Here is a 72,089-nt window from a genome sequence, read left to right on the forward strand (position 1 = left end):
ACTGGCTGAGATGACTGAGATAACTGGCTGAGATGACTAAGATGACTGGCTGAGATGACTGAGATGACTGACTGAGATGAATGAGATGACCGACTGAGATGACTGAGATGGCTGAGATGACCGACTGAGATGACCGACTGAGATGACTGGCTGAGATGACTGAGATGACTGAGATGACTGGCTGAGATGACTGAGATGACTGAGATGACTGGCTGAGATGACTGAGATGACTGAGATGACTGGCTGAGATGACTGAGATGACTGAGATGACTGGCTGAGATGACTGAGATGACTGGCTAAGATGACTGGCTGAGATGACTGAGATAACTGGCTGAGATGACTGAGATGACTGGCTGAGATGACTGAGATGACTGACTGAGATGAATGAGATGACCGACTGAGATGACTGAGATGGCTGAGATGACCGACTGAGATGACCGACTGAGATGACTGGCTGAGATGACTGAGATGACTGAGATGACTGGCTGAGATGACTGAGATGACTGAGATGACTGGCTGAGATGACTGAGATGACTGAGATGACTGGCTGAGATGACTGAGATGACTGGCTGAGATGACTGAGATGACTGAGATGACTGGCTGAGATGACTAAGATGACTGGCTGAGATGACTGGCTGAGATGACTGAGATGACCGACTGAGATGACCGACTGAGATGACCGACTGAGATGACCGGCTGAGATGACAGAGATAACTGAGATGACTGGCTGAGATGACTGAGATGACCGACTGAGATGACTGACTGAGATGACTGAGATGACTGACTGAGATGACTGGCTGAGATGACTGGCTGAGATGACTGACTGAGATGACTGAGATGACTGGCTGAGATGACTGGCTGAGATGACTGAGATGACCGACTGAGATGACTGACTGAGATGACTGACTGAGATGCATGGCTGAGATGACTGGCTGAGATGACTGGCTGAGATGACTGACAGAGATGACTGAGATGATTGAGATGACTGAGATGACCGACTGAGATGACCGACTGAAATGACTGACTGAGATGACTGAGATGACTGACTGAGATGACTGAGATGACTGACTGAGATGACTGAGATGACCGACTGAGATGACTGAGATGACCGACTGAGATGACTGACTGAGATGACTGAGATGACCGACTGAGATGACCGACTGAGATGACTGACTGAGATGACTGAGATGACCGGCTGAGATGACTGACTGAGATGACTGACTGAGATGACTGAGATGATTGAGATGACTGAGATGACCGACTGAGATGACCGACTGAGATGACTGACATGACTGAGATGACTGACTGAGATGACTGAGATGACCGACTGAGATGACTGAGATGACCGACTGAGATGACTGACTGAGATGACTGAGATGACCGACTGAGATGACCGACTGAGATGACTGACTGAGATGACTGAGATGACCGGCTGAGATGACTGACTGAGATGACTGACTGAGATGACTGAGATGACCGACTGAGACGACTGGCCAATGCAACCACCCGTGCCCCCTACTGTGGATGACGAGACAGAGAGTGGCCAGTACCACGCCCGGCCGCCTTTGTCTCCCCAGTGGCGATGTTTACTACACACCGCACCGGGTACTCATTTGAGGCTGAGTCGACCTAGGGGAGGCCCAGGACCGGTTCAGATAAATCGTCACTGGGTGTTGGTGGCCATGAGCGGGAATCGAACTCGGGTCGCCAGGTTCGTAGTGCAGCGTGGCGCTCCCACTGTGGATACCACCACCATCACGGCCGCCTTTGTCTCGCCCTGGTTCTGTTGTTACGAAACCACAACCATCGTTAAAAACCACCGATTATAAGCCCAATTTTAGGGCTGAGTCGACCCAGAAGAGACCACACGACTGGTTCGAATAGTCAAATATTCACCATTGGAACCTCATTTGCCAGAAGAAAAAATATGATAATTGTCTTTTTTATGCAAATTATGACCGCGGGTATTGTGGTCTATGCAAACATGACTCCTTGTAAAAAAGGTGTCAATTTTGTTGCCAGATAAAAGGGTAAAAAAAACAATTATCATATTTTTTCTTCTGGCAAATGAGGTTCCAATGGTGTAAATGCTTACCCCGAGCTCTCATACTCTGATGGTGCATTGGTTTTGAGTTGTGCGCCTTTTGGCGTCATCTGGTCCAACCCATGTGAGACTAGGCTCTAAGGAAAGCTGTCTCGGGTGTGGACCAATCAACTTCAAGGACAGTGCATACATTATCAGAGTTGTGTTTTTTTTGCATTATGACTGCAGGTATTGTGGTCTATGCAAACATGACTCCTTGTAAAAAAAGGTGTTAATTTTGTTGCCAGATAAAAGGGTAAAAAAACAATTATCAGTCAAATATTCGTCACTGATGTTGGCCGTGCAGTCTGCATTCCGCTAACCACTCCCGCCCTAACAGGCTGTTGTGGCAAGAGTTGTTAGCGAGCACCTATTAGGGTCAGCACGGCACACGAGGGCAGGGTGCCGTGGCCACTAAACACACCCGGGCCGCCTTTGTCTCCCCAGTGCTGACGTTTTACTGCACACCGCACCAGGTACTGATTTTTAAGGTCGAGTCGACCTAGGGGAGGTCCAGGACCGGTTCAGATATTCGTCGCCGGTGTTGGCCGTGATCTGTCATTCGGGTCGCCGGGTTCTTCAGCGCAGTGCGTCAACCAGTGCGCCACCGCTCCCCCTAAACACACCGTGACGACACTCGGAAACACACAACTGTGTGTGACCTGAAACAAATATATGATAGGCGACGTTTCGGGCAATGGCCCTTGTTCAGCTCCGGCTGAAATGCATCCAGCGATAGGAATGATTATAACGTTATATAATTTGTGCGACTAAATACACATTCTACTCAATTGCAGTATTCTCGATTGTTATTCACCTCTGTAAACCGGCCGCCTTTAGTTCGAATTCCCGGTCACGGCTCACATCAGTGGCGAGTGTTACCTGAACCGTGGGGAGGAGGTCTTCATCCAGCAGTCGACTGACCAAGAGAAAATATGTAAATGTATCATTATTGGCTAAATAGTTTTTACTTAAATCAAGGTCGTTGAATAAACTTAAGTTTATAAACAAAAGTGCAGTGGCGCTCATCTATCCAGTTCAACTGCCCCGAGCCAGTGTTGGGCATTCCACATTGCTGTGACGGGAGCCAGTCCAGCCATCTAACAACCAATGTGGATGTCACGTGATGTGGCCTCGCGTTCGCTGGCACACGTGCCACGAGTCACCATCGTTTCACGCACGTGGAGACACGGAGACACACGTGGAGACACGGAGACACACGTGGAGACACGGAGACACACGTGGAGACACGCGTGGAGACACGGAGATACACGTGGAGACACGGAGACACACGTGGAGACACGGAGACACACGTGGAGACACGCGTGGAGATACACGTGGAGACACGGAGATACACGTGGAGACACGGAGACACACGTGGAGACACGGAGACACACGTGGAGACACGCGTGGAGACACACGTGGAGACACGGAGATACACGTGGAGACACGGAGACACACGTGGAGACACGGAGACACACGTGGAGACACACGTGGAGACACGGAGACACACGTGGAGACACACGTGGAGATACACGTGGAGACACACGTGGAGACACACGTGGAGATACACGTGGAGACACACGTGGAGACACACGTGGAGACACACGTGGAGACACGGAGACACACGTGGAGACACGGAGACACACGGAGACACACGTGGAGACACACGTGGAGACACGCGTGGAGATACACGTGGAGACACGGAGACTCACGTGGAGACACGGAGACACACGTGGAGACACACGTGGAGACACACGTGGAGACACACGTGGAAACACACGGAGACTCGCGTGGAGACACGGAGAGGGAGGCGAGCACAGCACCAAGAGAAACTCGGCTGATTCAAGGGAGAGGCGCTCAAACATCCGCACATTCTGGTCACGAACCTTCTTGCTGTACTGCCATGCATTCGCCACCTGACGGTCCAGCGAATTATCATTAATTCTGGCAGCACGTGACATTATCTCCGGCGACCCGCCAACCCCCGCCTCTAACATGCTGCTGGATCGTCATCATCATCATCACCACCCAAGATCGATCCACTGCTCTATCTCTCACAGGTTTGCGACGTAACTATTCCACTTCGCTGCTGCAGACACACGGAACCAGCTGGTTTCATGGCTCCATCTCCGCAGTGTACGGGATCTGTTTTTTTCTCTTCTTTGGCTGTAACTCCGTGGTTGATCTCGCCCCGTGAGTGTCAAGACTGTGGCCTGACTTTGACAGAACGAGAAGCGAGCGATTCGTTTATATTTATGGTTATTTTCGTTTTTATTCAAGTCGGCAGTCACCCTCCGCCTATTGACATCGTTCACGATTCGTCATCATCCATCGCCAAATTTTAAATGCGTTGGCTCTGTGAATCGAACTCATGAATCGTCCCCGTATATTAAAATTGGAAATGCATTTTAGGCTTGCGCATTAGAAATGAGAAGCCGTTCCATTTTTCTTTCACGCGTTGCCGAGCTGATTGCTGACAGTAAAGGGGTTAACGCTCTGGCAAGTGAATTCTGAACCGGTTTCTTTGGGAGGGGTGGCGTCTCCTCCCCTCCACTCACCCGCACCGACCGGCGTGGGGAAGTATGGTCAAACAACCTCCGTGGCTGGTCTTCGTCCAGCAGCTGATCGACCAAGCGCCGTGAACACAGTATTCAATGGGGAATTTAGAATATTTATTTATACTGCAGGAGGAATCTGATGAGCCATAAAGCTTTATTTTTAAATCCTTTATATTAAGTTCACTTGCTTGCTTGCTTGCGTGCTTGCTTACGACCGTGCAAATCTTTCGGTCGTTTTTTAACCCACTTCCCATGATCCAATCGAGCTGACATTTTGCACACAGACTCGTTGTGCGTGACAATTAATTTTCGTGAAAATTTTTTTCCTAAATTTTACACTGTTTAGGGAAAAAATATTTAAATATTTAATTACCAATTGCTTAATGCTGGCAGACAATCATCTGACCCATAGGTGGCAGCCATCTCAAGCCAGAGGACGAGAGGACTCTAGCCGCCACGCACATAAAGGATTTATAGTGAAAAACTTTGTTTTTACGGGTTAATGTTTTATAGATGTCCAGTCGGGGCACAGGATAAAAACGTTACAACAAACAATACAAGAAATACGATCAAAGTGCAAGAAAGGCAAACATCATTAACTCGGCTGTTTATTATTCTAAATGTATCTTCTTGTTTTATAAAGGTTAGGCAAACGTAATGAGCCGGGCAAATTGTTGTCCTCGTGTAAAACCCCTCCACCACCCGACATAGCCAAACATTTTTTTTTATTTATATTCTTAGGTTTTTTCGTTAAAGTCACGTAGGCTCCTCCCCCCTCAACCAGTATATATACGGGGTCGGATCTCTTGGAATTTCTCATTTACTTGATACAGCGAGCGTGCTGTGACGGTTCCTCCTGAAGACGGAAGCTTGTGTTGCCTCCGAAACGTCGTGATTTTTATTTTATTTTACTTTTATTAATTTAATTTTTAATTTTTACCTACGTGACTTTACCGAAAAACCCCAAGAATATGAATCCTTGCAGTCACGAAAGCTTCAAATCTAGAAAAATGTTTATTGCCACGCGTGCACGCCATCTCTGAAAACTGGTGGCGGTGAAGGATCTGTGGGGGCCGAAGCCCCCCTCCCCGCGAGCGGGCGAGGCGCGGCATCCGCCCCCTCCACCCTGGCCCCCTCCTCGGCTGCGTCTCGCTGGGCCCCCCGTAACCCCGCCGACCGGGTGACCGCCCCCCCCCCCCACACCAGCCTCCTCTCTGAGGGACATCGCTCTTTGGCTGGCCCAAGATTTTTCGCGTCCGTGTTGGGAGATGGAGAGACGAGGCTGCTGGAGATCCCTCCCTGCCTGTGGGTCCCAGCTGCGCTCGAGTGGCTGGAAGGCTGAACGCGTGGCTCGCTGACTTGAGAAGAGCACGAGTCCTGAGTCGTCCCCTCCCCTTTTATCATTTTCGACATCAAAGAGATCACAGCTCAGCTGGGTCTTCTCGACCAATCAGAGCGCTTCCCCGCCTACCTCCGTCCGTTCGGAGGACCCTCAGCCCGCCGCTCGTGGCCACTGGCCCCCGACCTGCCGTGCTTTCCCTGCTTTCTCACTGCGGTTGCCGAGTGGCCTTGCCGTGACCATGTCAGCTAATTCACGGCACCGCAGTCCCATTCGACCTGGGGGGAATCTGCCAATTCCCTGGCCCCGGGAGACCGTGGAGCACCCCCACGAGAGGGCTCTCGGGTGAAAACCCAGAGGCCAGGTGACTCCCCCGCGAGGTCCTACGTGGGGGTACGTGTGTGTGTGTGCTCGTGTGAGGGGTTGCGAGGGGGGAGCAGCGCCCCGGCAGAGCTGCTTCGTTGTTGTAGCTGTGGCATCACAGATCAACGTCCTCCTCCATGCGTTGTCACCACCGGGTCCCTCCGTGGCCGGCGATCACGGGGGATCGACCGACTCCGAGCAGTCGCCGGCCTCGGGTTGCGCGCGCGTCCGAGTGGGCTGGGTGGCGCCGGGTTCGAGTTCGTTTGCGTTGTTGCACGGATGACGGTTCCCGTTCAGCCGGTTGTCGGGGCTGTGACACGCGGCAGATCCGGAGTGCGTGAGCCTAGCAGCAGCAGCGCGAGATATCAGCAGCAGCAGTGGCGGCGATGTGGTTCAGGAAGATCTATGCCAATGTCTGCTACCGCAGAGTGTTTTGTGAGCGAGTCGGCCTGGGGAGTGTGAGCTGAGCATCCCTGTGGTGGAGTGTTTTGTGAGTGAGTCGGCCGGGGGAGTGTGAGCTCAGCATCCCTTTGGCGGAGTGTTTTGTGAGTGAGTCGGCCGGGGGAGTGTGAGCTCAGCATCCCTTCAGAGGAGTGTTTTGTGAGTGAGTCAGCCGGGGAGTGTTTTGTGAGTGAGTCGGCCGGGGGAGTGTGAGCTGAGAATCCCTTCAGAGGAGTGTTTCGTGAGTGAGTCAGCCGGGGAGTGTTTCGTGAGTTAGTCGGCCGTGGGAGTGTGAGCTGACCATCCCTTCAGAGGAGTGTTTCGTGAGCGAGTCAGCAGGGGGAGTGTGAGCTGAGCATCCCTTTAGAGGAGTGTTTTGTGAGTGAGTCGGCCGGGGGAGTGTTTTGTGAGTGAGTCGGCCGGGGGAGTGTGAGCTCAGCATCCCTTCAGAGGAGTGTTTCGTGAGTGAGTCGGCCGGGGGAGTGTTTCGTGAGTGAGTCGGCCGGGGGAGTGTGAGCTCAGCATCCCTTAAGAGGAGTGTTTTGTGAGTGAGACGGCCGGGGGAGTGTTTCGTGAGTGAGTCGGCCGGGGGAGTGTGAGCTGAGCATCCCTTAAGAGGAGTGTTTTGTGAGTGAGTCGGCCGGGGGAGTGTTTTGTGAGTGAGTCGGCCGGGGGAGTGTTTCGTGAGTGAGTCGGCAGGGGGAGTGTGAGCTCAGCATCCCAAGCACTGCCGCTGTGTGAGTGCCCGGCCTGGACAAGTCTGATCTTGCCCGCGATTGTTTAAATCGCGAGCCCTCACAGCCGGCAGCGTCACGCTACCGCGATACGATGTCGAATTCCACGATGTGGCGATTATCGCGATATCGGTTCATTCGCTCATGAACGTTGTCATCAGTAGGGGGGCTGCCCCCCCCCGCCCCTCTCACCTTTGACCTTGAGACCCCGAACATCGGTGTTAAATGTATAGTTCTAAAGAAAAGCGCACCGATATTGTTTAAATGCGAAAATCAGTTGATCGATACGTTCATGCATTCATTCATTGATGCGAGGGTTTGATCAACGTTTCGTGACCGCACCCCCCTCTGGGAAGTGTCGATACCCCCCCACCACTTTTCATGGATTTCACATTTGATCAGTGTATCGGTTTTTGTGTGCTTGTTCTGTGGGTTAGACTCGCCCCCCCTCCCACCACGCCATGCGAATGTGGAATTTCCATCACTGTCTCTGCACGGCTGTAAAAAAAAAACAGGTGAACACAAATGCACCTTCCATTAGCGCGGTTGGTTACGTACGGCGCTGAAGAAGTTCAATGTACAATGCAGATGGCATCGCACGCTGCTGCTGCTGCTGCAGGCATCGCACGCTGCTGCTGCTGCTGCAGGCATCGCACGCTGCTGCTGCTGCAGGCATCGCACGCAGGCATCGCACGCTGCTGCTGCTGCAGGCATCGCACGCTGCTCATTCGCGCAGCGGATAGCAAACACACAACATGGAACGAATTCGTCAATGGCAACACAAGTTTGTCTTCCATAAGTTGTGTTGTTGGGTTCGATCGCGTGGATATGAACGTGTCGTCTACCGCTTTGGCGGGAGTGAAGGCAGCAGTGGCAGTACCTGTCCCCGTCATAGACACGTAGAATTGCCGTCACTGGCTCCAGGCCTGCCGATGTGTGGCTGCTTGCAGCGTGAACGTTCAATGTAAATGGAGCAGCGCTGAGTTGCAGCGAGCGTTGTGTCCGCCAGAGGGCGCTGCGCCCCAGCTCCCCTCCCTCCATGCACCTCACCAAATTTCGATGTAAAGCTTTCGTGACTGCAAGGATTCATCTTCTTGGTTCTTTCGGTAAAGTCATCACGTAGAAGGGAAGTAATAAAATAATACAAATAAAACATAATAAAATCATTCTCACGACGTTTCGGCCACAACGCAAGTAGCCGTCCTCAGGTGAAACCACCAAGTTCATTCCACTGCTGGATGAGAGCTTCCCCACGCTCCGTCGACCATACTTCACCACGCTGGTCAGGCCGGCTGCTGGAGATGGTTGTGGCGAGCCCACGTCGATTTTAAGGGCGTCGTGGTGACTGGGAGATGTTAACTACCTCGCCTGGTACGCAGGAGGTCGTGGGTTCGATCCCGACTCCGACGCCTGCTGTGTATTTGGAGTTTGCATGGTGGCTAGTAGATGTTAACTACCTCGCTTGGTATACAGGAGGTCGTGGAACTATCCCGACTCTGACGCCTGCTGCTGTGTATTTGACGTTTGCATGGTGGCTATTATATGTTAACTACCTCGCCTGGTATGCAGGGGGTCGTGGGTTCGATCCCAACGCTGACGCCTGCTGTATATTTGCAGTCTGCGTGTCTCTCTCTGTGTCATCATCACGGTGGCTAGGAGATGTTAACTACCTCGCCTGGTATGCAGGAGGTCGTGGGTTCGATCCCGACTCGGACGCCTGCTGCTGTGTATTTGGCGTTTGCATGTCTCTCTCTCTTTAAAACACGTTCCTTCGGAGTGGGCAGGTAGGAACAGGTAGGAACTTGGTTGGACAGCGCATTCGTGCACCACAGACAAATAATCCCTGGTGGGCAGCAGTGTGGAACCTGTTGTTCCTACCTGTGTATAAGATCACGTGACTTTAGGTAGCCAGCCCCCTTAACTATCGGCCCCTCCCCCTTGCTGAGGACCCTCCCCTTACCCCCCCTCGATTTTTGATCCCCCCCCCTTCGTCACACGGCGTCACAAAAAGTCAGACCCCCCTCAAATGACGTCACAAAGCTCTGCCACCCCCCCAAAAAATAAAACATGCTTCAAATCGCTTTAAACTATTGTCATTGTAGTGCGTATTTAATGTGCCGCTGCACTCTGATGTTGTAGGAGTAAACATGTATCAAAAAGTATATTTAATTAAGTAGAACGTGTTGTCTATATTTATTTAAAGTTGCGCATTTTGATGTGATGTCACGTTTCTCAAACCCCCCCCACCCTTCGTCACACATTGTCCCAAATGTGTGACAGCCCCCCCCCCCCCCAGGTGCGTGACGTCATTTATGGACGGCCTTACCCGGTACAAAAAAAAACCCAGAACAGCCGAGTAGAGCTTAGTTGTAAATTTTCGCTCACGGCCGACCATCAGTGAACCCAGCCATGGACCTCTCCTAGGTCGACTGGGCCTGAAACGAGTACCTTGTGCGATGTGTAAACATCGGCCCGGGCGTGGTGTTGGCCGCCCACCCAGCCCGCCCAGCCCACCCACCCCACCCACCCCACCCAGCCCGGGTCGTGCCCCTTCCCTTACTGGACATCTGAGAGAAAAAGAACCGAGCTTGCATAGCTCACCGGATTCCTCCGCTATAAAGATTCCGATTCTTCTTAATAGGTGCTCGCAAACAGCACCTCCCCCAACAGTCTGAGTTGGCTACGCGGGAGAGGGTGGCGGGGGGGACTCAACGTGTTCTGTTTTGGGGAGCGGTGGTGCAGCGGTTAGCGCTATGCTGCGTTCCGCAACCCGGCGACCCGGGTTCGATTCCCGTTCACGGCCAACACCGGTGACGATTATCTGAACCGGTCCTGGGCCTCCCTTGGGTCGACTCAGCCTCAAATGAGTACCTGGTGCGGTGCGTAAAAAGTCATCGCCACTGGGGAGACAAAGGCGGTCGGGCGTGGTGCTGACCACCCGCCCTTTTGTGTACCGTTCCAGTCTTCACAGCACTTGCCCTCAACAATCCGTCAAGGCTACACAGGGGACTTTTGTATGTATGTGTGTGAGCGTGTGGCGACTGGGGAGACAAAGGCGGCCGGGCGTGGTGCTGGCCACCCACCCCCCTCGTGTAGCCGCAGTTTCGGTCTTCATAGGTGCTACTCGCTAGCAGCACTTGCCCCAAGACTGTTGCAGGCTACACGGGTGGGTCTTTGTCTTTGCTTGTATTGGAACAATGCTGCTGCTGCTATTTGGACCAAATTGCTGCTCCGCTCCAAAACGCACCCGCAGCGGCAGCGGGGGCGGCAAGGGGCAGCTGGGTCGGAGATGCCGCAGCTGTTTCCAATTCAAGAAGAAGGCAACACAAAGAGATACCTCTCCCCGGGTTGCGTTCTGCAGAGAAGCAACGCTGCCGTGATCCATCCGCAGCTGGGCGAAAGGCCTCCTCGTTCACGTGATCAAGTTCATTTATTTATATTCTTTACTTGATACAGCAAGCGTGCTGTGACGGTTCCACCTGAAGACGGAAGCTTGTGTTGCCTCCGAAACGTCGTGATTTTTATTTTACTTTTATTAATTTAGATTTTTTACCTACGTGACTTTACCGAAAAAACCTAAGAATATGAATACTTGCAGTCACGAAAGCTTCAAATCTAGAATTAATGTATTTATTCAAGTTCATGTATTAGGTATAGCCCTGTGAGCCATTCGGCTCTTGAATCGGGTGCAACCGCAAAAAACATGATGCAGCAATAATTTGCCCGAACACGCAGTCGGCGTTTCGCGAAGAATATTAGTGTAATGCGGGCGTAAATGGGCGGGGCGGATATGACGATCCGAGAGGGAGGAGTCAGGGTGACGTGGGGGAGAAGTTATAGCGGGGAGACAGGAAGCTATCTGGGTCAGTCGGGGGAGTGAAGGGTGGTGAACACGTTGGGTGGTCGCCGTGCCTCAGCCTGGTGGCTGAGGGGCTCATGACGGCGCCAGCCAGCGGGGTGGAAGAGAGAGTGGAGGATTGAGGTAGGAAATGGCGAGATAGCCATAGAGGCCACGAAGGGCTGACATTGGGAGGTGGCGAGATCGCCACGCACGGAGGAACAGGGAGCAGAGATGGAGCTGCTGGGGGAGCAGCCAGAGGGCTGTACCAAGAGCCTGCAGCGGAGCTGCAGGAGCGTGGAAGGCTACGGGAGCGAAGGCAGATGTGGGGCTGCCAGGGAGAGAGTCTCAGGAGGAGTGCCGTGTGGGAAGGAGAACGCGAACCCCAAATAAAGGACACGGAGTCAGCAAGAAGTGTCTGAGTCCTTTTATTACACTGGAGTCAGAAGTGAAACGGCATCTCAAAACAACTGAGAGAAAGAAGAAAAAAAAATATTCCTGCTACATCATCCGACGACGACGACCTTCCTCAGACAGTGGACCTGCCTGCGATGGAAGAGGAGATTCGTTCTGGAACGAGTACGGGTCCGGGTGAGCAAGGTGTCGCCGCGTCGGTGGACCTGTCTGTGCCGGAGGATGCCAACTTACGATGGAGACAGATGGTGATGCAGATGGGGACCTTGAAAATCGTGCTGGCGCGACTGTGTGAGTTCACCACGCCGAGGACGACGTCGGGGAGGCCCGGTGGTGATCCGCAGGCCTCTGCCTTTCCTGCGCTGCCAGCGCCATTGCCACGTGGCACGAAGACGCCATCTTGGGCGTGGCAGGGGAGAAACGGCGGGAAGCCGCCATCTTGTCTTCACCGCGGCGGGAGGACGCCGCCATCTTCAACATCGCGGCGGAGAGGCAGCCTTGCGCTGCCATCTGGAGGTGCCGCGGGGTGAGCAGCCTGCTGTGAGCTGCTGTTTTTCGAGGGGGTGCTGCGAGGAGAAGACGCCGATGCTGCAGCTGCTGGGGTGGGAGCTTCCCGTCCTGGTTCGGGTGCGTGACAACGGAGCCGTCAAGTCGCCGAACGAGTTCTGCGAGGCGTCTCAAGTTGCCACCCTGCCGTCCTCTTCTTGCTGCAGCCCCGGGCGAGTCATAACGATACGTACCCGGCCTTAACACACACCTCACTCATCTTTCGAGGGCCGGGGGGGGGGCTATTTTGGTTTTCTCTTATGACTCGATTGTGCGGAGCGCGGTTCGGACTGTCTGTATGTGTGTGTAATAACGATGAACGCGCTATCTGCTTGTTGCTTGGTGTCAATATAAGTGTGTGCGTGTGTTGAGAATGGACGGAGAGTCTGCTGTATTTGCTGAGTGTCAAATTGTGTGTGTGCGCTGCTGCGTGGAGTTGTTATCTTGATGGTGAAGTTAATTATTAACTTGGGAGCGTCGGGTATCTTGCGCTGTATTATTTGTGGGTTACCTTGTGTGATGGGCTTAATTGAAAAAAAATATATATTTTTTTTTTGGTGTATTGTGCTGCGAGGTGCTGTGTGCGATGCGATTGTTGCAAGAGAGAGAATAATTGTGTTGTTGCTGCAAAGTTACGACAGGATTAATGGTGTGTTGGTTGCCTGCAGATCTGCTTGCTATTGTGCTTAAATGTACGCGTGTGATCGCGATATGCTGATTGCATGTGCTGTTATACCGTTCTGTATGGTTATGGGGTGCGATGCAGTGGTTGACTATTGGAATTGAGATTGTTATTATATTGTGCGTACTTGTTGGAAATTGGTAACAAATTGGAGGGGGACCCAAAAATTTGGTTGTATGGGTGTTGTGCACACGAGATTGCGTGTATATTATAGGGGTAATTGAGCTTTTTGAAAATGAGAGTGCGCGATGACGCCGTTGTGGGTGGCTTAGATGTTAATGCTAATGGGATCGTAAATGGGCGCCAAGTGGCGTCGTGTATTGGTTGATTGCATGCAGCCACGAGTTGCTTTGCGAGTTGGGTTGTGTAACTAATGTGGTTGGTAAAATATTGGTTAAAAATTCCCCGATATGACTGCTGCGCGCAGCAAGCTGGGGCTGTGCGTCTATCGTTGTTGGGGTTGTTACAATAAGACGGGGGATGCATTTTGTGACCCCCAGCATAGGGAAGCTGGGGTGCACGAATGGAGAAAACTGGCCACGTGTTCGCACGTTGGGCCGCCATTTTCTGGCCACGTGTTCGCACGTTGGGCCGCCATTTTGCGCGCACGCGGGGTATGGTGACGATGCGCTTTGCGGAAAGGGCCGCCATTTTGAGTGCGCGCGAGAGATTGCGCGAACGCGCTGGGCGAAGGGGGACGCCATTTTGAGCGCGCGGGAAAAACCGGGGTGGGGCAAATATTCCATCTGTTATGCCTGCCATTGTTGATTGGGTGATGCACGAGTTGTGGTCACATCGGCCTATGGCTGATGGCTGACCTGACAGCCCGGAGGCGAAACCTCCGTGGTATGTCTTAAACTAATGGGCCATGTGCTCATATGGCTCGGGGAGTCATGGTTCAGTTGTGCGGTGGCAGACTGAACCTGGTGTGCCGGGGGCTCACGGGATCTGGGTTAGGGTGTTATTGTCTCTATAAGAGAACATTGCCCCGTGGGGGGAGTACAGGGGGTCTGGCATTGCTGGGGGATGAACCTTCCCTGGGCTATAAAGCATCGGACTATACGAGGCTGGTGTGTGTCCATCTCTGATGGGATAGTAAGGGAGGAGCATGGCCGAGTTGCTGCTCATCCCCGAAATTGCACTAGCTGAGAGTATGGTCAGTGGATGTTGCTGTGGGTTGACGACCACGGTGGGGGTTAGGGCGAGTTAAACGTTACCGCTGGGGAGCGTGGCTCTCTCCACGCGAGGGTGTGTGATTAGGTGTTTTGTTGGGTTGCTGAGAGTGACCATGGGTACATGCTGTGTACGTGCGATGTCTGTGCTGGTCCTCAAGGGAGGACTGCTGGTGGGCAAGAGCAGGAAATTTTGTTGTTGTTGTTGTTACGTGTAAATAATATTGTTGTTAAAATGTAAATACTGGGGCATCCATTGCGTTTATTTTGGGTATTTATGGGGAGTTTTTTTTTAAGCGGGCCGGATTTACATCATCTCCACTACCCTGGGGCCGGGTGGCTGTCGTGTACGACATGCGGATGTGCGTTGTTGTGCTGTGCCTCAGGGGATTGGATTCTCCTTCTCGTCACAGATTCTTCAGCTCCCGTCGCACTGGGTGTTACCTGGTGTGCTAGCTGGATGAGGACTTGAAGGAGCAATTGAGCGCCGTTCGTCATTCTGCTCTACCACTTGCTCTTTGACGTTGGACTTGAGCCGAGCGGATGGAACTGCAACATGGACACGCACTAAAACATCACATTCTGGGTTGTGCGCGTTGGCCGTTCTTGCGTATCAGTTGCCGTTGTTGTTCATTGTGCCATTCTTATTCTTGTTGTTGTTGTGCGGAGGACAGGCCGGTGTTCTGTTCCAGTTCCTGATACCTCCCCTTTCGTTGCTTGTGTTGTTGTTGTTATAATCTCCGTTGTGTCTGGGGGACTCCTGATTGTGATGCCTTCGCCCGCATTATTTTGTTCTGTTTCAGCCGAGGACGGCTGGGATTTTCTCTACGGGGGAGGGTAGTGTAATGCGGGCGTAAATGGGCGGGGCGGATATGACGATCCGAGAGGGAGGAGTCAGGGTGACGTGGGGGAGAAGTTATAGCGGGGAGACAGGAAGCTATCTGGGTCAGTCGGGGGAGTGAAGGGTGGTGAACACGTTGGGTGGTCGCCGTGCCTCAGCCTGGTGGCTGAGGGGCTCATGACGGCGCCAGCCAGCGGGGTGGAAGAGAGAGTGGAGGATTGAGGTAGGAAGTGGCGAGATAGCCACAGAGGCCACGAAGGGCTGAGGTAGGAAATGGCGAGATAGCCATAGAGGCCACGAAGGGCTGACATTGGGAGGTGGCGAGATCGCCACGCACGGAGGAACAGGGAGCAGAGATGGAGCTGCTGGGGGAGCAGCCAGAGGGCTGTACCAAGAGCCTGCAGCGGAGCTGCAGGAGCGTGGAAGGCTACGGGAGCGAAGGCAGATGTGGGGCTGCCAGGGAGAGAGTCTCAGGAGGAGTGCCGTGTGGGAAGGAGAACGCGAACCCCAAATAAAGGACACGGAGTCAGCAAGAAGTGTCTGAGTCCTTTTATTACATTAGTATCCCTGGGAGGTTTTGTCTGGATTGGAGCGCTTAAATGTGCGTCGCGAAACGCGCCACTACCCGAACACGGCCGACCAGGGGAGACAAAGGCGGCCGGGCGTGGTGCTGGCCACCCACCCCCTCGCGTAGCCGCAGTTCCGGTCTTCATAGGTGCTACTCGCTGGCAGCACTTGCCCCAAGTCTGTTTCAGGCTACACGGGTGGGTCTTTGTCTTTGTATTGGAACAATGCTGCTGCTGCTATTTGGACCAATTGCTGCTCCACTCCAAAACGAACTCGCTGTGGCAGCAACAAAAACCGTGGCAATTCGTTGCTAGCACGGCACACCCGGCGCGGTGGAGAGTAAACACACAACAACATTTAGAATCTCGATTTGAAGCTTTCGTGACTGCAGGAATCCATATTCTTTGGTTATTTCGGTAAAGTCACGTGGGTAGAAATAAAATAACACGGATACAACTCCTTTGCCCAATGACGACCGCTTGTGTTGCGATCGAAACGTCGTGATTTGTTTGATTTTATTTCTAACTACGTGACTTTACCGAAAGAACCAAAGAGTGAATATTTATAATCTCGAGTCCTGTGACGATGCACCGGTAATGATTTAAGATCGCCTGATGATGATGCTGCTGGTGGCTAGTTGTTGTTGTTACCGGCGAAACGTCACGGTACTAGAATTGTAAATGCTGTAGCGGGGTTTACTCTCCGACATACAACCGGTTAGCGCTGACCTAGAAACGAATGGGCACGTTTTGTTGACGTGGCAAAAACCTCACCAAATCGGCTGCTGGGTTGCGGCGGGTTTAACGACACATTTACATTCGCGTGGTCTAACCCAACACAACCTATGTTTTGTGGATAACAAATCCACCGTGCTTTGTCGCCACGAAATATTAAAAAAAGTCTTCTTCCCTAAACTGTAATCCGCCGTCACTGACTGAACACAAAACGGAGCTCCGTTGACGGTGCTGAGAGGCCATCAAACAAAGATCCGTTCGAAAAATAAAAATTCGGGAAAGCTTTCGGACTGCCGAAATCCGTTCCCCCACGACAGCCTATAGCAGGGGTGGGGAACGTCCGGCCCGTGAAATAATTTGGTCTCTGGCCCTGCCAAGGCAACCGCACTCAAAATTCAATAAATCTAGAAGCAAACCTAGAAAAGCAGTTGCGAGTAGCAGCAACATCATCAACACCAGCTAACATCACACGCCTCGCCAAAGAGAAGCAGTTCCAGCCATCGCATTAGGGGTGTGAGTTAATGAAATGTTTGACCGAATATAACTGGCTAATTTTTAAGTTGATAATTCTGTATGGCCCGCGAATGATGTTATCAATATCCAAATGGCCCTTGGCAGAAGTGAGCGAGAGAGAGCGAGAGAGTGAGCGAGAGGTGGGGGTTTACATGAAGCAAAGGTATTATTAAATTTTTTTTTTACAAAATGATGAACGAAGCAAAGTGCCGAATACACCGAGCATCTTCTTGTTTCCACTGATCGTAAATAAAAAGAGAGACACGCAGCAAAGTGCGGACTCGCCTCCGCCCCCTTACAATTCCCTTGCCCCACGAGAATGCAGTTCGGCAAAGTGCCGGCTCGCATCATCCGTCCTTCCTGTATGGGATAGCGTGTTGCCCCCTCGCTCGGCCGGTGGTGGGACTTTTCCCTGGGTCCTCCATTCTCTCCATCGAGATGAAAACATCGCCCCGGCTGCTCATTTGAGGCCGAGTCGACCCGATTCGCCGCTGGTGCTGACCGCGAGCGGGAATCGAACTCGGAGTCGGTGGGGCTCGTCACGAAGCGCACCAACACGCTGCACTACCGCTCCCACACACTCACCGCTCCCACACACTCACCACACTAAACCCGCTGCACTCACCGCTCCCACACACTCACCACACTCACCGCTCCCACACACTCACCGCTCCCACACACTCACCACACTAAACCCGCTGCACTACCGCTCCCACACACTCACCACACTCACACACACGCCACTTATCATACACATCCGGTGGAAACTGCTGGCGGAAATAGCCGCAATCAGCTGCTTCGTGACCTTTACGAGACGCGGGTCGTCGGGGTGGAGCCGGCGGCAAGAGCGGCAGGTCACGTGGTTACCCGCTGCTCAGCTGATCCACGGCGGCATTGAGGCTCGTCGACCTGCCGACAGCCCTGCAGAGCACAGCGGCCGCCATTCCACATTGCTATGGTGGGGGCGAGATGATCCAAAGGAGGGCAACATCTTGTTTGACTTCCCCACGAACGTGGAGCTATTTTATCGACCCGAGAGGGGAGGTGGGGGGGGGGATGATGGGCTGAGTCTTGATGTGAAGCTTTCGTGACTGCAGGAATCTTTGGTTCTTTCGGATTTAGAACTCGGGACCATTCGATCGCGAACCGCTCGCTCCGAGCCAGTGGCGGAAATTCCACCTTCCTACGCTGGGAGCGAGATTATCCATAGGGGGACAAACACCGTTGACTTACCCACGAAGTGGTGGCTATTTTATCGACCCGAGAGGGCGGGGGAGGGAGGATGATGGGCCGAGTCAATGCACCAGCCAGGATATTGAACTCGCGACCCTCTCTCTCCGCGAACATCAACGTGGCAGCGCCGCTGTTGGAATCATCGACCCGCGCGGTCCCCCCCCAGCTCACGACGACTCGACGAGTTTCCACGTCGCCTTTATTGCCAACGGATGCCGCGAGCCGGCGGCAGACCGACAGACCGACAGACCGACAGACCGACAGACCGACAGACCGGCAGACCGACAGACCGACAGACCGACAGACCGACAGACCGGCAGACCGGCAGACCGACAGACCGACAGACCGACAGACCGGCAGACCGGCAGACCGGCAGACCGACAGACCGGCAGACCGACAGACCGACAGACCGGCAGACCGACAGACCGACAGACCGACAGACCGGCAGACCGACAGACCGACAGACCGGCAGACCGACAGACCGACAGACCGACAGACCGGCAGACGGCAGACCGACCAGACCGACAGACGACAGACCGACAGACCGACAGACGGCAGACCGACAGACCGACAGACCGACAGACCGACAGACCGGCAGACCGACAGACCGACAGACCGACAGACCGGCAGACCGGCAGACCGACAGACCGACAGACCGGCAGACCGGCAGACCGACAGACCGGCAGACCGGCAGACCGACAGGACGGCAGACGACAGACCGACAGACCGGCAGACCGGCAGACGGCAGACCGACATGACGACAGACCGGCAGACGACAGAACGGACAGACCGACAGACCGGCAGACCGACAGACCGACAGACCGGCAGACCGGCAGACCGGCAGACCGACAGACCGACAGACCGGCAGACCGACAGACCGACAGACCGACAGACCGGCAGACCGGCAGACCGACAGACCGACAGACCGACAGACCGACAGACCGACAGACCGGCAGACCGACAGACCGACAGACCGACAGACCGACAGACCGGCAGACCGACAGACCGACAGACCGACAGACCGGCAGACCGGCAGACCGGCAGACCGACAGACCGGCAGACCGACAGACCGACAGACCGGCAGACCGACAGACCGACAGACCGACAGACCGGCAGACCGACAGACCGACAGACCGGCAGACCGACAGACCGACAGACCGACAGACCGGCAGACCGGCAGACCGACAGACCGACAGACCGACAGACCGACAGACCGACAGACCGGCAGACCGACAGACCGACAGACCGACAGACCGACAGACCGGCAGACCGACAGACCGACAGACCGACAGACCGGCAGACCGGCAGACCGACAGACCGGCAGACCGGCAGACCGGCAGACCGACAGACCGACAGACCGGCAGACCGACAGACCGGCAGACCGACAGACCGACAGACCGACAGACCGGCAGACCGGCAGACCGACCGACAGACCGACAGACCGGCAGACCGCAGACCGACAGACCGACAGACCGGCAGACCGACAGACCGACAGACCGCAGACCAGACCGACAGACGACAGACCGACAGACCGACAGACAGACCGGCAGACCGACAGACCGACAGACCGACAGACCGACAGACCGGCAGACCGACAGACCGACAGACCGACAGACCGGCAGACCGGCAGACCGACAGACCGACAGACCGACAGACCGACAGACCGACAGACCGGCAGACCGACAGACCGACAGACCGACAGACCGACAGACCGGCAGACCGACAGACCGACAGACCGGCAGACCGACAGACCGACAGACCGACAGACCACACCGCGGACCCCCGCGACGCGACCGCTTGCCCACACAGCGGCGGCGGCGGGTTCACATCAATATATTATCGTCATTATTGTTATTATTATACCGTACCGTAATAGACATCTCATCTCGGCCATCATCGCCACACTCGTACACCCAACGGGATTCTTTAAATACACAGCGACGACGACGACGCGTAGGTAGGTGGTGGTGGGGGGGGGGGTGTAACGTCGTTCGTTTAAAACGCTCCGGGCCGCCCCCGTTATTCACCGCTCCATGCAAATCTCCGGGCAAGGGGGGGGGGGGGGCACCGCCGCGTCGAGACCCACATCGGGGGGCGAGGGTCTCGTTCCATCGCGCGGGGAGTTTAAAAGCATAAATAGACCAGGGTCGGAGTTCACTCCCTTGCTGGATTGTGGATCGGAGGGAGGAAGGGAAGCAGAGAAGCTGTCAGCGAGAGTCTCACCCCCCCCCACCCCCCGCTCAGATCCATTCGTGAGTTCCATCGCGCCGTCTGTGGGACGGCGGTTTGCTTAGCGACTTGTTAGCGGCGTGCGTCACAGCGGCGTGCGTCGCGACGAGGCTTCACCCGTTTTCCAGCTCGGTTCGGTTCCTAGGAGTCAACAAAACATTGGTGGTGGTGGCGCGGGCGGGGGAAGCGGTGGAACATCCGCTGTGTGGCACGCTGCCTCCTCTGAGAAGCCGTGCGGCGAGGGGGATATGGGGGTGTGCGGGGGGTGAGAATCCCGTCGCGTGCCACCAACCCCGGGCCCCCCACGACTTGGGGCGGCTCCTCTCGCTCCTCCACCGCGGCGGCGTCGGTGTCGACGTCGCCACGGACGACGCCTCCCGCAGCCGCCCGGGCGAGAATGACGAGAAATACAATGAATAAATAAAGCCTCACCGCAACAACAACAACCACAACAACAAAATGAATCCCTCCGAGCAGCGACGACGAGCGGCAGAAGGAGCCCGCCAACACACGAGGCACCGCGGGCACCACGGACCCGCGGCAGGGGTGGGGTGGGCGGTGTGCGAGGGGGTCGATTTCTCTTTTTCCACTACAACACGAGCGCCGGGGGGTAGGGGGGGCCCTCACACGATTGGCTGGCTTTCCACCGGACTATTCGGCGTGCCGACGCGGAACCAAACCGTGCCACCGCGTGGCTACGCAAGGCAACAACATCGGAATCTGGCTCGGGGAGGGGGGGGGGGGCCAAGCAGGGCCAGGGGACGGTGCGTTGCGTGCGACGTCGGCCGGCGTCACCGCTCCGGGTGCGTCTTGGCGTCGGTGGCACGGTTCGGCTGCAGCGGTGGAAAAACGGACCGGAGGGGGCTTTGCCGAGCCACGCCGCGCCGAACGCCGGGCCTGTGGCGTGCGCACACCACAGGCAATACTCTCAACAAAAACCGTGCGTCCGCCTCCACGTGTCCCAGCAAGCAGCGATCACCACAGTGCAATGACCTCGGCGACCCGGGTTCAAATCCTGAATGGACGACATCGGCGACGCGACGAAGCTGCCCTTAGGTCGACTCAGCCTTAAAAATTACCACGGTGCGGTGTGTAAAACGTCAGTACTGCGCAGGCGAAGGCAGCCCTGGGGGGTGGGGGTGGGTGATGGGGGCAAGGTTCTAAGCGGAACCGTCGATGTGCCGTTCCGGCCTCTGCAGGCGCTCGCGAAAAACGGCGCTTTCCTTCACAAACGGAGGGGGATGCTTTGCCTTCAACGTGAGCCCCGCGGCACGAGCGTCACGAGCGCCGAGCCGACGGCTGCCGTCGTGGCGGAGTAGAGAGTCGAGATCTAGCCGGGCCACGCTGCAGGAAGCTGCGAGTGGCCCGGCTAACAAGAAAAAGTGGGTCGGCGTCGCCTGCTGCAGCTCTTCACCGAAATGCGGAGGAGATCTCCCCCCGCGGAGGAGATCTCCCCCCGCGGGGATCGGCCGGATCAATTGGACCACCAGGTAGCGGTCGGGGCTCGGTAGCGGATCGGCCTCTCTCCCGGCTGGACTTGCAAGGGGGGGGGGGGGGGGCAGTGACACGGGGTGGACAGAGACAAACGCCTCCATCCCCCCCTCACCCCACCCCCACCCCCCACCCCACGTTGCCTTGAGACTGTTGGGGCAAAAGTGCTGTTAGCGAGCAGCGACTAAGAAGGTGGGGTGGGGGGACCAGACGCACACGCACAAGACAAGATCTCCTGTGTAGCCTTAACAGGCTGTGGGCGGCACGGAACACGAGGGGGTGCGTGGGTGGCCAACACCACGGCCGGCCGCCTTTGTCTCCCCGGTTTCACAGGCCGCACCAGGAACTCATCGGAGGCCGATTCGACCGAGAGGAGGACCCAAGGGCCGGTTCAGACAACAGTCACCGGTGTTTGCCGTGAGCGGGAATCCAACTGGGGAGTTGCAGGTCTTCGTAGCGCAGCGTGCTATCCGCTGCGCTACCGCTCCCCACCACCACCACACACACACACGCACGCACGCACGTAAGCAACCCCTTAATTCAAGTAATTGCCGAGGGCTGCACGCGACTGATTGTGCAGCAGCTACAACCCGGCGACACCGAATCTCCGACGGCGGCGGTGCGCGTGGGCGATCGCTCCTCTACGCTGGTTAATGCACATTTCTCCGAGGCACCGACGGGATTTGTATCGGAGGCAAATCGAGGATTCCGTGCGTGGGCGAGATCGGGATGGTGGTGTGCATCTAATCGACGCTGGGCGTGCTTGCAATCGGACAAAACCCGGGGTGGGTTCTATGATCGGATGACACCCGGGGTGGGTTCTATGATCGGATGACACGGGGGTTCCGTTTCAAATCACAGCTAATATGGCAAAGAGAGTAATGTTAAAAGCCGTTGTCACCGCAAACCGCAAGTCGAGAACTACATAAATATTTGTTACAGCCGCTCCATCCATCCGCCTGCTGGATGAAGGCATCACTGCGGCGTGTCAAGTCACGTGGGTCGTCTGACCATACTTCACCGCGCCGGCGAACGGAACGGACACTTGGGGAGGGGGAGGGGCGGGGGGTGACGGTTCGGACGTCGCTCGCCACTGACCGCCGACCGAGGCCTAAAACCGACGGCGCCGCGGACGCGAGGGACCCACACGGCGACGCGTCACCGGCACACGGCGACGCGTCACCGGCACACGGCGACGCACGGGGCGAGCGGTGACGCGCGCGAGCGAGGCGGAGGGAGGCGACGACGAGCCGAGCGCGAGACGTGGAGCGGAGTGGGCGACGCGCGACCGTCGCCATCGGCGTCGTCCTCGTCGCGGAGACTCCGTTGCCGCGGCGATCGCGTTGCCGCGGCGACCCTGCTGCCGCGGCGACAACGCCGCCGCGACGCCGTTGCCGCGGGGACTCCTCAGTGGTCCAGGATGCGGAGATTGCCCGACACGATCTTGTTCTCGAGGAGGGCCCCCGTGGGGATGTCGATGCGGTCGCCGTGGTTTGCGATGATGATCACCGTGCCCTGCACGCCAACGCACGCAATGGAAGTCATCGGCAGGCCACGGCTGGATTCAAATTAAACGACGTTCATTTCGCCTCCACGGCGGCGTTTGGTTCCGTTCACAGGAGGCCGAGAAGGACGCGGGCGTCCAGAACGAACGCCTCTCTTCCGAGAGCCAAACGTCATCGCTTCGTCCATGAATGGAACGTCACAGGAGGGAAGAGGGGGAGGAGCGGAGGTCGCAAACGGGTTTTGATTCCTTACCCGTACCCGGCCGCACCAGGGTCGCAAACGGCTACCCGTACCCGTACCCGGCCGGGTACGGGTAGCCGGGTATCGGGTACCCGGTTGCGACCTCTGGGGAGGAGGAGGGAGGGGGGAGGAAGAGGGAGGGGGGAGGAAGTGGGAGGAGGAAACGCAAAATGGAGAGCATCATCGCAGCTGGCTTTGGCCAACGGAGTGCGTGGGGCACGAGCCGAGGGAAGGCCCCGTCGGCTCGCCGCTCACCTTGAGCACGACGCCCTTGCCGAAGGTGACGTCCCCGGACACGGTGAGGTGGTCCAGCTCCAGCATGTCGGGGATGCTGGCAAAGCGGCGCAGGTAGTCTTGCACCTGCGCACCCCACAGGCAGAAGTTCCCCCCGTCAGCACGTGTCCCTAATGTCCCACGTGTCCCTTGTGTCCCACGTGCCCCGCATGTCCCACGTGTCACACGTGTCACGCGTGTCCCGCGTGATCCACGTGTCACACGTGCCCCGCATGTCCCACGTGTCACACGTGTCCCTTGTGTCCCGCATGTCCCACGTGTCCCACGTGTCCCGCATGTCACACGTGTCCCTGCGTGCCCCCGGTACGCGCCTTGGTGAAGGAGCTGCCGAGCTTGACGAGCGGCACCGTCTTGAACTCGCGCGCGTCGCTCATGGTGAGCGAGCCGGCGCTCAGGCTGTACAGGTTGGACATGACGAGCAGCAGGTCGGAGGTCGTCTTGACGGGCAGGAAGCGCGAGCGGGGCACGTTGATGCCCAGCGCGTTGTCGAAGTTCTTGAGCGCGGCGCCCACGGCCGTCTCCAGCTGGATCACGTTCAGGCCCCCGTCCAGGGTCTGCGCCATGTGGGAATGGGAATCGTCAAGATAGTTTTTGACACCGCGGGAGGATTACGATGAGCTACAAAGCTTTTTTTTCACCAGGTGCTCATTAGCGCGGGGAGGGGGGGGGGGGACGGGGTCAGAATGTTAAGCCAACAACAAACACGGCCCCCCATATCCCCCTCGCACGGCTGCTCAGAGGAGCCAGTGCCACGCAACGCATGTTCCACCAAACTACAGGAAAGGTAAACAAATCCCTTTAAAAAAATATATATACACAAAGAAAACTAAAACTATTTTTTCTCTTACCACTGGAGCTATTCGCTTATTCTTCTTGGTTCTTTTGGTGAAGTCACGCAGAAGGGAACTAATAAAATAATAAAACAATAACATTCTCACGACGTTTCGATTGCAACACAAGCAATCATCGTCAGGTGTGAAAACCAAATTTTCTTGCTGTTGCGTTTTTTATTTATTTTCTATTTTATTTATTAAATCGAAATTTATTCGCTTATTTTTCAGATGTGCGCAGTGCGCGCACTTGAGCGGGTGCAATTGGGGACAAGCAGGTGTGCGCGCTGGGGGCACGGGGTTGGCGCCGGAGAGGCGGGAGATGGGGGCGATGATTGGGGATTAGCGAGTGTGCGAGAGGCGCCGTGGAGACGACATCTTAAGTGGGGGCACGTGAGGACTCGGCATGAGGAGGGGTATACCAGCAGGAGCGCGAGTAGCAGGAGGGGTTGTTCGCGAATCAAGAGAGGAGACGTCTCCGCTGGCGACAACCGTCAGACCCCCTTCATGCCAGACGAACTCCCCCTCGCAATCATCGCGCGCTGCGTCACCACAGCTGCCACTGGGGGGTCCATCCCCCCCCCCCAGGCCAGACCACGTAGTAATCGGCAACCCCTCCCGGACAGACTAATTCCCCGCTCTGCGGACCACGTGCCGAGTCACCTTGCCCCGCACGAGGACGGCTGCCACTGGGGGTGCCCGCCGCGCCGACGCGCTGCGGTGGGACGCCCTCCCCAAGGGTGGCACAGTCGGGTTTCTTTACAATCGGGTTTAATTGTTTTTTTTATATTAAACCCGAACATCTGAGATTGGGAGAAATCCGGTTTAATTTGTTCTAATTGCAGAACCGCACTTCTCAGCGATGGGCTTCATCCATTCCAAGCGAAGGAACTCACTGGCGGCGCCCACGATTGTGGAGGAGAAGCTCCTCGTGTTCATCAAGACCAACCTGCCCGCCGCATTCTACGACTACCCCGTGCCCGACGGCCCCCCGAGTACGATAGCAGCACCGACGAGGAAGCAGCCTAAGCCTTGGATCAGAGTTTCGTATTCATTAATCCAGGTTTTAATTTCCCGAAATCGGGTTTAATTGTATTAAAGAAAAAACCCGAAGCCTGCCGCTGGAAAAATCGGGTTTTTTCCACCCATGGCCCTCCCAGGCAGCAGTGTGCCAGGCGAGAGGTGGAGGTGAGTGGTGGAGGTGAGTGGTGGAGGTGAGTGGTGGAGGCGAGTGGTGGAGGCGAGTGGTGGAGGCGAGTGGTGGAGGCGAGTGGTGGAGGCGAGTGGTGGAGGTGAGTGATGGAGGTGAGGGGTGATGAGTGGTGGAGGTGAGTGGTGGAGGCGAGTGGTGGAGGTGAGTGGTGGAGGCGAGTGGTGGAGGCGAGTGGTGGAGGTGAGTGGTGGAGGTGAGTGGTGGAGGCGAGTGGTGGAGGTGAGTGATGGAGGTGAGGGGTGATGAGTGGTGGAGGTGAGTGGTGGAGGCGAGTGGTGGAGGTGAGTGGTGGAGGCGAGTGGTGGAGGCGAGTGGTGGAGGTGAGTGGTGGAGGCGAGTGGTGGAGGCGAGTGGTGGAGGCGAGTGGTGGAGGTGAGTGGTGGAGGTGAGTGGTGGTGGTGAGTGGTGGAGGTGGAGGGGTGGTGAGTGGTGGAGGCGAGGGGTGGAGGTGAGTGGTGGAGGCGAGTGGTGGAGGTGAGTGGTGGAGGTGAGTGGTGGAGGTGAGTGGTGGAGGTGAGTGGTGGAGGCGAGGGGTGGAGGCGAGTGGTGGAGGCGAGTGGTGGAGGTGAGTGGTGGTGGTGAGTGGTGGAGGTGAGGGGTGATGAGTGGTGGAGGTGAGTGGTGGAGGTGAGTGGTGGTGGTGAGTGGTGGAGGTGAGGGGTGATGAGTGGTGGAGGTGAGTGGTGGTGGTGAGGGGTGGAGGTGAGTGGTGGAGGTGAGTGGTGGAGGTGAGTGGTGGTGGTGAGTGGTGGAGGTGAGGGGTGGTGAGTGGTGGAGGCGAGTGGTGGAGGCGAGTGGTGGAGGTGAGTGATGGAGGTGAGGGGTGATGAGTGGTGGAGGTGAGTGGTGGAGGCGAGGGGTGGAGGTGAGGGGTGGTGAGTGGTGGAGGCGAGGGGTGGAGGCGAGGGGTGGAGGCGAGTGGTGGAGGTGAGTGGTGGTGGTGAGGGGTGGAGGTGAGTGGTGGAGGTGAGTGGTAGCGAGGGATGGAGGCTAGCGGTGCAGGTTCGTAGCGGTGGTGGTGATGGTTGAGGCTCGAGGTCGCACCTTGGGGTTCACGATGACCTCCATGTCCAGGTCCGTGTTCCTCTTGATGGCTCCGAGCGAGATCCACAGGTTGTTGGTGTTGAAGATCTTGAACTTGGTCACCGACTTGAACTCGTCCACGCGGTCCTTGGGCACCTGCGCGATCTCCAGCAGGCGCAGCTTCCCGTCGTACTGCATCAGCGTGCCACCCTGCAAGGCCACACGGGGAGGGGGGTCACGGCGGGGTCACGGCGGTGGTCAGCGGCGAATGGACGCGACGCGTCTGTGAAGCCGGGGGGCCCGTCGGCGCTCCGACCTCCGAGCCGCCCGGTTGCCTCCGAGTCTGCCGGTGTCTTTTATGCGAGTCGGCGGCTCTCCGTTTCGAGTCGACGGAACGCGGAAAAAAAAATCGGTAAGCCAACGTCTCTGCGGTGCCGGCTCAAGCGGCTGTAGGGGCAAGTGCTGTTAGCGAGCAGCACCTATGAAGGCCGGCACGGCACACGAGGGGGGTGGGTGGCCAGCACCACGCCCCGCCGCCTTTGTCTCCCCGGTGGCGATGTTTACATTCTGCACCAGGTACTCATTTGAGGCCGAGTCGACCTAGGGGAGGCCCATGACCGGTTCAGATAATCGTCACCGGTGTTGGCCGTGAGCGGGAATTGAACTCGGGTCATGAGGTTCGACGGACAGCGTAACGCTAACCGCTACTAACACTACCGCTTCCCCACACACGTACACACGCGCGCGCGCGCGTGCACACGCGTGCACACATGCACACACACACACGCGCAGACATACACACGCACAGAGACACGCACGCGCACACACACAAGCGCACACACACACACGCACGCGACCAACCTTGACGTCGGCGCGTGTCTTGTCGGTGACCTCCATGACGAACTCGCAGCGCTTGCCGTTGGGCGGGTTCACCAGGTGGTTGAGGATGTGCAGGTCGACGGTGGCGCCCAGGTTGTCGATGTTGGAGACAAACAGGAACTCCTTGCCCTGCGCCAGCAGCTTGTCCAGCAGGCCCGAGTTGCGGAAGCTGTCGTAGATGTCGCCGTGGCCCGGCGGGTACCACGCCTCGTTGGCGCCGCCCGCGCTCGACACGCTCTCCGCCACGGGCAGCAGCGTCTCCTTGTTGATGCGCGGGTACCTGGGCGGTTGGGGAGGGGGGGGAGAGACGCGGGAGGTGTCACGGGAGGGGGGAGACTGGGTCGGGAGGCGTGGCGATGCGCGGCGACGCCACGTGGTACGGAGAAGGGGGGGGGAGACGCGGGGAGGAGAAGGGACAGAGGACACGGACGAGGGACATTGACGTGAGATAGAGAGGATCGGGGCGAGAGGCGGGAGATGCAGGAGACGGAGAGGGGGACGTGGGTGGAAGACGCAGGGTACGGAGACGGGATGCGGGGCGCGAGAGAGAAGATTACGGGACAAAGGGGAAACGCGTGGGACACAGGACACAAGACACAGGACACAGAGCGGGGGAGAGCAGATACAGGACACCGATGAGGCATAGAGGAACACACGAGAGAGAGAGAGAGGGAGTGCGAGACATCAGCTAAAAGGCCCGCGGAATGGATTTAGAACTGCGATTCGGACAGAAATAAGTTTGATTCCACCAGGACGGGGAAACCGGGGCACGAGACGTTGTGATTGCTCCCCTCCCCCGCAGCAACTCAGGTCACGCGGCACGGCGCTGGCGTGACCCAGGGGGCGTGGCTGTGGCACGGGGTGGGGGGGGTGGCGGTTATTCTTATCCCCGTGTCCTCTTTGCCGATGCCACGTTTAGACCGCTCGGCAGGGAGCGGCCTCCGTCCGCGTCTCTCGCCGCCCTTTATTTTGGGGTCGGCGATCTTCGTCGAGCCGCCCCGCCGTCCGTCCCCTTTTTTAAAAATAAGCGGCTCATGCGTGCGTCTGCACGTGCGTGCGTGCGTGCGCACACGCGCGTTTGTGTACGCACGGAAATACACACACGCGTACGTTTGCGCACGCGTGTGTGTTTGTACGTGTGTGTTTGTGCGCGTGTGTGTGTTTGTGCGTGTGTGTTTGTGCGTGTGTGTGTGTGTTTGAACGCGCGCGTGCGTTCGTGCACGTGTGTGCGTGTTTGTGCACGCGTGTGTTTGTGTTTGTACACGCGCGTGCGTTTGTCCGGTGAACGCGTGTGCGTGTTTGTGCGCGTGCGTGCGTGTTTGTGCGCGTGTGTGTGTTTGTACGTGTGTGTGTGTTTTCACGGGTGTGCGTGTTTGTGCGCGCGTGTGTGTGTTTGTGCGCACGTGTGTGTGTGTGTGTTTGTGCGCGCGCGTGCGCTTGTCCGGTGAACGCCTCCCGGACCGCTCCACCAGCAGTTTCGACAACTCCTGTTCCATCTGAAAGTGGTTCGCGTGAACCGATGAATTTGTGTTACCTCTGGCCCGGCGATTCGGCTTATTGGCCCCGAAATCAATTAACCGCGAGTCCCATCTCAAAATGATACAGTGGATAGGCCGGTGTTCTGGGGGGAGGGGGGGGGTGACGGGGGAGGGGGAGCGTGTGGTGCAGGGCGAGATTCATCGGGGAGTCGACGAAAAGCGACGGGCTTCTCACTCCGTCGTGTAAAAGCTGGAGTCGCGAGGGTCAGGCGGGAACTCATTAGGTGAGCGTTACGGGATTTCATTTTCTTTTTGTTGTTGTTCAAATCTTCCGTGAAGCTTCTGGGCCCCCAACAACCCCGCCCCCACCCCGAACCGCAACCACGCAAACCCATGGCAAGCAGCAGATGCGGACACTCGGTGGTGGCGATGGTGATGACGACTACGACGAAGCACAAATGGGATATTATAATCTTTGTGCAGCGACTGTGGTCGCCGTCGCCGCCGCCGCCGCCACCAGCACCACCACCACCACCACCGCCACCACCACCGTCACCGCCGCCACGCAGAACGAACGGAACCATGGAACATAGAAACGCGAAGGTGGCTCCTGACGCGACTGCCCGGCTTCGTCAACCACCTCCACGCTAAAAACAAAAGAAAATCACGGCCGTTGTCCTCTCTACATAAACATCCGGCGGCCGCGTGAACAAGAAGCAGCAGCGGCAGCAGCTTTTGTTGTCGTTGTTGCGACTGCGCACCAGAAACCGGGCCTCTGGCTTACGTGCCGTTGCCACACGGCCAGAGGGACGCAAGGTCACCTTGGGGAGAGCGCGCGTGGGGGGCGGGGTGGAGGAGGGGCGAGCGGGGGGGGCAGGCGTGGAGGAGGGGCGAGCGGGGAGGCGGGGGTCGAGCGGGCGAGGGAGCGCGTCCGACGTGACCCCCCGCCACTCCCGGAGCGAGCCGTGCGGTTTATTCCGGGATGACGAGTGCGAAGCGCCCGGAATAAACCGCAGGAAAAGTCACGGCGCCAGGAATAGGGCGGCGGCAGCGAGACGAGTTCGCAAACAGCTGGGCGCGTTTGCAAATCGCCGTTTCCACACGCACGGCGGGAGGGGAGGGCGCAAACCAGCTGACCTCCGCCTACTCGGAGAAAAGCCAGCCCAGTAAGCGAGCCCGAGCCGCGACTGTCAAACGGCCAGCCGAGTCAATCGAGTGCGAGGACGCTACGGCTGCAGTCCTTTTTGGAAAGGGTCATCGGCCTTCCCTCCCGTCAGATCGATGCCCGCTCGCCGGCCATGTGCCTGGAGTCACCTTGTGCCGCACAGGGACAGCTGCCCCCGGGAGTTGCCCAAGGCGAGACCACGAAGCGGCGTTCGCCGCCCTCTCCCCTGGCAGACCGATGCCCGCTCGCAGACCGGCATCCGAGCCACCTTGCATGCCACACAGTGACAGCTACCCAAGGGGGCGCCCCCTCCTCTCGAAATGATTTGAGACGCGACGCGACGTGGGGACGTTTTGAGAGGCAGGGGGCGTTCACGCGGGCGTCACCCTGCGCCCAAAGATGACTACCCATCAAGATGGTTGTCGCTATTGAGGGGTTTAACGCAGGTGCAATACCAATTAAAGATCAAGTTACTAACGCAGCGGGCGCTGTCGTCTTACCGTGGATTATTACACCCGAGTTCGTCTCCCGACTGGAGCGATTACACAGTAACCATAGTAATAGATTAACAGGGTGCCCCCCCCACCCCACCCCACCAAAGTCAAAGATCCCCCATGTAGCCTTAACAGACTGTTGGGGCAAGTGCTGTTAGCGAGCACCTACGAAGGCCGGCCTGACACACGAGGGAGCTGGGTGGGCAACACCACGCCCGTCCGCCTTTGTCTCCCCAGTGGCGATGTTTACTACACACCAGCACCAGGGTACTCATTTGAGCCTGAGTCGACCTAGGGGAGGCCTGGGACCGGTTCAGATAAACGTCACAGGTGTTGGCCTTGAGCGGGAATGCGAACTCGGGTACCCGGGCTCGTAGCCACTACCGCTCGCCACCCCCCCCCCCCCACAACCAGCCCGCCAGCGATTGCTCGCCGTACTTTGTGCCACACTCTGGGGCACCGTCGCTCTTACGCGGGTCCAAAGGTGCCAACGCCGGGGTGCGGGCGCGGGGAGGAGGGGTCACGGGAGTCGGCAGTTTTGTAACAAGCTCCATTAACGAGTCATGAAAGATAACGTTTTCTTTTTTCACATCCCAATCAGACGCGCGCGGCCGGCCTACTGCTGAGGAGTGCGTCTTGTCCGTCAGTTCTCATGTCAAGGCCGAGGTCGGCTTGGGGGAGGGCCCGTGCTAGCAGTGAGCGGGAATCGAACTCCAGTCGCCGCTGCGCAACCGCCACGCGCGCACACACACAGTCCTCTCGTACACATGCGTACGAGCTCACACGGACACGGCAATCGTACAACAACCGCCATTCGCCACTAAGTGGCGGTGACGTCACCACGACGCTTGTGCCAGGCCATGTGCACCTTGAGGCCACGTGAAGTGTTGAACGCCCGCTGGCAGGAGGTCACGGGGCAGACCCAGGTGCCACGGGTCGACTGACCTAGATGACTGGCTGATGCACCACCTGAGCCACCCGGCGCTCCGCTCATTGTTGTGAGCGTCGCTCCTCCGCCCTCCGTTGTTGTTGGAGGGCGAATGCCTCCAACTGCCCAGTAGCGTCCTTCACAAGCCTCCTCCACAGAGGCCGTTTTTGACACCGCTGGTACCAGTCATTGGCAAATCCACTCAGCTCCACGTCCTCCTGTACCACATCACTCCATCTCTTCTCTAGCCCGTGCCGCACCCGTTTAGCCCCCTCGATGCACGTACAGACGCACTCGCACACACGTACACAGACAGATACGCACACGACTTCCTGCTGGTGGGCGAGCGACGCACCTGCTCTGGTTGAAGGTGTAGATCTTGACCTGGAAGTGGCCGTACTTCTGCAGGATCTTCTGCGTGTCCTCGTCCGTGTTGAAGGAGTTCATCAGCACCAGCGGAACCTCGCTCTTGTGCGTCTTGTTGAGGTGCTGCAGCGCGGAACGACGGCGCAAGCGCAGAAAGTCGCGGGTCAACCCAGCGCCCTGACGTGCCGCTCGCACCCCGCCGGGGTCAATGGGCGCAGCCCTCGCAATTTCCGGCTCGTGCCACTGCCGGCGGATGGGTCTCCTCCGACTACAGGAAGCTTTCTAGGGAGCCCCTCAAGGTGGCGTTTGGCCTACTCTTCCACGCTGGCTAGGCGTCTTGGAAGAGGTGGGAGCACGCACGGTTTGTGTCGCTTCGCCACGCTTCACCGTCACGCCTCTCTTCACTGTTGCACTCACCACCACTCACCATCATACTCACCATCATACTCACCACCACACTCACCACCACTCACCACCACTCACCACCATCATACTCACCCTCGCCTCCCCACCACACTCACCCTCGCCTCACCACCACACTCACCCTCGCCTCACCACCACACTCATTCTCGCGTCACCCTCGCCTCGCCTCGATCTGCTGCACGGTGAGGTTCAGGAAGTTGTTGTCACTGCGCACGCCTCACCACACTCACCCTTGCCTCACCACCACCCTCACCCTCGCCTCACCCTCGCCTCACCCTCGCCTCACCCTCGCCTCACCCTCGCCTCACCCTCGCCTCACCCTCGCCTCACCCTCGCCTCACCCTCGCCTCACCCTCGCCTCACCCTCGCCTCACCTCGATCTGCTGCACGGTGAGGTCCAGAAAGTTGTTGTCGCTGCGCACGCCGATCAGACTCTTGGGGCCCTTGCAGCCCATGCTGGTGCCCAGGCCGCCGTTGAGCTTCACCACCACCAACTTGTTGAGCAGCGACGCCAGGTCCGAGGGCAGCTGCCGGCTGCGGATACTCTCGTACGGCTCGATCTAAGGGCGGTAGCGATAACAATCACGACGGTGATGATGATGGTGGCGTGGCTGGATGTAACGCGGTATGACTGGGTGTCGCGTGGCCGAGTGTGGCTGGGTGTAGCGTGGCTGGAAGTAAGGCGGTGTGACTGGGTGTCGTGTGACTGGGTGTAGCGTGGTTGGATGTAAGGCGTTATGACTGGGTGTCGTGTGGCTGAGTGTGGCTGGGTGTAACGCGGTATGACTGGGTGTAACGTGGTGTGTCTGAGTGTGGCTGGAAGTAAGGCGGTGTGCGACTGGGTGTCGCGTGCCCTGACGCACCGAGCCCTCGGGTGGACGCTGGATCTTCTCCCAGTTGAGCGACGGCCCCTTCTCTCCAAGGAAGCGGTGGAACAGCTTCTGGAACCCATTGAAGTCCCTCTGAACAGCCTGCAGCAACACACAGAGGTCACACACACACACACACAGAGGTCACACAGAGGTCACACACACACAGAGGTCACACAGAGGTCACACACACAGAGGTCACACACACACACACACACAGAGGTCACACACACACAGAGGTCACACACACACAGAGGTCACACAGAGGTCACACACACAGAGGTCACACACACACACACACAGAGGTCACACACACACAGAGGTCACACAGAGGTCACACACACAGAGGTCACACACACATAGGTTACACACACACACAGAGGTCACACACACAGAGGTCACACACACACAGAGGTCACACACACACGCAGAGGTCACACACACACGCAGAGGTCACACACACACGCAGAGGTCACACACACACGCAGAGGTCACACACACACACACAGAGGTCACACACACAGAGGTCACACACACACACCGCACAGAGGTAGAACACGCACATCTCTACATCTCTGCTTTACTGTCCTGGTCAAGGCCTACCATCAATAGACCAGGGCTCTGGGTTATTCTTCATGCTTTCGGGATTCCGGACCCAAGCTCACAATCACGAAGGACCTTCGTGACGGCGTGAAGGTCAGGGGAAATCTACGTGGCAGGCAGTTGCAGCCTTAATCTGTTCATGTTTGAGTACATACACGGATGTCATCTTGACTCCTACATTATTTAACATTCTTTTTTTGGGTCTAACACACACACACACAGAGGTTACACAAAGCCAAAGAGCCCCCGTATAGCCTTTAGCAGACTGTTGGGGCAAGTGTTGTTAACAAGCAGCGCCTGCGAAGGCTGGCACGGCACGCGAGGGCGTTGGGTGGCAAGCACCACGCTCGACCACCTTTGTCTCCCCAGTGCGGGTGATGTACACACCGCACCAGGTACTCGTATCGAGCCGCAGGCCTTCATAGGTGCTCGCCAACAGCACCCGCTCCAAAAGTCTGTTCAGGCGACACGGGGTATCTTTGTCTGTGAGAAAGCGTGCGGAGTTTGTGTGTTCTCTCCCCATCCTGTGTGGGTTTCCTCCCTGTTCTCTGACTTCCTGCCGTAGCGAACAAAAAAAAAACCTAAAACCACGTGTAACCGGTATCGGCAAAAACATCACCAATGCCCACACATTTCCTGCAAGTTACTCAATTGGGATCGCACAGCACAGAAGCAGCAGCAACAACATCGACCCCCTCTGCTGTGAAAACCTTGGCAGGACCCTCCCGAAAAAAACCTCCCAGGAGTCTTGAGACTCAGCGAGGCTTCAACTGGGCAACCAAGCGCAAGTAGTCACGGCCTGAATCTGCGGTCAAACCCCAAAACGACTCAACTGCAGCGTGCACGCGCGTTGAGCAACGCGCCAAATGTTCTCCTATCCGCTCGCCCGCTCAGGCGAGCTGACCGGCTCCAACAGACAGCCCCTTGAGAGCCACGGGCGCTGACCCCGCAAAAGCAGGAATACTATTGGTGCGGTTAGGTTCGGAGAGTCACGTGCTAACCACCCCCCCACTGCTGCGCCCGTTCTCAGCGACGCTGATGTTCTTTTAATGATTGTGGGGCTCCCTTTCTTTTGTTAGATGCCAACCACCTCCGCAGTAAAATAGCCGGGGAAACTGGCTAAACGGGATCATCTGCGTAAAAACAAATCAAGACAGACGTCAACGCGAAAGGGGAGGGGGAGGGCAAAGATATCCCCGGCGCGGAGCCTCAGCACACTCGTTGGGGCGAGTGCTGTTAAGCGTGCGCTGATGAAGGCCGGATTCGCGCACGAAGGGGGTGGGCGGCCAGAAGCACGCACGGCTGCGTTTGTCGCGAGGTACTGATTGAAGGCCGATCGACCGGGGAGAGACACGGGACCATTCAACATGTTCGCGCCGCCGCTGTCGGTCGCGGGCAGGGCTCCAACTCGGGTCGTGGGGTTCGTAGCGCCGCGTGCCAAACGCCGTGCCACAGAGGTCACAATCGGGTACCCGATACGCGTACCCTACCTGATACCTGGCTACCCGTACCCGGCTGGGTACGGGTACCCGTTTGCGACCCTGGTGCGGCCGGGTACGGGTACGGGTAAGGAATCAAAACCCGTTTGCGACCTCTGCCGTGCCACTTGCACCCGCGAGAAAGACAAAGATCCCCCGTATAACCTTAAAAAGCTGTTGGAGCAAGTGCTATCAGCGAGCACGTACGAAGGCCAGAACGGCAACACGAGGGGGGATGGCTGGCCAGCACCACACCCGACCGCCTTTGTCTCCCCAATGGCGGTGTTTACACACGGCAACCAGGTACTCATTTGAGGCCGAGTCGAATGAGGAGTGGCACAGGACCGTTTCATGTATTTGCCACCATTAAATTTCGATTTAAAGCTTTCGTGACTGCAGGGATTCATCTTCTTGGTTCTTTCGGTAAAGTCACGTAGAAGGGAAATAATAAAATAATAAAAATAAAACATAATAAAATAATAATAAAACATAATGAAACAATAATAAAACATAATAAAAATAAAACATAATAAAATACAATTCTCATGACGTTTCGGCCACAACGCAAGCAGCCGTCCTCATGTGAAGAACAGGGCTGTCGGAAAGACAGCGTCTTGCCACCATCGACGGTCGTAAGCGGGGCTCGAACTTAGGAGGCACATGCAGACCACCCCATTCCCGCATGGCTCGCAGTCGCAAAACCATTCAGTCGTTTCCGTGCGGTGCTGAGCTGGGCACCTACGCTCTGCCCACAGCGGCGGGCGGCCCAGCTGGCGCGACCCCCCGTGACCCCCCGTGACCCCCCGCGTCCCGTAGGGCCACCGCTGTGGGAGGGGGAGACTCGTTATGCCGCGGTGGCGAGATGTTAACTACCTCGCCTGGTATGCAGGAGGTGCTGGGTTCGACTGCGACCCTCACGCCTGCTGTACATTTGGAGTTTGTGTGTTTTTCTCCCCGTGGAGGCGTGGTTTTTTCTCCAGGTCCTCCGGTTTGTCCCTCTACATTTATTAACATGCGTGTCTATGATTTTGATTAAAAAATATTTTTTAATTCCCACATGATAGGGCTACTTTGCCAAGCTATACATTTATGGCCAGGTTCCTTCTGAAAAGTAAGCTAATAGCTCCAGTGGCAAGACATTTTTTAAAACTTTTTTTTTTCTTTTTGAAGTGATTAGTTTACCTTTCCTGCAGTTTGCTCTTTTATCGTGTTTGTCGTTGGCGTGACATTCTGACCCCGTTCCCCCCCGCGCTACTGGGCACCTGGTGAAAAACAGCTTCGTAGTGCTCATCAGAATCCTCCTGCAGTTTCAAAAAATATTACGACGATTCCCATTCCCACACCGCACAGACCCTGGACGGGGGGGGGGCTGAACGTGATCCACCTGGAGACGGTCGTGGGCACGGCCCTCAAGAGCCGTCACTCGTGACCGAGTTCGCTTCTTTAAAAAGAGCTATATAAACACCTCGGTGGGCCTTACCTGGCAAAATAAAAATTATTTCGAGTTGAGTTTTTAGTTACCTCCAGCTGGTCCTTGCTGCACGTGTGCAGCAGCTTCTTGAGCTCATGGTCCATGGACTTCTCGATCTCCAGCTGAACCTGGGCCTGGAACTGCGAGGTCGCGTGGGCGGAGTCCATCGCTGTCGTCATCCCTGTGCGGGGTCACCGCCTGCAACAGAGACAACGGGAGGGTCCCACCCACCCCCATGTAGCTTGTCACGGGCTGCTGGGTGCAAGCGCCGTTCGCGAGCGCCTGTTAAACGGGCTGGCACGGCACACGAGGTGGCCAGCAGCACCACGCCTGGCCAGCTTTGTCTCCCCAGTGCTCATGTTTAATACACACCTCGCCAGGCGCTCAGCTAAGGTTGAATTGACCCGGGTGATGTTCCAGGACCCGGTCTAAACATTTGCCACCGATATTTGGTCGCGGGCGGGAGAATTTAACTGTGGCTTGGACGGGTTCGTGGCGCAGTGCACGAACCACTGCGCCACCGCTCCCCCACCCCTCCCCCCAGCACGCGCAGAATATTTTCGATGCAAGTTCGGCAGGTCTGCAGGGCGGCAGGTATTGTGCACAACGGAAACGCTCGTGCCTCGCAGCGTTCGATCCGCGTCGCGGGCAACTTTCTGCGTGGAGTGTTGTACTGTTCTCCCCACCCCTGTACTGCACGGGTTTCATCCGGGTTCTCCGGTTTCTGTCGCACAGCTAAAATAAGACCACACAACATAACCGATAATCTTGTCCAAACAACATTGCAGCGATCCTGGGCTCAAACCCAGGTGTCAGCTGCCCGTGATGAGGACGCGGCGGTGGCTAGCAGATGTTAACTACCTCGCCTGGTATTACAGGAGGTCGTGGGTTCGATCCCGACCCTGACGCCTGCTGCTGTATATTTGGAGTTTGCGTGTCTCTCTCATCATCATCATCATCACGGTGGCTGGGAGATGTTAACTACCTCGCCTGGTATTACAGGAGGTCGTGGGTTCGATCCCGATCCTTGACGCCTGCCGCTGTATATTTGGAGTTTGCGTCTCTCTCCCCGTGGTCGCGTGGATTTTTCTCCGGGTCCCCTGGGTTTTCCCTCCACGTCTAGCAATGTGCGTTTAGAGTAGTTGGCTCCGGGTATAAATTTCCACGCGACAAGCCGCTTCGTCGAGCCATCCTCTGCGGTGGCCAGGTCGCTCATGAAAAAGCGCTACACCTGGTAAAAATTGTAATTTTAATAGTTTAACCAATGACTGCACAAAAATCTCCCCTGTCATATCAAATTCGGACCAGCACTTAATTTGGACCAAAATCCCGGCTCCAGCGATTAAACAAGATATTGACGCTCTCATGGCATGTATGCACGTGGAACTTCTTCCGCGCCGTACGTAGCCAACCGTGCTAATTGGGGCGGCAGAGCGGGTGGTAAAAATGCTGCTCCGAGCAGCGAGGTCTAGAGCGTCACTTGAAGAAGGCATCTCAGAGGTAGCTTTACGTTATCCGCTTTCCGCGGAGAGTTGCGGCGCTCTGTGAGATGCGGCTGGACATCCGCTTAGTGATGCGAACGCCGATAGCAACCGGTGGAACGACACTGGGGAAAAACAGGTTTGCAAAAATACGTTTGAAAAATGAGACGCCGTTTCGATTACAGGAATTTAAGCTCAGCTTCATTTGAACCCATCGATGCTGAGCTCTCGAAGGAAGGTAGCGAGTTAAATCCCAGGCACTCCGAAGGGGTTAACACGCTCACGCGAGGTTCATCCGAGGACAGAGACCGAGCGACTCCGCTTCCCGTTCTCTCGGCACAAGCACGTCACGCTCTCACGCTCTCACGCGTCACGACATTGTTACACGGTGGCGGGGGATTAACGATAGCAACGATGGCGATGACGACGACGACGAGAATGCCGATCGTGCGATCGCGTCGGCGGAGTGACCGGCGCCCGAGAATACGACCAGCGCGGAGATGGAGCGACGGAGGTCGGCACGCGTGCAGGCGCCAGATGGATTGTGGCATCGCGAGACAGTGAATAGGTCACGCTTGACGATGCAGCAATCACGATCGTGACAATAACAATCAGAACCTTGACGACAACAATGATGATGATGATAATATTGATCTCGATAACAATGATGATATCCGCGATGACAACGATGGCGAGGATGACGAGGATGCAACAAGACAGACTGACCGGCAACGCTCGTCGACCCGCAGGTACGCTGCGCCGATGAGCGGAGGAGAGCGGAGGAGAGCAGTGGCCGAGCGGTAGGAGCAATGGGATCGGAGCGAATGAAGGTCAACAGACTGCACCAGCCAGGAGGGGAAGGAGGGGGGGAGATGGGGGAGGAGAGAGCGCGGGGCAGGGGACAGGGAGCAAGGGGGGGTGGGGCGGGCAGAGGAGGAGGAAGGGAAGCAGGGAGAGAGTGGGACAGAAGGAGATAGCGGGAGGGAGGGAGGAGGGAGAGAGAGAGAGAAGGAGGGAGCCAGCAGTGAAGGGAGAGTGAGAGGGAGATTTTGGAAAGAGCAGGAGGGGGCAGTGAGAGAGGGGGCCGGGGTGATGGCGGGGGGGGGGGGAGAAGGGAGGTGGAAAACGCTGAGCATTGCATTTTCTCCATCAGTGCGGCAGCACGTAGGCAGGCACATATCCAAGCAGCGGCCAAATCGCCCGCACGTACGCACACGTACACATACGTACGCTCTGGCACGTACGCTCTGGCACGTACGCTCTGGCACGTACGCTCTGGCACGTACGCTCTGGCACGTACGCTCTGTCACGTACGATCTGCCACGTACGATCTGCCACGTACGATCTGCCACGTACGCTCTGCCACGTACGCTCTGCCACGTACGATCTGCCACGTACGATCTGCCACGTACGCTCTGCCACGTACGCTCTGCCACGTACGCTCTGCCACGTACGCTCTGTCACGTACGCTCTGCCACGTACGTTCTGCCACGTACGCTCTGTCACGTACGATCTGGCACGTACGATCTGGCACGTACGCTCTGTCACGTACGCTCTGCCACGTACGATCTGGCACGTACGCGCGCTCGTTCACGCATGCTCCGTTACGTCTCCACGGTGGGGGGTGAGTGGGTCTGGCAGGGTGAGGAGAGCCCCGCGCCCTCCGACCCCTGCCTGGGGAGATGACGAGAGATGACGCACGGCAGAACGTGGGGGGGGAAAGAGAGAGAGGGGGAATCGATGGCGCTACAAGGACGGCCCGTCCGCCCGCCCGCTCGCTCGCGGGCACGATCAGCGTCCGTGCCGCATGGAAATCGGGGCACAAAGGCGGCGCGGGGTTGTGGCTCTCAAGATCGGCAGCGCGTGGGTTCGAGTCCCAGTCGGGGTTTCACGAAGCCCATCGGAGACAAAGATCCTCGGCGTAGACTGCAGAGACCGTCGGGGCAAGTGCTGTTAGCGAGCGCCGTTATCGGCACACGAGGGCGCGGGTGACGTTGTACCCCCAGCACAAAGGCAAAGTTCCCCCGTGTAGCCTTAACAGACTGTTGGGGCAAGTGCTGTTAGCGAGCAGTGCCTATGAAGGCTGGCAGGGTACTCGAGGGGGTGGGTGGCCAGCACCACGCCCGGCCGCCTTTGTCTCCCCAGTGGCGATGTTTACACACCGCACCAGGTACTCATTTGAGGCCGAGCCGACCTGCGGGAGGCCCAGGACCGGTTCAGATAATCGTCACCCGGTGTTGGCCGTGAGCGGGAATCGAACTCGGGTCGCCGGGTTCGTAGGGCAGCGTAGCGATAACCGCTACACCACCGACCGAACCCATCACCACCACTACCACTACCACCGTCACCACAGTCATTTTCACCTCCACGGTGATTAGTTCCATTTCCAGGTCAGAGGGAAGGGCAGGACTGTGTCCATCATCGTCATCATCACCATCAATCGTACATCAAAAGTAATCTAATAAGATTATTTGCTGCCACTGCTGTGTAGGCATCGTTGCGCAAGCACAATGAACAGCACTCGGAACTTTCGCCGACACAATAGCACCACTGTGGCCTGAATAGAACGACATAAATAAATCCGTGTGCCAATTTGCGAAACAAAAACTGGTCATCAGTGTAAACAAGTGAAGTATTATCCGACTCTTAACACATTCCCGCGGAGGGAGCTGGTAGGAACGTTGGGTTGCTCGGTCAATGGCCTGCAGGGTCAACGGCGGCGTGGTGTATTCCGCAAATATGGCCGACTGTGAGGGCGGGCACAAGCCGGCGTGAGTAGGTTAAACGTTGAGTTTTATAAGGGCACCACGGGGTGACCAGCCCCTCCCCACCCAGCCCCACCCCTCCCACCCAGCCCCATCCCTCCCATTTTTGGATGCACGACGGACGGACACAATAATCCCCTGTGGGCTGGTGTAACCAGGAGGTTCCTACCAGTATTATCCACTCCATGTCTCTAGCACAGTCGTCATCATAATCATCCGGCAACTAAACCCGGCACACATCACATCCGAAAGACACACTCCAATCTATCATTGTGTCCGTAGCTTTACATAATTTATTTTCATTATGTTACTATGAATAAGGACCGTTACCTGAAACGTCGTTCATTACATATATTCTTTAAGGCCGCAGTTATCGTCGAACATTGAGTTTTGCTTGTCTTAGACTGAAAACATTCATCCTTTATTATCATTATTAATAACTATCAGTAATCATCGTTATGGGCAGCATCACGACGTTGACGACGAGAGCATTGTGAGCCGTCTTCCCAACGCCAAGTGGAAGGACGAGGCAGGGATGAGTGATGAGGTCTCCTCCCAGCGCTGTTGCTGCTGCTGCTATTGCTGCTGCTGCTTCTATTGCTGCTTCTGCTATTGCTGCTGCTATTGCTGCTGCTATTGCTGTTGTTGCTGTTGCTTCTATTGCTGCTGCTATTGCTGCTATTGCTGTTGCTGCTGTTGCTGTTGTTGCTGCTGCTGCTGCTATTGCTGTTGTTGCTGCTATTACTGCTGCTGCTATTGCTGCTGCTGTTGCTGCTGCTGTAGCTGCTGTTGCTGCTTCTGCTGCTGCTGCTGCTACTACTGCTGCTGATGTTGTCGCTGCTGCTATTGATGATGCTGCTGCTGTTGCTGCTGTTGTTGCTGCTGCTGCTACTGCTGCTGTTGCTGCTGCTGCTACCACTGCTGCTGTTGCTGCTGCTGGCCCGGTTCTCTGACCCGTGCGACATTTCATTTAAAATTCATCACCGCGGCGCCAAGAGAAGCCACGTGCCAGGCTTACGGGCGAGGAGGAATGCGATAACGGCAAGGCCGAGCACCCCCTCGCCCCCCGCCATTCATGCACGAGATGTACAATCGTGGGAGCAGTGGGGCAACGGTTAGCGCGCTGAACTGGGAACGCGGGCGCGTGCGTAGCCACATCCATGAATGAAACAATTTTAAAAAAATATTAAACCGCATTTTTATTTTACCAGTGTAGGCCCACCGAGCTGTGTCGATCTTTTTCAGCGAGCGACCTGGGCCACAAACGATCGCCGAAGGAGGTGGCTTATCATCATCACGTGGAAATGTCGAGCAGCCAAAACACTCTAAGCGCGTGGACGTTGATTCTGACCGTGGAGGGAAAAAAACGGGAGGACCCGGAGGAAAATCCACGCGACCACAGGGAGTGAAAACACGCAAACTCCAAATACACAGCAGCAGGCATCAGGGTCGGGATCGAACTCACGGGCTCCTGCATACCAGGCGGGGTAATTAACATCTCCTAGCCACCGTGATGATGAGAGAGAGACACGCAAACTCCAAATATACAGCAGGCATCAGGGTCGGGATCGAACCCACGACCTCCTGTATACCAGGCAAGGTAGTGAACATCTCCTAGCCACCGTGATGATGATGAGAGAGAGAGACACGCAAACTCCAAATATACAGCAGGCGTCAGGGTTGGGATCGAACCCACGAGCTCCTGCATACCAGGCGAGGTAGTTAACATCTCCTAGCCACCGTGATGATGATGAGAGAGAGAGACACGCAAACTCCAAATATACAGCAGGCATCAGGGTCGGGATCAAACCCACGACCTCCTGTATACCAGGCAAGGTAGTGAACATCTCCTAGCCACCGTGATGATGATGAGAGAGAGAGAGAGACACGCAAACTCCAAATATACAGCAGGCGTCAGGGTCGGGATCAAACCCACGACCTCCTGTATACCAGGCGAGGTCGTTAACATTTCCTAGCCACCGTGACGCTCCACACTGGTGCAATCAGCCCCACAGCGGCCTGCAATGATGGGGAGGCCCTCATCCGGCAGTGGATTGACAAAAGGTCTGCGGCTGTACATCAATGGTAGTCTATCGTTGTGATATGTTCACACATCGCACCAGGTACTCATTTGAGGCCGGGTCGACATAGAGGAGGCCCACGACTGGTGCTAACCACTGCACGCCTGCTTCCACATAGACATAGAAAGATTCCACCATAGCCTCAACAGACTTGTGGGGCAAGCGCTGTTAGCGAGCACCGATGGAGGCCGGCACGGTACACTATGGGGTGGGTGGACAGCACCACGCCCGACCGCCTTTGTCTCCCCGGTGGCGATGTTTACACACCGCACCAGGTACTCATTTAGGGCCGAGTCGACCGAGGGGACGCCGGCTTCCGTAGCACAGGAAGCCAGCCGCGACACCGCAGCTCCCCCATAGAAATAAAATACAAACTCGCGCGCACACACACACACAAAACTACCGCATTCCAAGATGCACCACCCCAGATTTTTCTTAAATAATATGCTGGGCAGAGGGGGCGGGGGAGGGAGGGGAGGGAGTCGTATCAAGGGGAGAATGCGGTAAGCTGCGTATTCTTTTTGCAAGCTCAGCTGGTCCCTGACCATTACAATATTTCGCCAGAGGCTGCAAGACTCCCAGGCAGCCACGTGGCTCACTCGCGGCTCGCGACCCCCGACCCCCCCCTTGAACCGTCGCCACCACCGCCCCCGCCTTGCGCACCGGACGATTTCGCCACTCAGTCTCCCCGGCTGGAGACACCACGAGGAGTCACCGGCCCCCCCCCCTCCCGGCCATCGTCCCCCCCCTCCCGCCACGCGTCACGCGTCCCGTGCCTCCGTCTCGGCGGTCGGTACGGCGCCTCCGACCTCGGCCTTCCCCCCTCGTCCGCAGCGGCGGCCGTTCCTCATTCTGTTTCTGTCCCCGGTGGAAATTGCAGCGGTCGTGTTTCACCACGGGGGGTTTTTTTTTTAAGCGCCCTTTGAAGTCTTCGCTCGGGAGCACATTCGCCCCCCGCTCTCCCCGCCGCCCCCCCCCCCCTCACTTTGTTAATGTTTCCAAATCCACACGTCAGAGGGGGGGGGGGGTAAAAATGACACGCGGATTATCGAAATCACTCGCGCGTGGCCGGCTTCGGGCACATCGGCACGTCGCCTTCCGGAACTAAAAAAAAGCTCAACGCGTCGTTCGCCAACAACACCGTGTGCTCGTGGCCTTGAAAACAATAAAAAAAATACAATTACGTACAATAGGCGACGTTTCAGGCAATGGTCCTTCATCAGAGCACGTAAAGAGCATCTGCTACGGAGCACCACTGCCCGAAATGTCACCAATCACATATCCTTCTTTGATGGCCACGGTGACACCGATGGAGTTTGTGTTGCTTGCGCAGCGTCGCCAATGGAGAGGCGGCAGCAGCAGCAGCATCAGCAGCAGCATCAGCGGCAGCAGCAGCGACGGCAGCATCAGCGGCAGCATCATCAGCAGCAGCATCATCATCAGCAGCAGCAGCATCATCAGCAGCAGCAGCAGCATCAGCAGCAGCAGCAGCATCAGCAGCAGCATCATCATCATCAGCAGCATCAGCAGCAGCAGCGGCAGCATCAGCGGCAGCATCAGCATCAGCGGCAGCATCAGCGGTAGCAGCAGCGGCGGCAGCACCAGCGGCAGCATCATCAGCAGCGGCAGCATCATCAGCAGCAGCATCATCATCAGCATCATCATCAGCAGCAGCATCATCATCAGCAGCATCAGCATCAGCGGCAGCAGCAGCGGCGGCAGCATCAGCGGCAGCATCAGCATCAGCAGCATCATCATCAACAGCAGCAGCATCATCATCAGCAGCATCAGCAGCAGCATCATCAGCAGCAGCAGCATCAGCGGCAGCAGCATCATCAGCAGCAGCGTCCCCCCACATCGTTGTTTTTGCCAGAGCTCGGCCGCCCTTTAAATCAACGGCAAAACCCCCGACTCCCCCTCCCGTTCGGTGCCGGAGAGAAGGCGGCAAGCAATACGAACGAGAGCGCAAGAGACGCGCGACGTGGAAACGCGAGAGCGGTGAAACCGGAGCGCCCCCCCCTCCACACCACGAGGGTCAGGGGGCATTCCTCACTAACGAAGCCGGGGCCACCCGCCAATCAAACTCCCCCCCCCCGCCACCCCCCCCCGCACCCCGTGAGGAAACCCGAACAAAGCTTCTCCCTTGTGCGGCAAAACGCCATGACGGCAAACGCCGAACACAACTGCCAACTCGGCCACGCCGCCGGATCGCCGCGGACAACTCGATGACAAAGACGAAGGTTCCCCCCCGTGAATAGCCTTCACAGACTGTCGGGGCAAGTGCTGTTTTTTTTGACACACCGCACCAGGTACTGATTTAAGGTCGAGCCGACCTAGGGGAGGCCCAGGACCGGTTCAGATAATTGTCACCGGTGTTGGCCGTGAGCAGGAATCGAACGTGGGTGGCCGGGTTCATGGAGCAGAAAACTGTTGCACTACCGCTCCCCAACAACAACCGCCATGCACCGCTAAGTGACGGTGACGTCACCACGATGCTAGTGCCAGGCTATGTGCACGTTAAGAAAGTCACGGGACAGGCCCAGGTGCCATAGGTCGACTGAATGAGATGGATCACCTTTGCCCCCTACTGTGGCAATTTTCTGTGTTTAAGCCACCCGGCGCTCCGCTCGTTGTTGTGAGCGTCGCTCCTCTGCCCTTTGTTGTTGCTGGAGGGTGACTTCCTCCAACTGCCCAGGAGCGCCCTCACGAGCCTCCTCCACAGAGGCCAATCTTGACACCGCTGGTACCAGTCGTAGGCAAGTCCACTCAGCTCCACATCCTCCTGTACCACATCACTCCATCTCTTCTGTAGCCTGTGCCGCACCCATTTAGCCCCCTCGATCCAGCCGAACAAAAGCTCTTTAGGCATGCGGTGGCTGGGCATGCGGGCTACATGACCCAGCCAAAGCAGCCTTGTCTGTCGGAGGAGCTCACCGACGGGACTTTGCCCAGATCTTTCAAGGATTTGTGAGCTCCTCACACAATGCAGCCTGGTTAAACCCTGGATGGATCGTAGGCAGGCCAGCCTAAATGTTTCGAACCGGCGAAGATGCTTCATTAGGGAGGTCCATGTTTCACAAGCATAGAGAAGGGAGGGCATGACCATGGCCAAGAAGACCTGAAGCTTCGTGTGGAGCGACAGAGCAGGTAGCTTCCACACAGCATTATGCAGCCGATGAAAAGATGCAACTCGACTCATTCGGAGTGAGACCTCTGCTGTAAAACAAACTGGAGCCGGTCATGAGAAAACTGTCCAGATATGGACAACTCTGCACTCTCTCCACAACTGCCTCATCACCAATTGGGAGTTGTAGGGGTGGAGTGTCGGATGGAAAAAAAATACCCAGGTAGGTGCTTAGTTTTGGTGGGGCTGATGGTAAGGCCCCACCTCTTAGTGGCATGCTCCAGGTTCAGCAGCAGTGCCTCCAACTCCTCCTCTGAGTGAGCAGCAATCACCAGATCATCGGCATACTTAACATAATTGACGAAAAGGGATGGCTCCCAATTGCAGACCCGGGTAATGATCATCCTCCCATTGTATCTGTACCAGATGGAAATTCCCCCGGTACAGCCATCGAAGGCTTCACGAACTACGTAGTAAAAATAGATGTTAAATAATGTGGGAGCCAGAGGACATCCCTGTCGCACCCCAAGGTGAACAGGGAATAGCTCCGACTCCCGGCCACGTAGTTTTACCCATCATGAAGGTCATTAATGATTGTGAACAAAGAGTCAGGGACTCCAAAAGCACGAACAACAACCCAGAGCCCAGGCCGACCGATGGTATCATAGGTCTTGACCAGGCCAATAAAGCAGAGATGTAGCAGATGGACAGAAAATATGGCATCTATGCAGGACCGCCCTTTCCTGAAACCACATTGGTGCTCCGGAAGCCTCTCCACAGCATGCCTGGCAAGGCGATGTTGAATAATCCTTGCGAGGACCTTTGCCGGCACACTGAGGAGGGAGATGCCCCTGTAGTTGTTAGCCTGTGTGGTCCTCCTTCTTAAACAGGGGGACCACCAGGGCATCCTTCCAATCCTGCAGAACCGCCCAGTGGTCCAGACTGTTGTGATGATGACATGTAGGGCAGTCAGTGCACAAACGCCACCCTCCCTCAGCATTTCGCTTGGGAGATCATCTCTGCCCAATGCTTTTCCTGGTCTCAGACTCCGGATCGCCTTCTGTACTTCCTCAACAGATGGCACCTCAGCCAGCCACTCACAGGGGGTGACTACTACTTCCAAAATTTGAGGTCCCACAGCCTCAGCAGGGTCATCCACACTTTGCCCCATGATGTTTTCCAGGCTGAGGGATTTACCCTACCCCAAAACCTCACAGAAATGCTCAGAAAATCTGCAAACCTGTTCCTGGGGGTCGGAGATCAGATTACCCTCCTTTCCCCTGATGGTGATATATGTGGCACTGCAAGTTACTCTTTTATGGAGTGAGTGATTTGTGATCGTGGGCTACTGAGGCAGATTCCATCTCCCCAGCAACCCACGGCCACCACTCATTATTGCAGCACCTCACGGCTCTCAGAGCGAAGGCTGCGGTAAGCCTCCTCATTATCGGACATAGGATGCTGTAGCCGATGAGAGTGGGGCCTGTCGCTTTTTTTCAGCCAGCCTGAACACCTCCTCTGTCAGCCAGGGTCTCTTAGGAGGTCTGGACTGTGTACCCAACGCAGCCATTGCAGCTGCATGAGCCACAGTCCTAAACCTTGTCCATTTCCCCTCGGCATCAGGAGGAGTGGGGAACGATGCCAACCCCAGCTGTGAAGCGATGATGAAATTCTCGCTTGCAAATTTCATCTGCTGAGACCAGGCCACTGTGGATTTGAATGGGGTCCTGGGTGTACACCCACCACCCGAGTGGAAGAATGGCAGGCACATCTCACAGATGACAAGCCGATGGTCAGTGGACACATATTTATGCGATCTGACCCAACAAAAAAACCTCTATCATGGATAATATTGGTAGCGAAAGCCTACGTGTTAAACTGCCAAATCTCACTAATTGGCTTCGTCGGGTTTAACGACACATTTATATTTGCGCAATCTAACCCAAAAAAACCTCCATTATGGATAATATTGATCGCGACAGCCTACGTGTCAAACTGACAAACCTCACTAATTGGCCGTGTCGGGTGGTGCCTGATTCAACAACAAATTCATATTTACGCAATCTAACCCCAAAAAAACCTCCATTATTGATATTGGTCGCGAAAGCCTCCTGCCACGTGTTAAACCGAGTCAGCAGATAACACTCCCAATGACCCCCCCCTTGGGCTCTCCTTGTGTAATGTCTCTTTCACGACGGCTGGTGGGTAGGCTGGATTCTGGCAGCCCAACTAAACCAGCAGCATCATCATCATCATCATCATCGTCGTCATCGTTGTGATCGTCATCGTCGTCGTCATCATCATCGTGTGCCTCCCGCCCCACGTACGCCGCCGCATTAGCAATTTTAATGAGGGGCTGTGCGTCAGTCTTGGCGTGGCCGAGGACTGGTTTCGCCATTGTTTTGCCACAGGAATGTATGTCCTTGTGCAATCTACACTCACATTTCCTTTATACTTTTGTAATGACGTAAATGAGCCATGCTATGGCTACAGTGGGTGTACTATACCTAGGGGCTCACGAGAGGGTAGATTCCGGATGTCACGGAGGTCTGGTCAGGACATGACAGTCTGGGTGAACGCGCGAGAGCACGTGACCGGACGAGGGGGCACGGGGGCCCCCAGGAGGGGGCGAGCAGGCCACGTGATGTGGACCCAGAGCCTCCTGGAAGGATCAAGAAGGGGGTGTGTCCTGAGAGGGAGCGTGGCTGTTTGACCCGGGAATGAAGCAGCAATTCTTCGATCCTTGCTCTTCAGTCTCCGCACACGAAGACCCTACGGCGTGTCGGCTGTTCTGGTTCAACCATATCGTGATTCTGTTCAGATGATTAGGTGGTTAGGAATGAGGAATGGTGGCCACCACCTTACGTAGTTAACCCGTAATGTACATAGTTAACCTTGGAATGTTGAGCAGTGTTGGTTGCGTTCGTGAATAAACGTGTTGTTCCCAAGGCTTGGTGTGCGCCTGATTAGAACCCACTACACTTATATTTATCTTTAATAAGTGACTTGCTTACCCCGTCTCTATTTTATAGTTTTTTGCATTGTTCACTGTTGTACACTTGTTGAAGCCTGTGCCCCTACTGGGCATCCTCATCAGATTACTCCTCCAGTCGAAATAAAGATTCTGATTCTGACGGCGAGGTGTGTGGGGTGTGTGGTCAGCACCACGCCCGGCTGCCTTTGTCTCCCCACGGCGCTTAACGCCGAGTCGACCTCGGGGAGGGTTCCAGGATCGGTTGAGTTATTCGCTGGTCGTCGTTATCGGTCGCAAGTGGGAATCGAACAGGATAAAATAAAGATTCCGATTTCTGATCTAATACTTCACTGGAGATCGACGATAATGATCATATCTCAGCTCCAGTCCCCCCGTGTACTGCCACGTCCAGTTCACACTCCTCCACGTTTACAAAGTCAGGGTCGAGTAAGCCATTACTCACTGCACACACCACATTATTGCTAAACAGTAGCCACAAATGGCTACTGTTTAGCAATAAACAAAACTCCTCCGTATAGCCTTCAACAAATGGTTAGGTCAAGTCTGGCTTGGCACACGAGGGACGTGTGGTGGTCAGCACCCTGCCCGGCCGCCTTTGTCTCCCCAATGCTGATATTTTTACACACCACACTTGCTACTCGTTCGAGGCTGAGCTGACCTAGGGGAGGCCCAGGACACGTTTAGGATATTCGTTACCGATGTTGGAAGCCGCGAGCGGAATCAACAGTGCGTTTGCCGGGGGGTTTCGCAGCGATGCGCTCCCGCAACCTTAGGGCACGCAGAAAGTGCGTCGTGATTATAGGGCACGCAAGGCGTGTGCAACAACGCGATTTGCAACATTTACAGAGGGAAGGAAAGTCGTAAAGGTGGGGGGGGGGGGGAGAGTTGCGAGGACCAGGAGCCGAGTGAACCATGCCCTCCGGGAACACACCTTCGTGACGTGCGCGATCTGCGTTGGTTTCAAAGAAATGTTCTCCCAACGCCTCTAAAATGAACCGGTCTGTCGCAATGGCATGGTAGGCGAGTGACACTCGCTTGCAAAAATTCATCGCAGCCGCCAGTGCGTTGGGGAATGGGGTGGGGGCGGTTTAACTCAGGATTCAGAACAACCGAAGCGAACGAAGCCTCTGCTGCTCAAGTTTCAAGTCTCGGTGCGAGGCTGCTCACTCTCCTCTGGTGACCCCAAGGTTTGCAACTCGCTTCCCCCAGCCGTTCACGTTGTCGGCTCCCTGCCCAGTCCACCTTCCAACTCCTTCCCCCTCTTGCCCGTCGACCGATGACCCCCTCTTTGTCGCTCTTACAAAAGAAGCATGACCGCCGTTTCCGTACGGCGTCCTGAGCGTGCCCTCACAAGCAGGCTCCGTACAGAGCCACTTTTGAGTTGTGTAATCTGGATCGTGTGTACGCAACGCTGCAAAGCGAGCCCGTCCGCTTCACGCGAAACAAGCAAAACGCCCGCACCACGCCGAGCTTTGCTACTCGAACGGAAACAATCGCAGCGACCGGCCACATTCCAAACTACACGGTTGTTGAATGCGTAAACTAAAAATAATCGAACATCCCAAAAAAAATACAACAGCGAAAAAGCCCAACGCAACGCCGACTTGTCAACAGCTGGTCCAGACTCATCGATTCGGAGGAGCTTATTTACGAACCCCGGGAGGGGAGATAACGACGACATTGATGATGTCGCACCTTCGATGAGCGCGGTTGGCTACGAACGGTGGGAAATAAGTTCGAACAAACGCACGCACGTGTCGATGACGACGACGACGATGATGATGGATGGGACTCCGCAAACTTGGCCTCGAACCGAACTCGTGGCGAGGACGTCCGCCGCTTAAACGAGCGACAGCGCGGCTGGCGACATTCAGAGCTCACTTGAGCCAGCGGCTGCTTCCGCCAGACACACAACTCACACGAAGGGAGCGGTGGTCGACTCATCCAAGGGCAGCTCCTTTGCCAAGACACTTTTGGATGAAGGCCTCCCCCACCCCACCCCCCTGGGTTTGTTTGACCATATTTCACCGCACCGCGTCAGTGCGGTTCAGCGATGGGGGTCGGTGGGAGTGATGGCGTCGAGTACTGGTTCGGATGTAAATAGTTTAGTGGCGTTTGTGGCCGGGGTATGGAACTGGGGCATGGAACTGGAGCAGGGTCTCTCTGCTGTTTTTTACATTTCACGCTCGCTTGCACACGAACGAAAATCGGCAGGAATGGCGAGCTGCACCGTCGAGCGCACGCAGACGCGTCTTCGCCCGCATGCAAATCTCATCTTTCTAAATACAGGCTCGAGAGCGAGTGGCACCAGACGACTTAAATGCGCGAAGGGCGCACGCGAGATATTACAGTGGCCTGGCGTCCCACCGTGAATGAAAAGCAACCGAAGGTGACCTTTGGTTCCGTTCATTTGATTGTTTTTTTATTGAACAAGCCCAGAACTCTGGGAGACAAACCAAGATAAGGCGAGGGTCAACCTGGGGGTACTTCTTCAAACCGCAAATCCTCACGTCTCAAACAAATCTCTGAACACGCGAGTCCAGGCGTGCGTTGCGCAATAGCCAACAGCACTTGCCCCAACAGACTGTTGGGGCAAGTGCTGTAAGCGAGCACCTATAAAGGCCGCCACGGCACACGAGGGGGTAGGTGGCCAGCAACCATGCCTGGCCACCTTTGTCTCACCTGTGGCGATGTTTACACGCCTTACCAGGTACTAATTTGAGGCTGAGTCGACCTAGGGGAGGCCCAGCACCGGTTCAGATAATCGTCACCGGTGTTGGCCGGGCGCGGAAATCGAACTCGGGTCACCGGGTTCGTAGGGCAGCGTAGCGCTAACCGCTACACCACCGCTCCTCACCCTCACCCACCACCGCTCACCATCATCATCATGATCAGCCGTGGTTAGTCCACTGCTGGATGGAGGAGGCTTTCCAAGTCGTCGCCACGTCCCACGATCGTGCGACGTGACTATCTATCAAAGGACCCGCCACGCGTGCCGGTTTGAATCACTCCGTCTCCACGGTTGATGTCCTCTCGGACGCGTTCCAACTCCTTGACTGCCACTCCATCACCGTTCATGACCATCGGCCATCGGCCATCCTGCCTACCAGCGAGGTGTCAGTCACGGTGGTGAGATGTCATCTCCCTCGCCTGGTATGCAGGAGGTCGTGGGTTCGATCCCATGTATATTTGGAGTTTGCATGTCTCTCGCTCTCTCTCTCGCCGTGGTCGCGTGGATTTTCTCCGGGTCGATCTGGTTTCCCCCTCCACATTTAGAAACAACATCGTGCGTTTAGAGTAATTGGCCGCTATGAATTTCCACGCGATAAGCCACTTCGTTGAGCCTTTTCTGAAAAGGAGCTACGTAGCTCAGTGGGGCCTTACCTGCTAAAATAAAACAAATGGTTTATCATTTTAGTGTTTGGTAAACCACCCCAAGCCTTTGACTCGTGCCCCGACAAAGTAACGCGTCATTTAGTGGGAGTTAGAAAAACATTAAAGTGTCACCGGAACACGCAGAGACCGGCACTCAAATCTGTTGGCAGCCCTGAGCCAGAGGTGGAAATTCCACATTCCGATGGCGACCAAAACCCATCCCCCCACCACAGCAACCCGACCTAATTCTCATGACGAAATTACATGAACTGCACCCAATCTCGTCCGATATCGTAAGCTAAGCAGTCACCAACGAGTCACCACCTTCAATAATCACTCCACCTACAACTACCACCTCTATCACTCGCCATACAATAGCCACTTTGGATACCAAAATACGGCCTAACACTCACGACTGGCAACTCCACGAGTCAACATCACCTCCACTGTGACCAGCAGCACCCTCCACCATCACCTCCACCATCATCATCCACCATCACCTCCACTGTGACCAGCAGCACCCATCCACCATCACCACCACCATCGCCATCCACCATCACCTCCACTGTGACCAGCAGCACCATCCACCATCACCTCCACTGTGACCAGCAGCACCCTCCACCATCACTACCACTAATCACCATCCACCATCACCTCCACTGTGACCAGCAGCACCATCCACCATCACCACTCATCACCATCCACCATCACCTCCACTATCACCTCCAGTGACCAGCAGCACCCTCCACCATCACCTCCACCATCACCACCACTACCACTCATCACCATCCACCATCACCACCAGTATCACTCATCACCATCCACCATCACCACCACTACCACTCATCACCTCCACTATCACCTCCACTGTGACCAGCAGCACCATCCACCATCACCACTATCATCACAACCACCACTCACCACCATCCACCATCACCTCCACTATCACCACCACTATCACCACCACTATCACTCATCACCATCCACCATCACCATCCACCATCACCTCCACTATCACCACCACTCACCACCACACCACCAATCATCACCATCATCACAACCATCACACCACTCATCATCACCATCATCACCATCATCACCACCACTCATCATCACCATCATCACAACCACCACCACCACCAATCATCACCATCATCATCACCACCACAACCACCACTCATCATCACCACCATCACCACCACTATCACTCATCACCATCCACCATCACCACCACTACCACTCATCACCATCACCACCACTACCACTCATCACCATCCACCATCACCTCCACTATCACTCATCACCATCATCACAACCACCCCTCACCACCACCACACCACTCATCATCACAACCACCACTCATCATCACCATCATCACAACCACAACCACCACTCATCATCACCACCATCACCACCACCACACCACCAATCATCACCATCATCACCACCATCACACCACTCATCATCACCACCATCACCACCACCACACCACCAATCATCACCATCATCACCACCACCACCACTCACCACCACACCACCAATCATCCCCATCATCACAACCATCACACCACTCATCATCACCATCATCACCACCACCACACCACCAATCATCACCATCATCACCACCACCACCACTCACCACCACACCACCAATCATCACCATCATCACAACCATCACACCACTCATCATCACCATCATCACCACCACCACACCACCAATCATCACCATCATCACCACCACCACACCACCAATCATCACCATCATCACAACCATCACACCACTCATCATCACCATCATCACCACCACCACACCACCAATCATCACCATCATCACCACCACCACCACACCACCAATCATCACCATCATCACAACCAACACACCACCAATCATCACCATCATCACAACCATCACACCACCAATCATTACCATCATCACCACCACCACACCACCAATCATCACCATCATCACAACCATCACACCACTCATCATCACCATCATCACCACCACTCACCACCACACCACCAATCATCACCATCATCACCACCACCACACCACCAATCATCACCATCATCACAACCACCACCACCACTCATCATCACCATCATCACAACCATCACACCACCAATCATCACCATCATCACAACCATCACACCACCAATCATCACCATCATCACAACCATCACACCACCAATCATCACCATCATCACAACCATCACACCACCAATCATCACCATCATCACAACCACCACCACCACTCATCATCACCATCATCACAACCATCACACCACCAATCATCACCATCATCACAACCATCACACCACCAATCATCACCATCATCACAACCATCACACCACCAATCATCACCATCATCACAACCATCACACCACCAATCATCACCATCATCACAACCATCACACCACCAATCATCACCATCATCACAACCATCACACCACCAATCATCACCATCATCACAACCACCACCACCACTCATCATCACCACCATCACCACCACTACCACTCATCACCATCACCATCACCTCCACTATCACTCATCACCATCATCACAACCACCCCTCACCACCACCACACCACTCATCATCACAACCACCACTCACCACTCATCATCACCATCATCACAACCACCACTCACCACTCATCATCACCATCATCACAACCACAACCACCACTCATCATCACCATCATCACAACCACCACTCACCACTCATCATCACCATCATCACAACCACCACTCACCACTCATCATCACCATCATCACAACCACAACCACCACTCATCATCACCATCACCACCACCACACCACCAATCATCACCATCATCACCACCATCACACCACTCATCATCACCACCATCACCACCACCACACCACCAATCATCACCATCATCACCACCATCACTCCACTCATCATCACCATCATCACAACCATCACACCACTCATCATCACCATCACCACCATCACACCACTCATCATCACCACCATCACCACCACCACACCACCACTCATCACCATCATCACCACCATCACACCACTCATCATCACCACCATCACCACCACTACCACTCACCACCATCACCGCCACTACCACTCATCACCATCCACCATCACCTCCACTATCACCTCCACTGTGACCAGCAGCACCCATCCACCACCACTACCACTCATCACCATCCACCATCACCTCCACTGTGACCAGCAGCACCATCCACCATCACCACTATCATCACAACCACCACTCACCACCATCCACCATCACCTCCACTCATCACCACCACTACCACTCATCACCATCCACCATCACCTCCACTATCACTCATCACCATCATCACAACCACCCCTCACCACCACCACACCACTCATCATCACAACCACCACTCACCACTCATCATCACCATCATCACCACCACCACACCACCAATCATCACCATCATCACCACCATCACACCACTCATCATCACCACCATCACCACCACCACACCACCAATCATCACCATCATCACCACCATCACACCACTCATCATCACCACCATCACCACCACCACACCACCAATCATCACCATCATCACAACCATCACACCACTCATCATCACCATCATCACCACCACCACACCACCAATCATCACCATCATCACCACCACCACCACACCACCAATCATCACCATCATCACAACCATCACACCACTCATCATCACCATCATCACCACCACCACCACACCACCAATCATCACCATCATCACAACCACCACCACCACTCATCATCACCATCATCACCACCACCACAACCAACACCACAACGCACGACCACCTCCGGTATGACGCTGTCATCCGCACTGGGGTGTACGCGTGAGGTTACCCCGTGTGGTGAACACGCGAGGTTACCCCGTGGAGTGAACGCGCGAGGTTACCCCGTGGAGTGAACGCGCGAGGTTACCCCGTGGAGTGAACGTGAGGTTACCCCGTGTGGTGAACGCGCGAGGTTACCCCGTGTGGTGAACGGGTGAGGTTACCCCGTGTGATGAACGCGAGGTTACCCCGTATGGTGAACGTGAGGTTACCCCGTGTGGTGAACGGGTGAGGTTACCCCGTGTGATGAACGCGAGGTTACCCCGTATGGTGAACGTGAGGTTACCCCGTGTGGTGAACACGAGGTTACCCCGTGTGATGAATGTGAGGTTACCCCGTGTGATGAACGTGAGGTTACCCCGTGTGGTGAACACGAGGTTACCCCGTGTGATGAATGTGAGGTTACCCCGTGTGATGAACGTGAGGTTACCCCGTGTGGTGAACACGAGGTTACCCCGTGTGGTGAACGTGAGGTTACCCCGTGTGATGAACGTGAGGTTACCCCGTGTGGTGAGCGCGAGGTTACCCCGTGTGATGAACACGTGAGGTTACCCCGTGTGGTGAAGTGAACGCGCGAGGTTACCTTCAGAAGTCACTGCGCCAGCGAGTAGGAGGAGGAGGAGGTGAAACGAAACGCGCCGCCTCGGCCGTTTTGAACTCGTCGGCCTCCCGTAGCCGCGCAACGTCACCTCGGGTGGTGACGTCATCGAGAGATTATATTACCCCGCCCCTCAACCCCCCAACCCCGCCCCTCACGCGCCTAACCCCGCCCCTCACGCGCCTAACCCCGCCCCTCACCCTCCCAACCCCGCCCCTCACCCTCCCAACCCCGCCCCTCACGCGCCTAACCCCGCCCCTCACCCTCCCAACCCCGCCCCTCATCTTTCTAACCCCGCCCCTCACCCTCCCAACCCCGCCCCTCACCCTCCCAACCCCGCCCCTCACGCGCCTAACCCCGCCCCTCACCCTCCCAACCCCGCCCCTCATCTTTCTAACCCCGCCCCTCACCCTCCCAACCCCGCCCCTCACGCGCCTAACCCCGCCCCTCACCCTCCCAACCCCGCCCCTCATCTTTCTAACCCCGCCCCTCACCCTCCCAACCCCGCCCCTCACCCTCCCAACCCCGCCCCTCACGCGCCTAACCCCGCCCCTCACCCTCCCAACCCCGCCCCTCATCTTTCTAACCCCGCCCCTCACCCTCCCAACCCCGCCCCTCACGCGCCTAACCCCGCCCCTCACCCTCCCAACCCCGCCCCTCATCTTTCTAACCCCGCCCCTCACCCTCCCAACCCCGCCCCTCACCCTCCCAACCCCGCCCCTCACGCGCCTAACCCCGCCCCTCACCCTCCCAACCCCGCCCCTCATCTTTCTAACCCCGCCCCTCACCCTCCCAACCCCGCCCCTCACCCTCCCAACCCCGCCCCTCATCTTTCTAACCACGCCCCCCTCACCCAAACCCCGCCCATTACCCTTCAAACCCCGCCCCTCTGCCCCCTCCCCTAAGTCTGCCCCCCCCCCCCCCTGAACCCCACCCCTTCCCACCCCGAGCACGTGCGAGCCCGGTTGCCTCTGTCAACACGACCAATGCAGACAAGCGTGGGGGTTTTCAACCTTGCCCCTAGACCTCAACCCCAGTTCCACGCTGAGTGAAGAAGACGTTTATCCCACCCCTACCGAATTCTCGGGATAATTGAAAGACGCACACCCCCCCAAAGTTGTTTTTAGTTTTGCCCCTGTCCCCAATACGGCGATAAAAGTCTGCTCACACGCGCACGCAACGCAACCTTGGAGTTTTAAATTTCGATTAAATTTTCTTGCTGTGGTTTTCACACCTGATAATGGTTGCTTGTGTTGCAATCGAAACGTCGTGAGAATTTAATTGTTAAATTTTTTTTATTTCATTATTTCCCTTCCACGTGACTTTATCGAAAGAACCAAGAATACGTGGAGTTTTAGTAAATTTTTTTTTTTTAAATCCAGGTGAGAAAATGTGCGGAGTGGTGGCGCGGCGGTTAGCGCGTCGCGCTATGAAAACCTACGGACCGAGTTCGATTCGCGGCTCACGGGCCAACATCACTGACGAACATCTGAACCGCTGCTGGGTCTCCCCCCTAGGTCGACTCAGCCTTAAACAAAGACCTGGTGTGGTGTGCGTAACAACAGCACTGGGGGAGACAAAGGCGGTCGGGCGTGGTGCTCCCACACCACCTCGTGTGCCCTCACAGTCTGGCAAAGGCTGCACCTGGGACCTTTGTGTGACCTCTGCGGAGACATCCCTGCTCGCTAGCAGCACTTGCCCCAACAGTCTGTTAAGGCTACACGGGGGAACTTTGCCTTGGTGCTGGGGGCAACTGCTGCGGCTGTTGTTTCTACAAACGCCGATAAGGAAACTTGACCCTTGGGGTTTCGCACGTAAACAGTATAAAGATAAAGGTCCCCCCCTGTGTAGCCGACACCGTTACGTTGGGGACAAGTGCAGTTTCGGGAGCACCTAAAAATAAAAACAAACCCGGCACGCTATGAGACCTCCTTTACCAGTGGCAAAACATAGTAATAGGTTTTTACCCTTTCAACTGGTACAAAAACTGACACCTTTATACAAGGCATCATGTTTGCAATAACCACAACACAAGCAGTTAAAATGCAAACAAAAATAAACAACTCTGATGATGATAAGGGTAAAAACCCATCACTATATTTTGCCACTGGTAAAGGAGGTCTCATAGTGTAAATGCTTACCCCGAGCTCTCAATACTCTGATAGTGCGTTTTCTTTGAGTTGTACGCCTTTTGGCGTCATCTGGTCCAACACCAATGGAAACTAGGCTCTAAGAAAAGCTGTCTCGGGTGTGCACCAATCAACTTCAAGGACAGTGCATATCATTATCATCATCAGAGTAAAATTTCGATTTAAAGCTTTCGTCACTGCAGGGATTCATCTTCTTGGTTCTTTCGGTAAAGTCACGTAGAAGGAAAATAATAAAAATAAAACATAATAAAATAATTCGCACGACGTTTCGGCCACAACGCAAGCAGCCGTCTTCAGGTGGAGAACAGGTCTGTCGAGAAGACAGCGTCTGAATGTAACGCCCCAGGCTTGGAGCGACTATTTAAGCTCGGATGGAGGGGCGAAGAGCGTCTTGACAAAATAATTTGCATATCAAGAGGAATTTAGCATATTTATGGGAAATGAAGATTGCGATTAGTACTACTTGTGAAATGCGTAGGAGGTTTGGCGAGGGGTTTAAAGTCATTATGCTCATGCATTATGCAGGATTAGCAGTATCAAAGGGAGGGAGTAAGGTTAGAATTAATAAAGGGAAGGAATGTTAATAATTTGGCGCCGCAGCAACTAATATGCTTATAGACTATACATTGTCATATTACACTATGTATTATTCTACCCAACCAACTGTATACCACACTGCTATATATTCACTATAAAATTACGATACTATATATTACCTTATACATTGTATTAAACATTACACTTTAATACTATTTATTATTATACAATATGCTATACACTATACCATTGACCGTCGCGTGAAAGGTACTAAGAGGAAGCAACGAAATATGTCAATGGGAGAGTGGTGGTAGGAGACTTGCAGCGGAACAAAGAATCCATTCCCTGCGGCTCGGCCTCAAACGAGTACCCCCGATATGCCGAATGGCTCACAGGGCTCTATACCTAATACATGAACTTGAACTTGAACTCGCCAGAGCGCCGTAACTCACGGACTCGGCCACCTGCTCCGTCCTCTCTAAACAAAACGCAGCCCCGTGCAGTGCTGCCACCTATTCGCAATAGCCGCTGCGTTGACTACTGCAATTGACAATTGAGAAGGTGGCGCGTGAGTGATGATGGCATTTTGATAAAAAAAAAAGTGAATTGAAACCGCGTTTTGAAATTTAAGTGATGTCGTTCTTTTACACGCTGTTCGTCGAACACACAATATCATGGTGGTTGTCAAGGGGGGACCCCCCACCCAGGACCCCCCCACCCACTCCAACTCGTAGCTTTGGCCAAGGCACCTCCTGCCTGCCCCCCACGCTCGTTACGCCGCTACTGGCTTTGGGCGATGCCACGTCAGGCCGCCTTTATCTCCCCAGCGATGACGAAGATTCCCCCGTGTAGCCTCAACGGACTGTTGGGGCAAGTGCTGTCAGCCAGCGGCGTCCATGAAGGCCGGAACGGCACACGAGGGGGTGGGTGGCAAGCACCACGCCCGACCGCCTTTGTCTCCCCAGTGGCGATGTTTTACACACCGCACCAGGTACTCATTTGAGGCTGAGTCGAGCTAGGGGGAGGCCCAGTACCGGTTCAGATAAATCGTCGCTGGTGTTGGCCGTGATCGGAAATCGAACTCGCCGGATTCGTCGCATAGTGTGCTAACCGCTCCACCACAGCTCCCCACAAAGACAAAGATCCCCCGTATCGACATAACAGACTGTTGGGGCAAGTGCTGTTGGCGAGTAGCACCAGTGATGACGACACGCGCACACACACACACACGTGCGTTTTACTGAAGCATCCAGGTGAGCACGTGTCACCTGGCACAGGCCCAAAAGGCCCAACGCGTCAAACGGTCAGCAACAAACGGCACTTTCACCGTGAACGTTGCGACACGTGAGAAGCGTCTCGCGCGTCTAATTGCGCAGGGCTGAGTGTTAATGACAACTTGGAACGAGAGAGAGGGAGAAGGTCGTTTCAAGTTTAAAGTTTCATTTATTAGGTATAGCCCTGTGAGCCATTCGGCTCTTGAATCGGGTGCAACCGCAACAACAAAAAAACATGAACAAGAAAACATCTTAAAGTGACTGAGTGCAAACAGAAAATCCAAGAAAAGACAGCAAAATATTGCAGAAAAAGCACCGTACACCAACGCTGTGTGCAAAAATCCCAGTGGGATGCAAGTCAAACAACAACAACCACAAGACAACTTAGATTAAGGCCATCAGTCTAACTCTGTACTACAACAAAGAAACATGGCCAAACCGAAAACTTTTCAAAAATCACCAAAATAAAGGCAAAAAAATGTACCCGTAAAAACAAAGTTTTTCACTATAAATCCTTTATATGCGTGGCGGCTAGAGTCCTCTCGTCCTCTGGCTTGAGATGACTGCCACCTATGGGTAAGATGATTGTCTGCCACCATTAAGCAATTGGTAATTAAATATAATTTTTTTACCTAAAAAGTGTAAAATTTTTGAAAACAAATTTCACGAACATTAATTGTCACGCACAACGAGTCTGTGTGCAAAATGTCAGCTCGATTGGATCACGGGAAGTGGGTTAAAAAACGACCGAAAGATTTGCACGGTCGTAAGCAAGCAAGCAAGCGCGCAAGTGAACTTAATATAAAGGATTTAATAAGTATAACCAGTAAAAACAAAGTTTTTCACTATAAATCCTTTATATGCGTGGCGGCTCGAGTCCTCTCGTCCTCTGGCTTGAGACGGCTACCACCTATGGGTCAGATGATTGCGTTGCACCATTAAGCAATTGGTAATTAAACATAATATTTTTGTCCTAAAAAGTGTAAAATTTTGGAGAAAAAAATTTCACGAACATTGTCACGCACAACGAGTCTGTGTGCAAAATGTCAGCTCGATTGGATCACGGGAAGTGGGTTAAAAAAACGACCGAAAGATTTGCACGGTCGAACGACCACTGCACGACACGTGACCTATCATGTACAGGGTGTCCGTGAAGTCTGTATTACTGGTAGGAACCTCCTGGTTACACCAGCCCACAGGGGATTATTGTGTCCGTCCGTCCGTCGTGCAGGGAAGGGCTGGGTGGGGAGGGTGGGGAGGGGCTGGGTGGGGAGGGGCTGGGTGGGGAGGGAGAGGCTGGGTGGGGAGGGTGGGGAGGGGCTGGGTGGGGAGGGTGGGGAGGGGCTGCGTGGGGAGGGTGGGGCTGGGTGGGAAGGGGAGGGTGGGGAGGGGCTGGGTGGGCAGGGTGGGGAGGGGCTGGGTGTGGAGGGTGGGGAGGGGCAGGGTGGGGAGGGTGCGGCTGGGTGGGGAGGGGAGGGTGGGGAGGGGCTGGGTGGGCAGGGTGGGGAGGGGCTGGGTGGGGGGTGGGAGGGAGGGGTGGGGCAGGGTGGGGAGGGGCTGGTCACCCCGTGGTGCCCTTATAAAACTCAACGTTTAACCTACTCACGCCGGCTTGTGCCCGCCCTCACAGTCGGCCATATTTGCGGAATACACTACGCTGCCGTTGACCTTGGCCGTTGACCGAGCAACCCAACGTTCCTACCAGCTCCCTCCGCAGGAATGTGTTTTATTGATCTAATGGTATGTACAGGGACTCCTCTACTTACGAACTTTCAAAGATACGAACAATCCTGTCCGTATGTCCAGTTGTCCGTTCGGACCGCGAGTTGTAAGTTCAACCGCCGCGCAATAGATGGCGGTGACATCTACATCTGCAGAACGTAAAGAACCAATGGCATCTACATCTACAGAACATGAAGAACCAGTGGCATCTACATCTGCAGAACGTGAAGAATCGGTGCCATCTACATCTGCAGAACGTGAAGAACCAGTGACATCTACATCTGCAGAAGGTGAAGAACCAGTGGCATCTACACCTGCAGAACGTGAAGAACCAATGGCATCTACATCTCCAGAACGTGAAGAAGCAGTGGCATCACCTGCAGAACGTGAAGAACCAGTGGCATCTACATCTGCAGAACGTGAAGAACCAGTGGCATCTACATCTGCAGAACGTGGAGAACCAGTGGCATCTACATCTGCAGAACGTGAAGAACCAGTTGCATCTACATCTGCAGAACGTGAAGAACCAGTGGCATCTACATCTGCAGAACGTGAAGAACCAGTGGCATCTACATCTGCAGAACGTGAAGAACCAGTGACATCTACATCTACAGAACGTGAAGAATCAGTGGCATCTACATCTACAGAACGTGAAGAACCAGTGGCATCTACATCTGCAGAACGTGAAGAACCAGTGGCATCTACACCTGCAGAACGTGAAGAACCAGTGGCATCTACATCTACAGGAGATTGTACAACTTTTTAAAGTCATTCCCAGTGTTTCGTGTACATGCCGTGCAACATGTTTGGAATCGCTAGGAGTAAAGTTGGACCCCCTCACTCCCCTCCTCTCCCAGCAACGCCGTTTCCATCTCTCGCAATCCCGTGCGCGTCCCGTCACGTGGGCTGCCACTCGGCGGCTCGTCTCCTGTGGCCATCAGTTAAGCCCCTCAACGTCATCATCATCAGCAGCAGCAGCCTCCACTCATTCATCATCAACACCATCATCATCAGCAGCAGCGCCACCCATTCATCATCAACACCATCATCATCTGCAGCGCCACCCATTCATCATCAACACCATCATCATCAGCAGCAGCGCCACCCATTCATTATCAACACCATCATCATCAGCCTCCACTCATTCATCATCAACACCATCATCATCATCAACAACAGCAGCGCCACCCATTCTTCATCAACACCATCATCATCATCAGCAGCGCCACCCATTCATCATCAACACCATCATCATCAACAACAGTGCCACCCATTCATCATCAACACCATCATCATCAGCAGCGCCACCCATTCATCATCAACACCATCATCATCAGCAGCGCCACCCATTCATTATCAACACCATCATCATCAGCAGCGCCACCCATTCATCAACACCATCATCACCATCATCATCAGCAGCGCCACCCATTCATCATCAACACCACCATCATCAGCAGCAGCCTCCACTCATTCATCATCAACACCACCATCATCATCATCAACAGCAGCGCCACCCATTCATCATCAACACCATCATCATCAACAGCAGCGCCACCCATTCATCACCAACATCATCACCATCAGCAGGCGCGATCTATCCACTGCTGGATGAAGCCTCCTTCCCTAAGCTGCCACCAGCTCTCATGGCACACAAGACGATTTCCATTTCATCTCGGGCTCGTTTCATCCTTCGGCTGCCAGTCCAACGTGCGTCTCGACCACCGGGGGCCTCACAGCCGCGACGCTTCCTGCTCCGACCCAACTTACTTTTCTAAATGCCATACGTGGGTCTCTTTGTTTTGTAAATACGTTGTTCGGTTTTTTTTGGTGTGGTTTTACATAAGCCCTCTTGGGTTTCCAAGCTCACCTGCACACTTAAATTTTTTTTTTTATAATAAAGTAATAATCAAATGTGCGTCTCTCGGTGTGCCCCCCCACCCCATCCCGAGCGTGCCATATCATCTCCGCGCCTCTTTGCGACACGTTTCAGATGTTGTTCTGTTGGTTCAAATAATTTTCGGGTTTCTAACTCGAGGGTCGGCGCGCGTCCGACACTTTGTGGCCGTGGTTTGGCATTTTTAATCTCGCTCAGCCGCACGATCGTGGGCACCCGTGAAAAAAAAAAACGACTCTCACCATCCTCTTAGTTTTTTTTCGATAAAGTCACGTAGGGAAAAATAAATAATGAAAGTAAAAATAATATAAATAATTATAGAAATAAAATGATAAATCACGACGTTTCGGAGGCAACACAAGTCTCCGTCATCAGGTGGGACCGTCATAGTTACCGTCACCATCGGTGACAAACACTTGGACACGCGTGAAAGAGACTGGACATGCGTGAAAAAAGAGCTTTATCGCTAATCGGATTCCTCCGGTATAAATAAATATTCAGATTCTTCGGAACAAAAAAAAAACATCCCGAAACAACAACATCGGATGGGACCCGACAAACGAGCAATACTCGTTCCGCTGGCCTCCGGGGAAGGTTCACAGCTGGAACACAAATACAAGATCCTTCCCCAGACAACCACTCAGCTGCCCGAGGGCTTGTCGCGCCCGGTGAATACTGCAGCGTGTGTGGTGGTGTGTCGCCCGGTCCTGGGCGCCCCCTAGGTCGACTCAGCCTCAAATGTGTGAACATCGCCACTAGGGAGACAAAGGCGGCCGGGCGTGGTGCTGGCTACCCAGCCCCTCGGCCTTAATAGGTTTTACTCGCTAACAGCACTTGCCCCGACGGTCTGTTAAGGCTATATGGGGGATCTTTGTCTTTTTGTATTAACCGTGAACCAACGACGTCATTTATGAAACAAAGTGAGGTCACCCTGGAACCAAGTGACGTCACCCTGGAACAAAGTGACGTCACCCTGGAACAAAGTGAGGTCACGGTGGAACAAAGTGACGTCACCCTGGAACAAAGTGACGTCACCCTGGAACAAAGTGAGGTCACCCTGGAATAAAGTGACGTCACCCTGGAACAAAGTGACGTCACCCTGGAACAAAGTGACGTCACCCTGGAACAACGTGACGTCACCATGGAACAAAGTGACGTCACCCTGGAACAAAGAGACGTCACCCTGGAACAAAGTGACGTCACCCTGGAACAAAGTGAGGTCACCCTGGAACAAAGTGAGGTCACCCTGGAACAAAGTGAGGTCACCCTGGAACAAAGTGACGTCACCCTGGAACAAAGTGACGTCACCCTGGAACAAAGTGACGTCACCCTGGAACAAAGTGACGTCACCCTGGAACAAAGTGACGTCACCCTGGAACAAAGTGACGTCACCATGGAACAAAGTGACATCACCCTGGAACAAAGTGACGTCACCCTGGAACAAAGTGACGTAACCCTGGAACAAAGTGAGGTCACCCTGGAACAAAGTGAGGTCACCCTGGAACAAAGTGAGGTCACCCTGGAACAAAGTGAGGTCACCCTGGAACAAAGTGAGGTCACCCTGGAACAAAGTGAGGTCACCCTGGAACAAAGTGACGTCACCCTGGAACAAAGTGAGGTCACCCTGGAACAAAGTGAGGTCACCCTGGAACAAAGTGAGGTCACCCTGGAAGAAAGTGACGTCACCCTGGAACAAAGTGACGTCACCCTGGAACAAAGTGACGTCACCCTGGAACAAAGTGAGGTCACCCTGGAACAAAGTGACGTCACCCTGGAACAAAGTGACGTCACCCTGGAACAAGGTGACGTCACCCTGGAACAAGGTGACGTCACCCTGGAACAAAGTGACGTCACCCTGGAACAAAGTGACGTCACCCTGGAACAAAGTGACGTCACCCTGGAACAAAGTGAGGTCACCCTGGAACAAAGTGCGGTCACCCTGGAACAAAGTGACGTCACCCTGGAACAAAGTGAGGCCACTGGAACAAAGTGACGTCAACCTGGAACAAAGTGACGTCACCCTGGAACAAAGTGCGGTCACCCTGGAACAAAGTGAGGTCACCCTGGAACAAAGTGAGGTCACCCTGGAACAAAGTGAGGTCATTCTGGAACAAAGTGAGGTCACCCTGGAACAAAGTGAGGTCACCCTGGAACAAAGCGAGGTCACCCTGGAACAAAGTGAGGTCACCCTGGAACAAAGTGAGGTCACCCTGGAACAAAGTGACGTCACCATGGAACAAAGTGAGGTCAACCTGGAACAATGTGAGGTCACCCTGGAACAAAGCGAGGTCACCCTGGAACAAAGTGAGGTCACCCTGGAACAAAGTGAGGTCACCCTGGAACAAAGTGACGTCACCCTGGAACAAAGTGACGTCACCCTGGAACAAAGTGAGGTCACCCTGGAACAAAGTGAGGTCACCCTGGAACAAAGTGACGTCACCCTGGAACAAAGTGACGTCACCCTGGAACAAAGTGACGTCACCATGGAACAAAGTGACGTCACCCTGGAACAAAGTGACGTCACCCTGGAACAAAGTGACGTCACCCTGGAACAAAGTGAGGTCACCCTGGAACAAAGTGACGTCACCCTGGAACAAAGTGACGTCACCCTGGAACAAAGTGAAGTCACCCTGGAACAAAGTGACGTCACCCTGGAACAAAGTGACGTCACCCTGGAACAAAGTGACGTCACCCTGGAACAAAGTGAGGTCACCCTGGAACAAAGTGAGGTCACCCTGGAACAAAGTGAGGTCACCCTGGAACAAAGTGACGTCACCCTGGAACAAAGTGAGGTCACCCTGGAACAAAGTGAGGTCACCCTGGAACAAAGTGAGGTCACCCTGGAACAAAGTGACGTCACCCTGGAACAAAGTGAGGTCACCCTGGAACAAAGTGACGTCACCCTGGAACAAAGTGACGTCACCCTGGAACAAGGTGACGTCACCCTGGAACAAAGTGACGTCACCCTGGAACAAAGTGAGGTCACCCTGGAACAAAGTCACGTCACCCTGGAACAAAGTGACGTCACCCTGGAACAAAGTGACGTCACCCTGGAACAAAGTGAGGTCACCTTGGAACAAAGTGACGTCACCCTGGAACAAAGTGAGGTCACCCTGGAACAAAGTGACGTCACCCTGGAAAAAGTGACGTCACCCTGGAACAATGTGACGTCACCCTGGAACAAAGTGACGTCACCCTGGAACAAAGTGAGGTCACCCTGGAACAAAGTGACGTCACCCTGGAACAAAGTGACGTCACCCTGGAACAAAGTGACGTCACCCTGGAACAAAGTGACGTCACCCTGGAACAAAGTGAGGCCACCCTGGAACAAAGTGAGGTCACCTTGGAACAAAGTGACGTCACCCTGGAACAAAGTGAGGTCACCCTGGAACAAAGTGACGTCACCCTGGAACAAAGTGACGTCACCCTGGAACAAGGTGACGTCACCCTGGAACAAAGTGACGTCACCCTGGAACAAAGTGAGGTCACCCTGGAACAAAGTGACGTCACCCTGGAACAAAGTGACGTCACCCTGGAACAAAGTGACGTCACCCTGGAACAAAGTGCGGTCACCCTGGAACAAAGTGAGGTCACCCTGGAACAAAGTGAGGTCACCCTGGAACAAAGTGAGGTCACCCTGGAACAAAGCGAGGTCACCCTGGAACAAAGTGAGGTCATTCTGGAACAAAGTGAGGTCACCCTGGAACAAAGTGAGGTCACCCTGGAACAAAGTGAGGTCACCCTGGAACAAAGTGAGGTCACCCTGGAACAAAGTGACGTCACTCTGGAACAAAGTGAGGTCATTCTGGAACAAAGTGAGGTCACCCTGGAACAAAGTGAGGTCACCCTGGAACAAAGCGAGGTCACCCTGGAAGAAAGTGAGGTCACCCTGGAACAAAGTGAGGTCACCCTGGAACAAAGCGAGGTCACCCTGGAACAAAGCGAGGTCACCCTGGAACAAAGTGAGGTCACCCTGGAACAAAGTGAGGTCACCCTGGAACAAAGCGAGGTCACCCTGGAACAAAGCGAGGTCACCCTGGAACAAAGTGAGGTCACCCTGGAACAAAGCGAGGTCACCCTGGAACAAAGTGAGGTCACCCTGGAACAAAGCGAGGTCACCCTGGAACAAAGCGAGGTCACCCTGGAACAAAGTGAGATCACCCTGGAACAAAGCGAGGTCACCCTGGAACAAAGCGAGGTCACCCTGGAACAAAGTGAGGTCACCCTGGAACAAAGCGAGGTCACCCTGGAACAAAGTGAGGTCACCCTGGAACAAAGCGAGGTCACCCTGGAACAAAGTGAGGTCACCCTGGAACAAAGCGAGGTCACCCTGGAACAAAGCGAGGTCACCCTGGAACAAAGTGAGGTCACCCTGGAACAAAGTGAGGTCACCCTGGAACAAAGTGACGTCACCCTGGAACAAAGTGAGGTCACCCTGGAACAAAGTGACGTCACCCTGGAACAAAGTGAGGTCACCCTGGAACAAAGTGATGTCACCCTGGAACAAAGTGAGGTCACCCTGGAACAAAGCGAGGTCACCCTGGAACAAAGTGAGGTCACTGGAACAAAGTGAGGTCACCCTGGAACAAAGTGACGTCACCCTGGAACAAAGTGAGGTCACCCTGTAACAAAGTGACGTCACCCTGGAACAAAGCGAGGTCACCCTGGAACAAAGTGAGGTCACCCTGGAACAAAGTGAGGTCACCCTGGAACAAAGTGAGGTCACCCTGGAACAAAGTGAGGTCACCCTGGAACAAAGCGAGGTCACCCTGGAACAAAGTGAGGTCACCCTGGAACAAAGTGAGGTCACCCTGGAACAAAGTGAGGTCACCCTGGAACAAAGTGAGGTCACCCTGGAACAAAGCGAGGTCACCCTGGAACAAAGTGAGGTCACCCTGGAACAAAGTGAGGTCACCCTGGAACAAAGTGAGGTCACCCTGGAACAAAGCGAGGTCACCCTGGAACAAAGTGAGGTCACCCTGGAACAAAGTGAGGTCACTGGAACAAAGTGAGGTCACCCTGGAACAAAGTGACGTCACCCTGGAACAAAGCGAGGTCACCCTGGAACAAAGTGAGGTCACTGGAACAAAGTGAGGTCACCCTGGAACAAAGTGACGTCACCCTGGAACAAAGTGAGGTCACCCTGGAACAAAGTGACGTCACCCTGGAACAAAGGGAGGTCACCCTGGAACAAAGTGAGGTCACTGGAACAAAGTGAGGTCACCCTGGAACAAAGTGATGTCACCCTGGAACAAAGCGAGGTCACCCTGGAACAAAGTGAGGTCACCCTGGAACAAAGTGAGGTCACTGGAACAAAGTGAGGTCACCCTGGAACAAAGTGAGGTCACCCTGGAACAAAGTGAGGTCACCCTGGAACAAAGTGAGGTCACCCTGGAACAAAGTGACGTCACCCTGGAACAAAGTGAGGTCACCCTGGAACAAAGTGACGTCACCCTGGAACAAAGTGAGGTCACCCTGGAACAAAGTGATGTCACCCTGGAACAAAGTGAGGTCACCCTGGAACAAAGCGAGGTCACCCTGGAACAAAGTGAGGTCACCCTGTAACAAAGTGACGTCACCCTGGAACAAAGCGAGGTCACCCTGTAACAAAGTGAGGTCACCCTGGAACAAAGTGACGTCACCCTGGAACAAAGTGAGGTCACCCTGTAACAAAGTGACGTCACCCTGGAACAAAGCGAGGTCACCCTGGAACAAAGTGAGGTCACCCTGGAACAAAGTGACGTCACCCTGGAACAAAGTGAGGTCACCCTGTAACAAAGTGACGTCACCCTGGAACAAAGCGAGGTCACCCTGGAACAAAGTGACGTCACCCTGGAACAAAGTGAGGTCACCCTGGAACAAAGTGAGGTCACCCTGGAACAAAGTGACGTCACCCTGGAACAAAGTGAGGTCACCCTGGAGCAAAGCGACGTCACCCTGGAACAAAGTGAGGTCACCGTGGAACAAAGTGAGGTCACCCTGGAACAAAGTGACGTCACCCTGGAACAAAGTGACGTCACCCTGGAACAAAGCGAGGTCACCCGGGAACAAAGTGAGGTCACCCTGGAACAAAGTGACGTCACCCTGGAACAAAGTGACGTCACCCTGGAACAAAGTGACGTCACCCTGGAACAAAGTAAGGTCACCCTGGAACAAAGTGAGGTCACCCTGGAACAAAGTGAAGTCACCCTGGAACAAAGTGACGTCACCCTGGAACAAAGGGAGGTCACCCTGGAACAAAGTGAGGTCACTGGAACAAAGTGAGGTCACCCTGGAACAAAGTGATGTCACCCTGGAACAAAGCGAGGTCACCCTGGAACAAAGTGAGGTCACCCTGGAACAAAGTGAGGTCACTGGAACAAAGTGAGATCACCCTGGAACAAAGTGAGGTCACCCTGGAACAAAGTGAGGTCACCCTGGAACAAAGTGAGGTCACCCTGGAACAAAGTGAGGTCACCCTGGAACAAAGTGACGTCACCCTGGAACAAAGTGAGGTCACCCTGGAACAAAGTGACGTCACCCTGGAACAAAGTGAGGTCACCCTGGAACAAAGTGATGTCACCCTGGAACAAAGTGAGGTCACCCTGGAACAAAGCGAGGTCACCCTGGAACAAAGTGAGGTCACCCTGTAACAAAGTGACGTCACCCTGGAACAAAGCGAGGTCACCCTGTAACAAAGTGAGGTCACCCTGGAACAAAGTGACGTCACCCTGGAACAAAGTGAGGTCACCCTGTAACAAAGTGACGTCACCCTGGAACAAAGCGAGGTCACCCTGGAACAAAGTGAGGTCACCCTGGAACAAAGTGACGTCACCCTGGAACAAAGTGAGGTCACCCTGTAACAAAGTGACGTCACCCTGGAACAAAGCGAGGTCACCCTGGAACAAAGTGACGTCACCCTGGAACAAAGTGAGGTCACCCTGGAACAAAGTGAGGTCACCCTGGAACAAAGTGACGTCACCCTGGAACAAAGTGAGGTCACCCTGGAGCAAAGCGACGTCACCCTGGAACAAAGTGAGGTCACCGTGGAACAAAGTGAGGTCACCCTGGAACAAAGTGACGTCACCCTGGAACAAAGTGACGTCACCCTGGAACAAAGCGAGGTCACCCGGGAACAAAGTGAGGTCACCCTGGAACAAAGTGACGTCACCCTGGAACAAAGTGACGTCACCCTGGAACAAAGTGACG

The 72,089-nt window shown here is 55.2% G+C and overlaps 1 protein-coding gene across 2 annotated transcripts; it reads right to left on the bottom strand.

Moving 5' to 3' along the window:
* Positions 1-19,697: 19,697 nt before the first annotated feature.
* Positions 19,698-57,446, bottom strand: UGP2 (UDP-glucose pyrophosphorylase 2). 2 transcript variants are annotated; one of them, XM_061573728.1, is made up of 10 exons: positions 57,307-57,446; positions 37,092-37,239; positions 33,484-33,591; positions 32,995-33,180; positions 32,187-32,320; positions 27,749-28,046; positions 26,909-27,097; positions 24,133-24,375; positions 23,783-23,887; positions 19,698-23,296 (listed from the first exon to the last, which is right to left on the bottom strand). In XM_061573728.1, exons 2-10 carry the CDS (start codon positions 37,218-37,220, stop codon positions 23,189-23,191), a joined length of 1,500 nt encoding a protein of 499 aa, XP_061429712.1. In that variant the 5' UTR covers positions 37,221-37,239; positions 57,307-57,446; the 3' UTR covers positions 19,698-23,188. The 2 variants fall into 2 exon arrangements, with proteins under 2 accessions (XP_061429712.1, XP_061429711.1); XM_061573727.1 differs by lacking the exon at positions 57,307-57,446 and adding an exon at positions 39,249-39,416.
* Positions 57,447-72,089: the final 14,643 nt, after the last annotated feature.

Source organism: Lethenteron reissneri, chromosome 53, assembly GCF_015708825.2.
Source record: "Lethenteron reissneri isolate LAM-NWPU_2019-01 chromosome 53, ASM1570882v1, whole genome shotgun sequence".
Taxonomy (NCBI): Eukaryota; Metazoa; Chordata; class Hyperoartia; order Petromyzontiformes; family Petromyzontidae; genus Lethenteron; species Lethenteron reissneri.

What these genes read in the sequence shown, in the direction of transcription:
- UGP2 (XM_061573728.1), bottom strand. Translation starts at nt 37,220, where the DNA reads ATGACGACAGCGATGGACTCCGCCCACGCGACCTCGCAGTTCCAGGCC. An exon ending in GCAGCAAGGACCAGCTGGAG is followed by an intron (nt 33,592 to 37,091) that starts GTAACTAAAAAC and finishes GTGTTGCTGCAG; the next exon opens with GCTGTTCAGAGGGACTTCAA. An exon ending in GCAAGGGCGTCGTGCTCAAG is followed by an intron (nt 23,297 to 23,782) that starts GTGAGCGGCGAG and finishes GTTGGCGTGCAG; the next exon opens with GGCACGGTGATCATCATCGC.